This window comes from Mus pahari, chromosome 12 (genome assembly GCF_900095145.1).
Source record: "Mus pahari chromosome 12, PAHARI_EIJ_v1.1, whole genome shotgun sequence".
Taxonomy (NCBI): domain Eukaryota; kingdom Metazoa; phylum Chordata; class Mammalia; order Rodentia; family Muridae; genus Mus; species Mus pahari.
The window spans coordinates 43,737,984-43,793,037 of NC_034601.1; the positions used below are offsets into that span (position 1 = coordinate 43,737,984).

The 55,054-nt window shown below is 38.9% G+C and overlaps 1 protein-coding gene across 1 annotated transcript; it reads right to left on the reverse strand.

Annotated features, from left to right (window-relative positions):
- Positions 1–14,636: 14,636 nt before the first annotated feature.
- On the reverse strand, positions 14,637–46,047 carry Hhla2 (HERV-H LTR-associating 2). The gene is given in 7 exon segments (XM_029544335.1): positions 14,637–14,755; positions 14,758–14,880; positions 15,963–15,978; positions 15,980–16,077; positions 18,735–18,764; positions 18,767–19,082; positions 45,949–46,047. Coding segments are annotated over 7 exon segments (801 nt in total).
- Between the last annotated feature and the right edge of the window lie 9,007 nt (positions 46,048–55,054).

The window sequence follows — 55,054 nt, forward strand, 5'->3', positions numbered from 1 at the left end:
GATATTCATAAGGGAAATTGGTCTGAAGTTCTCTTTCTTTGTTGAATTTTTGTGTGGTTTAGGTATCAGAGTAATTGTAGCTTCATAGAATGAATTGGGTAGAGTACCTTCTGTTTCTATTTTGTGGAATACTTTGAGGAGAGTTTGGAATTAGGTCTTCTTTGAAGGTCTGATAGAACTCTGCACTAAACCCATCTGGTCCTGGACTTTTTTTGGTTGGGAAACTATTAATGACTGTTTCCATTTCTTTAGGGGACATGGGACTTTTTAGATTGTTTATCTGATGCTGATTTAACTTTGGTACTTGCTATCTGTCTAGAAACTTGTCCATTTCATCCAGATTTTCCTGTTTTGTAGTCAGATCTGATGACATTTTTGGATTTCCTCAGTTTCTATTGTTATATCTCCCTTTTCATTTCTGCTTTGTTTTTTCATTTCTGATTTTATTAATTTAGATGCTGTCTCTGGGCCCACTGGTTAGTCTGGCCAGGGTTTATCTATCTTGTTGATTTTCTCAAAGCTCCAGGTTTTGTTGATTCTTTGCATAGCTCTTTTTGTTTCTACTTTGTTGATTTCAGTCCTGAATTTGATCATTTCCTGCTGTCTAGTCCTCTTGGGTGTATTTGCTTCTTTCTGTTCTAGAACTTTCAGGTGTGCTGTTAAACTGCTAATGTATACTCTCCCCAGTATCTTTTTGGAGGGACTCAGAGCTATGAGTTTTCTCTTAGCACTGCTTTCATTGTGTCCCATAAATTTGGGTATGTTGTATCTTCATTTTCATCGAATTCTAAAAAGTCTTTAATTTCTTTCTTTCTTCCTTGACCAAGTTATCATTGAGTAGAGCGTTGTTCAGCTTCCATGTATATGCAGTTTTTCTGCTGTTTGTGTTGCTATTGAAGACCAGCCTTAATCTGTAGTGATCTGATAGGAGGCATAGGATCATTTCAATCTTCTTATATCTATTGAGGTCTGATTTGTTACCAATGATATGATCAGTTTTGGAGAGGGTACCATGAGGTGCTGAAAAAAGTTATGTTCTTTTGATTTAGGATGAAATGTTCTATAGTTATCTTTTAAATCCATTTGGTTAAAAACTTCTGTTAGTATCACTGTGTCTCTGTTTAGTTTATGTTTCCCTAATCTGTCCATTGATGAGAGTGAGGTGTTGAAGTCCCCCACAATTATTGTGTGAGGTGCAATGTGTGCTTTTAGATTAAGTAAAGTTTCTTTTATGAATGTGGATGCCCTTGCATTTGGAGCATAATAGATGTTCAGAATTGAGAGTTCTTCTTGGTAAATTTTTCCTTTGATGATTATGAAGCATCCTTCCTCTTCTTGTTTGATGACTTTTGGTTGAAAAATCAATTTTATCCAATATTAGAATGGCTACTCCAGCTTGTTTCTTGGGACCATTTGCTTGGAAAATTATTTTCCAACCCTTTACTCTGAGGTAGTGTTTGTCTGACACTGAGATGGGTTTCCTATAGGCAGCAAAATGCTGGGTCCTGTTGGCATATCCAGTCTGTTAGTCTATGTCTTTTTATTAGAGAATTAAGTCCATTGATTTTTAGAGATATTAAGGAATAGTGATTGTTGCTACCTGTTATTATTGATGCTATTTTTATGTTTCTGTGGTTTTCTTGTATTGAGTTTGTTGAAAGAAGATTACTTTCTTGTTTGTTCTAGCATGTAGTTTCCCTCTTTATGCTGGCATTTTCCATCTATTATCCTTTGAAGGGCTGGATTTGTGGAAAGATAGTGTGCAAATTTGGTTTTGTCATGGAATATCTTGGTTTCTCCATCTTTGTTAATGGAGAGTTTTGCTGGGTACAGTAATCTGGGTTGTCATTTTTGTTCCCTTTGGGTCTGTATAAGATCTTCCCAGAATCTTTTAGCTTCCATAGTCTCTGGGGAGAAGTCTAATGTAATTGACTTTATATGTTATATGACCTTTTCCCCTTACTGCTTTTAATATGCTTTATTTAATGCATTTGGTGTTTTGATTATTATGTGATGGGAGGAATTTCTTTTCTGGTCCAATCTATTTGGAGTTCTGTAGGCTTCTTGAATGTTCATAGGCATCTCTTTAGGTTAGGGAAGTTTTCTTCTATCATTTTGTTGAAGATATTTACTGGCCCTTTAATTTGGGAATCTTCACTCTCTTCTATATCTATTGTCCTTAGATTTGGTCTTCTCATCGTGTCCTGGATTTTCTGGATGTTTTGGGTTAGGAGCTTTTTGCATTTTGCTTTTTTTTTTTTTTTTTTTTTTGACTGTTGTGTCAATGCTTTCTATGGTATCTTCTGCCCCTGAGATTTTTCTCTTCTGTCTCTTGTATTCTTTTGGTGATGCTTGAATCTATGACTCCTGGTCCCTTTCCTAGGTTTTCTATCTCCAGTGTTTTCTCCTTTTGTGATTTCTTTATTGTTTCTATTTCCTGCTTCTAGATCCTGGATTGTTTTGTTCAGTTCCTTCACCTGTTTTGTTGTGTTTTCCTGTAATTCTTTAAGGGATTTTTTATGTTTCCTCTTTAAGGTCTTCTACCCGTTTATCTGTGTTCTTCTTGTATTTCTTTAAGGGAGTTATTTATGTCCTTCTTCAATTCCTCTATCATTATCATGAGATGTGACTTTATGCAGACTTTTGCTTTACTGGTGTGTTGGCGTAACCAGGGTTCACTGTGGCAAGAGAACTGGGATCTGATGATGCCAAGTCATCTTCGTTTTTGTTGCTTATCTTCTTGCCCTTGCCTTTTGCCATCTGGTGTTAGCTGGTCTTGCTGTCTCTGACTTTGGCTTATCCCTCCTGCAATCCTGTATGTCAATACTCCTGGGAGACCAGTCCTCTCTGGGAGGAACTTAGGTATGGAGAACTGCAGTACAGGGTCAGCTCTGGGGTGCAGACAGAGACCAGAAAGATCCTGTCCCCAGCTGGTCCTTGGTTCCTGTGTCCTGATGGCTTGGGGGGGGGGGTTGCTCTTGGGCCAGGGATTTGAAGAGAAGTGGTGGTCTTACCTGGGCTTACAGGTGTGTACTCAGTCCAGGGAGACCAGCTCTCCCCTGGTGGTATTTGTGTATGTATCGCTCTGGCACAGGATCAGCTCTGGGTGCTCCTCAGTTCTTGTGTCCTGAGGGTTCCAGGCGGGTTCCTCTGAGCAGCAGTGTTTGTCCTACCTGCACTCACAGGCTTGTCCACACACCTGGGAGGTTTGCTCCCGGATCCCTGTGGCAGGGGATCTGCTACAGGCAGTCAGAGATGGAAACTTGTTTTTTTGTTTTGTTTTGTTTTGTTTTTTAAATGCTGTAGCAAACAAGTGGGAGAGGGGGAACCACAGGCAGACAAGCAATAGCACCTACTTCTTGACAACATAATCACAAATTTAAAGAGCATCATAGAGACTGCAGTATGGCTCAGCAGGGAAGGGTGCTTTTGCTGCCAAGCCTGAAGACTTGAATCCAGTCCCTGAAACTCATACGGTAGAAGTAGAGAATTCACCCCAGAAAGCTGTTTTCTGACTTCCACTCATGCCCCATGGCAATGCATGGCTGCCCCACAAAACAAACAAGTAAATGTAATAAAATCACCCTTAAAATATTTGCCTTTGCATGCACATATGTACATCTCAAATTAGGCTTGCCAAGAATAGTGATTGTATCATTAAGTTAATTAAAATATGAGAAGCAAGACTTAACGGCCACAGATTTCTTTCTACTCAGTTGCAGAAATTTGGGTGCAGATCGGAGTTTTGGCCCAGGTTAAAATCATACCAAAAAACAATTATGTTGAACCAATTCTGATTGTGTACGACAGAATTACATTAATTCAGCATGTATGATGAGTAAACTATAACAGAAAGTTTGTATCTCTACATCCTTGAAGTGTGTAAGAAAGGCCCCAATGAAAACAAAAGAGATCAAGAGGTAAAGCTTGTTAAGTAGATTTAGGTTAATAGCGTTTCCTACTTAGGGGATAAAAGGCAGAGGAGGGCAGATGGTATAACCTTAATATTGTAAGGAGCACATTTAGCCTGCTGAGAAACACCCCCTTCCTTAAGTAACTTCTCTGATCTTACCACAGTTAACAGATTTTTTTAGTATAATTTTCATTCCTATGAGGAGTCTATGCAAATAATAGATGGCACCTGCTGGGGTTCTGTAACACCAAGCAATCAGTTCCTGATCTGGGTGTGTCTATGCGCTGGGACAATGGTCAATAGGATTTGAACAGATAACTCTTCGTAAAGGACGATTCCTGTAAAGGAGCTGGGTCTATAAAGGCTGGCTGGCTGACTGATCAAGAATTAAGAGCAAGTGGACTAGGGAGTTTTCGGTGAGACTGCGTCTCCTAGGAAAGTCAGAAGAAACACACCCAAAGAGTCTCACCCACATGACTGCATACCCAAGAGATGAACAGGGGGGAATACCAATAGACAAGTCAAAGTAGGTGAGAGAAAGACCAGGGGCCTCAATCCTACACAAAGAACTGCCGGTCACTAAGGGTTGCTGAGCGTGGGAGAAATCATCTTCTCCAGGGAAGAGCACACCAACTGGTTATCCAAAATCAAGTGGCAGTCCTAAAAACATACATACAAGTAACGTAATACAGCCTGAGCAGGTTGTATGCCGTGAACCCCAGTCTCCGGCCAGCAGAGGTGGGCAAAAGACGACACGTACGCCAAAGCAGTGTTTGAGCAGCTTCCACGGCTTCTCACTGCAGCTTCCTTTATTCTCCCTCTTCAGCTTGCACTCTATTCCTTTATTCTTCTTTATTCTCTTTTATTCTCCTGCTTCAGCTCATTTTATTATAGGGGATCGCCCAATTTTATCCCCCTCCACCCTCTGCACTCATCTCTCGCCACTCTTCATCATCCAATCAGCATTCAGCACGCTTTGTACACAAGCCAAGCATGCAGACAGGGTGCCCGTTGATAGGCCAGTGACTCAATATCATGCTGTCTGACGCTATGCGTCAGGCCAGCAGCACATGATCATTCAGGTGGGCGTGATCATTCAGGTGCGAGTGATCATTCAGGTGCTTGGTAAACAAGAAGGGATCACCGGGGCTTGGCAATGAGCCTTGGTGCCATCCTGGCTGCAGCGCAGCTGCACCCGCTTCCCACAGTTGTATTTAAGAATATCTATGTATATATGTAGCAGAAGATGGCCTAATCGGCCATCACTGGGAAGAGAGGCCCCTTGGTCTTGCAAACTTTATATGACCCAGCACAGGGGAAGGCCTGGGCCAAGCAGTGGGAGTGGTTGAGTAGGGGAGCAGGGGCGGGGGTGGGGTATAGGGAACTTTCGGGATAGCATTTGAAATGTAAATAAAGAAAATAATAATTAAAAAATTTTTAAAAAGGAATATCTATGTATATACTTAGAGATGTAACAACAATCAATGAAAAAGAAGCCATGGATTTGAAAGAGTAAGGAGGTGTGTATAGGAGGATTTAGAGAGAAAAAGGAAAGTGAGAAATTATATAATTAAATTATAATTTCAAAATTAAAATAAAGAATACCTTCAATGCTTGTGGAGAGTATGGAATGCTGATTTAAAGCCTGGCATTGCCTTTCCAGGGACCACATTCTGCAGTAGCTTTCATAAGACTAAAATGCAAGCCCTAGGTGTAGAATCTCTCAGTTTATTTCTTTCTACTTGGGTTGAACAAAGTCTTTTTCTCTAAAAGGGTGGGTGTTTTACCTTACAAACGCTTAGGTCCATCAGAAAAGAAGCTCATCCCCACAAATGGCCATATTGCCATCTATGTTTGAAATGGGCACCCTTTTTCCTGGATCTCCTATTTCAGAAAGTGTCTCACCACCTGGGAGATTAAATCCGTGCTTTCAGGGCTTAAAGGTTTTTTTTATAGTAAACTAACAGGAGCAGAAACTGAAAATTGGTAGAGTATAGTAACATAGAGTTGGGATACACAGAGCACAGAGTCCAGAAGAGGTTGAGATTGGGTGGAGCCATGGGAGGCTCCAGCAGCTCATAGGAGCCCAGGGAAGTATCAGGATTCAGTGGTGCCAGTCTGGGCTGGGTATCCCCAGACTCGGTTGCTTCATCACATTCATAGCATGGAGCCAGCAGGTTAGAGTCCCAAATGTCTGGGTTTCCTGGCATCACACCATCTGAGGCTGTTACTGGAACAGCCAGTCATTCAGTATCTGACTATTCATAAGCACCCAGACAGCCCCTCCCTGTCTCACCAACTATTTCCATCAGGGGATGTGAATGGAAAAGATAGCTGAGGGGGATATCCATCAGGAAGAGAGGTGAGGGAAATATTCAAGGTTCCTTTGTCCTTATCTGGGAGCTGACACAGGAGTGGGACAGTGTCTCGTTCTGTAAGATGTGCCTTGATGAAGACCAACTCCTAAACTTGGCATGTGACCAGATCATCCTGTCCAAGTAATTTTTAAGCAACTGGTGCCCTAATAACCCTTGACTACCCCTTCCTCCTGCTCACAGTTTGAAGCAGCTCCTCTATCACTCACCCCAAAATGAGTTGGAAGTTTAAGAGATTAGAAACACAAATCTTACCTCCTGGCTAATGCACCAACTGACATGACCAGTTAATGTCAGCCTTGAACAACACCACTACAGGGGTTTTAGGTCCTTACATGCACCGAGAACTAAACTGGAAACACGGTTGTATCTAAAGCAGTAGCAGTTCCTCATATGCTAATCTCACTTCCCTATTCTATTCTCCCTCCACATTAGGTAGCAGAGGTATTATAATTGATCCAATTACATTATTATCTCAGTGGAGTTTCTCTTTGCATTGGAATCCTTAGTACAGTACTGTTTATGAGTATCTAACACAGCAGTATACAAACATTACCAAAACCACTTACAAAGGATGGAAATCTAAGATCAGTCGGTAAAGAAGAGTATATAGCTGACATTCACACCACACTTCAGAATTTGTTTTTTCCCCCAATGAACCACAGCCTTCAAAACCTGATGATGTAGGTCACAGATCAGCCCAGTTATGTCGACAAACTCATAAGTACTGACGGACATAAGTCTATCTTCTCTAAGTTGATTATTAAAATAAAGGCAGCAGACCATCATGTCAGCCAAGCTCCTCATTTTCTCCCTGCAGAACATTTACAGGGCACTCTTAACCTCTTAGAAGGCTAATGAACAATAATGGCACCTCGAATTGTCTTCATAGCTATCAGCAGCTGTGCCAGCCTGGTGTTGCCAAAACAGTCTTGGAGATGCTGACAACCTTGCTTGCCTGGAATCTGTAACTCACCACCCTAACCCTAATCAGGTGTACTCAAACAACCCTCATCTAAAACTAGGTAATAACACACACATTGGTATTACATTGTACCACATTTGTTGTCTTGTTTCTAGGCCATGCATGGGTCTCCTTTTCCATCCTGTAATCCTGAGAGTCACCTCTGCTACTTCCCTTTCCACATCTTATTCCATCAAACAATACTCAAAGTATTGGAGAAACATGGCATCCAAGATAGCAATACATTGCGATGATTTATTCAACGGTCCCCCCTGTTCTCAGCAGAGCTAATCGTGCAATTCTATTGAGTTCTTGGTGGAAACTCACAGCAGCTGCCTAGGCTGACTGCAACAGTGATGTACATTAATAGAACAATTATTTCCTAAGTGGGGTTGGAATCCTTTGCACAGAGGTACCCGTCGTCTTATTGGAGGCAGCAGATCAGTGATTGATGCTTACGCCTTGAAGAGTCACTGTAGTTTTGGAGGTCCTTGATTGTAGGAAAGTTACACATGGTTTCTAATGCATGAGCTGTAGTGCCACATTCAAAGCCCTGCATAGGAAATAAATGACTGTCTTCACAAGAATGGGATTATTCATCCAGCCTTATAAGTCATTTTCTGGACAGGCAGTGAAGAAGGGTGAGATTATAACATCTATCAAATAAATCTTCAGTAAGCTCAGTGAGTCAGGTATAGAATTTCTTTTGTAGGATTTCACTTGCTGGATGACTCTTCTGAAGGAGACAAGAAGGAAGAAAATAAATCAGTGTTGTGCAGTTTTATCTTAAACATTTAACGTTAGTGGGGTTGTTTGTTTTGTTTTGTTTTTAGATAAAATGGGGATGATGAGATGCAAGGTGTCATTTACATCTGTGATCGTAGGTCCACGAGACAGTTAGGAAATCCACAGTGACACAGTCTGAGACATGTCAGTCTACTTTCATGTGCTTACTGGAAGTTACTGAGCTTTAAATGTTTTAAAAACAAGCCCAGCACAGTTCACCCTTACTTATATTCTGACTAGTGGAACATACAAAGTCATGAAGACTGATGCAGCAAAATGAACCAAACTTTGCAGTGTGTGAAGGATTAGCCACCCAGGGACCTACAAATATCTGGAAAGTGTGGACAGTCAGAAATCTGGACCTGGATGAAAACCATGACCTATTTGCCTCTGCTTTTATTCCAGTCTCTTCCTTTCCACCTTAGTACAACCCCATATTTATCAAAAGAGTGAGCACCATGAGCAGACTCAGGTACGCATCCAGGTATACAACGCCACCAGAAATCTCTACAGATAACAGCAGGAGACAAGGAGAGTAAATCTTCTTGTCTCTGTAAATAAAAAGATCCAACTCACTGAGAAAAAACTAATTGTATTTTTCCACTATATTATCCTGCAATTCCTCTTGCCTTTCCCTAACCCCTCCTCAAGTCTCATATAACGATAGTTAAGTTAGTATAGAAAAATTCAGTTTCTTCGTTGGTGGTAGAAATGATTTTATAATGCCTTTTGAGACAGTATTTTGCTATACAACTCAGGCTGGCCTCAAGCTCCTGAGCCTCCTGTGTCTACCTCCTGAGTGCCAGGATTATAGACTTCAGTTCTACATCTATCTGTCTGTTTGTCTCCCTGTCTCTCTCTGTCTCTCTGTCTCTCTCTCTCTCTCTCTCTCTCTCTCTCTCTCTCTCTCTCTCTCTCTCTCTCTCTCTCTCTCTCTCTCTCTCTCTCTCTCTCTCTCTCTCTCCCTCTCTGTTACTTTGTTCCTTCATTTGCTCATTTCTTCATTCCTTCTTTCCCTTTGCATACCTTTACATTGAGAATGGCTTAATAAAGAAAATGATGACTTACATCATATCCACTGGAGTAATCACCATTGCTAACCTGATTGACAGAGACAGAGCACATTTCTAAAAGAGAAAATGAAATAAAATTCTCTTCATAAGAATTACGTCTCTGTATAATCGTGAGAGTCACCTTTTCTACCTCCCTTTCCACATCTTATTCCAACAAACAATACTCAAAATGCATTCATTGTAAAAACATGGCATCCAAATTAGCAATACATTCCTATGATTGATTCAAGTGTTCCAACGGGGAAAATAAATACAAGCCAACCAATCAGCAATTCTTGGCTCATTAGAGCTGTTGGCCAGGCTTCCACCGACTACTAACAATGGAAATGTCCTGGCCAAGCAAGGGCTGACAGTGGCAGTTACAGCACAAGAATAGATGACTTTTGTCAGAAAAGCCTAGCCTTGCTGAAAACTCTGGACCACTTAAACATAGCCTAGAGGGCAGGCATTTTAAGTAATAGAAAAGGGAATTAAGAATCAAAGCATAGGAATCATAGTAAATTAAACAACAACCAGAAACCTGGGGAGAGGTAAGAATTTATGGGATTTAGTATAACAGCTCCAAATATGCTTTCATTACATCTAGCTGTAGAAATATCGAACATTTCTTTTTACAATCAAATGGAATATAACCTGACCTGAATTCTGCTCACTTACATCATCAGAACCCCAATTCACTTCTTCCTCTGGCCGGGGAACCAGGTAAGGTTGAGCATCATCAGCAGAGTATCTGCTTCTTCTGCTCCCTGGTTTGGTTGGAGATCAGAGAAAGAGTTAAGTAGGTTTGCATCCCTCCCCCACCCCCAGCCCTTTCCCTGTAGTCTCCTTCCTCTAGCTGTGTCTTTTCACTGAAGGTCACTCTTCCATGCAGGAGTGATTTGTTTTGATGCCTCCATTTCAGGATTAGGGAACTCTTCTCTCTCCTTGCCACCTCAAGTTTAAGTTTGGCTCTGATTCAGATGTGGTAGCTGGGGGTTGAATCCATTATCTTTTTGGCTAACTCTGAACAGTTCTGAATGTTTCTTTAGGACTGGATGTGGGCTGACTTTCATTGTACACCCTGTCAATATCAAGTAGCATGTGACAACCCATCTCCCATAATTTGAATTTAATCCAACCATGGGAACATTATTTTAGGTCAGAAAATGAATCTGGAAACAAGTTAGACTACTTGAGATATATCCTTTCTGACTGTTTTAGTCAATTAAGAGACACTCGTAACAAGCAAGGAGGCCAGCATACCTATTACACTGAATGATCACAAGGTTGTGAAATGATCTCTTGTTGTCACCCTGAAAACCTCATTTCTCAATAATGGTTTCCTGGTAACTAAAATCTTTCATTTGCAAGAGGCATGAGATTTATCTGAATCCCCAGGACACCTGGGGCTTTCTTGGAGGGAGGATGAAATGAAGAAGAGCTTCTGGGAGCACTGTGTTAGTGGTGGAGTTGATGCTAGTGGGCAGGGAGATAGATGCAGTCCCACAAAGTGAGCCTGCTTTGCACTTGAACACCTTCCAGGACTCACATTTCCTGGAATGTGGAAATCCTTACTTTGTACAGATTCCTTCTGGGTCAAGGTCTGATCATTAATGTACAAACATCTCACTACAGAGGTCTAAGGATTGGGCGTCACAGTTTCTTAAGACATCATTTTAAATGATTGTTTGGTAAAACAAATTTGTTTCATAGAAATCAGAAAAAAGTGTTCTTGATGTGTCAAGGATTTCAAAAAAAAAAGACTCAAATTATAGCAATTTTTGGAAGCACCAAATGTAAAAGGAAGTCTGAGCAGCAGATGACAGAGCCCAGGAATAGGAAGGAATTTCCTGCATGAGGTGGGAAGCTGGGAGATCCTTGACCTAACCATTCCAAAGACAACTCTTTAAAGTGCTATTTTAGTTCCCTCTAGCTTTTTGGTTTTTTTGGTTTTGTTTTTGTTTTTAGTACAAGATGATTGGTTCATCCTGTTGATTATTTTAAATGATATTTTGGAACTGTTTTTTGTAAAAGTACACTTATGATGTTTTAGTTAATTGAACCATCTTACCTACTAGTGATTAAAAATAGTAAAAACCTGGGACTATTAAGAATATGCTACAAAGAATGTGCTCATACATACTTTAGTCTGTCTCTGATCACCTTGCTTGGAACAAATTTTAGGAAGCAGAATAGTTAGGTGACAATGCCAGCCTGTTAATGGACTTGGATAAATTGTAGAATGACTCTCAAATAAGTAAAATTTTTACATCCCCAGCCAGCAGAATAGATGTGTGCTTCCCTGTATATATGGTTAATAATAAGGGTATAGAAACCCACTAGCCAAGCCAGATTCTCCATATTACCTGCAGCGTCACTGGAGTCTCTTCTCAGTTTACACCGAAGTGTTGCTGTCACTATCAGTAACAGTAAAGGGGGCAACCGAAATCCAGGAATACTTCTTTGTAATACTCTTCCTTGACTACGTGCTAAGTAAAACAAAGTGACAGAGTCTTTGAACTGAAGGAAACTCACCAAGTGAGACAAATGAGGGTAGGTTAGTAGCAGTATGGTATGTCTACCTTTTAGGTTAGGTTTTATTGCAAAGGGGACAGAACGAACATGGAGAACATTTCATACAATGAAAGGGCCCTCAAAAATGTTTTCCAAAGTTAGTATAAATAAACTATTAGTATAAATATGTCTAGTTCCAGGCTCTGTTACAAGAAACCTATGGTCACTACAGTGTCAACCAATTTGGGTCTGGATGGAGAATATACTTAGGAGAGAAAGAAGTCTGAAAACTCAAAGCTCAAGGACTCTACTCTGCATTTTTAATTTTCCGTCATTTTATATTACGTCAGTAAATTAACAATATTTTATTTTATTTTAAATAAAGAAACAATTAAGAATGGAAAGCTGTGTGAGCTGGTAGCTCTGCTTAGCCCTTCAGGCAAGGGTACTTTTCCCTCTGGTTTGGTGAGGACAGCCCTAGGGAACAGTGAGACTCTATTCGTGGTGATGAGATATATGTTTTCCCTTGTGAAAATAACCCTGCAAAATATAACTGCATCGAGTCTTATCTGTGACCCCCAGTCCCTGCCCAAATTGAAGAAATTGCCACAAGGTCACATATCAACTCTGCAGGGCAATTTAGAAAAGATTGCTTAGAACTATTCGGTTCAAGGAAGTTTTCACTGAGCAGATCTAAACATTAGGAATCCCAAATGCCACAGTTTGGGCATGTTTGGATGCTGTGGCATTTCCTAGAAAGGCAGCAAATAGAAGTGTATAACTAAGGATAGAAATCAAAGTGTGGTATGAATCAGAATGGCCCCCATAGGCTCATATATTTGATCACCAGTTAGTGGAACTGTTGAGGATAGATTAGGGGGTAAGGTCTATTGTCAGAGGGGTGTTTCTGGGGGTGGGCTTTGAGGACTGAAAATCTCATGCCATTCCTAATTCTCTCTCTCTCTCTCTCTCTCTCTCTCTCTCTCTCTCTCTCTCTCTCTCTCTCTCTCCCTCCTTCTCTGCCTCATGCTTTTGAATGAGGATGTAAGCTCTCAGCTATTGCTCAGTGCCATGCCTACTTGTCTGCTATGATACTTACCTCTGAAACTATAAATCCTTCAATAAACTTTTTTCTATATGTTGTCTTGGTCATGGTATCTTAGTGCATTAACAGAAATGTAAATAAGACAAAGTTGATACCAGGGTATGGGCTCTTACTGTGACAAGCCTGGTCATGCTGTTTTATTTTTGAAGAAATGGAGAAGACTTTGGGATTTGGACTATGAAAACGGTGAAACACTGAAAGTAGGACTTAGTGGGCTATCATAGTAGTAACTTGGAAGATAAGACTCCACCCCAAATCCAGCAACTTCTGGGGGGAAAAAGTCTTTTTCTAACTTCACAACAAATGAAAGCTTATGCAACTGACATTTAAGGAGCGGGGCAGACTTCATCCAAGCACACAGCAGAACTTGGCAGCATTAGCCAGGTGGATCTGGCTTTAGAGTTGTGAAGGAATAAAAGGTTAAGGAATTTATACAGTCATAGGCTTGTACATTTGAACGCTTGGTCCCCAGTTGGTGGAACTCTTTAAGAAGGATTAGGAGGTGTGGCTTTGTTGGGGGAGATGTGTCTCTGAGGGTGGGCTTTGAGATTTCAAAAGCACTCCATTCCCAGTTACATTATCTCACTTGCCTTATCTATCTGTCTGTCTGTCTGTCTGTCTGTCTACCTATCTCCTAGTGGACCAGAAGCAAGCCTTCAGCTACTGCTCCAGCATCATGCAAGCCTATCTATTGGTATAATTCCTGCCAAAATGGTCACGGGGTTTAATACTCTGCAACTGTAAGCCCAAATTAAATGCTTTCTTTCATGAGTTGCTTTGGTCATGGTGTTTTGTCATGGCAATAGAAAGAGAATCAAGAAAGCAGGTCCCATCTCAGTTAAAAATTCATACCTAGTACCATGACCGTTCATCCTGATCTCTTTGCTGGGATGCTCCTGCTACAAGTCTCTTCTTGAGGAATGTGGGCAGAATCTCTCCAGGCTGCGCTGGACAGAGCTTATTTGAGAATAAGCGGTTCTGGAAAAAAATCTTTTCCTTAGGTGGAATTGCCCTGATGCTTTACTTTTGGTGAGTTGAAATCTAAATTTCTGCTTCAGGAGATGGGGCATATGTCGTCTTCCGAAAGCAACTTCCTGATTGTTTTTCTATACTCCAAAATGAATCCAATATGAGGCAGCGGTTTTAAAAATAGAATTTGGGCTTCACTGCATTTTACATAAAACTAACACTCTTATTGGGGAGAAAAAATAGGAATTATAAATGCATCCTTATTTTTCCATTTTATATCATCAAAAGGAATTTTATCACTGAGCATAGAAGCTTTCTTTGAAGATCACATAACACATGGACAGCTAAAAATTCTTGAGACACATAATAATTTTCATAATATCAAATATCCTTTTTAAGGGATGAAAGAGAACTGTTAAGGTTTTCTCTTGCCAAGGTCATAGAGTAAGGGTGGGGAAATCAACCACCTCATCCAGAAAGGCACCTTCATGGCCCACATTCCTTGACTCTGGTCAGTAGACTAGAACCATTCCTTATAAACAAAGATTTTGGCAACTGACAGTAGTGAAAAGTGAGCAGATGCAGGTACATCAAGAATGTGCTCCATATATTATGTGGTCATTGTTTTCACCAAATTAATAGACAGTGCTATGTTTCCCAGCATCCAGCAGTACCTGATTCTAACTTCCCCTGTGCCTACAACTTCAGCTTCCATGCCAAGACCATAGGATGTATATGACACAGGGCAGTGAGTGGGGATTGGAGTTATTTAACTTAGAACCACCAAAATGTGCATGTGACCCTTCATTTTAAAACACAGAAACAATAAAAAAGAAATCTTCTGGGAGTAACTGATCAAAAGATGATGTGTCTCCTACCACCATGAGTAAACATTTTGAAAAGTCTTAAGGAAGCTTTGTTGTAACACCCAAAATGCATTAGCCAATCCTATTTGCAACTAACCTACATGCAGCCTGTGGAAGGGGGGGAAAGTATACTCAGTTGAAGAAACATTACTCAAGTATTCTTCACTATCTCACACATGAAGATCTCTCAAAGTCATGAAGAACTGTGATCTATCAGCTCTTTATTTCATGAGAATTGAAGGTTAATAGCCATTGCACCCTGTGATGAGCTTATATTCCAATCCAAGCTAGAGTATCTCCCATTTCCGACCTCAGACCCAGTAGTAACATAGAAATCTTGATTTGGTCAAGAAAAATTGCTCCTCGCTGTACACCAGAGTGAAATGGATTCACTTTGATTTCTCCAATGAGTACCTCACAACCAAAACAAAAGGTAAACAATAAGTGAAGACCAAACTGTTGGGTGAATTTTCTAAATCATTCTTGTGATTAGGAAGGAATGCAAGTGGTAATACTTATGTTTGTGCGAAAAGCTTTCTGCTACTTGTATTCTAGAATTACATACAAGAAAAGATGTCCTTATTCTATTTTATTTATTTTTTACTTAGTCTATTTTTATTTATTCTATTTTACCCTCTAACATTATATTAGGCCTTCAAGTTGCTCTGGGATGAGGTTTTCCAGGGGGGAAGGTCCTGGATCATAATTCCTTCAACCTGAAGAATCACCCTGAAACATTGCACCTACTGTTAAGTCTGGCAACCTTAGTTCAATAGCCAGTATTCACATAGTAGAAGGATAGCGCCAACTCCCACTAATTATTCTCTGACTTCCACAGGCACATTGTCACATTACATTCCCCGAAATAAGTATAATAAAGATATTTTTGAAGAGTAATGTTAAAAACTCAGCAATAATAATAGTCCAAGTTAAAAAAAAAATCTTTTAACTGGGGAGAATCAGAACTTGTAATCTGCTAAAAGATATATATTCCTATGCAGATACAAAATCCTATTTTGGGGAGGAGCTATAGAGAGATAAACAAAAATTCATGGGCAGATTTCTTGTGTTTTTACTCAGTGTATAAAAACCGTGTAAGGCAGGTACTTCTATTTTATGAATAGGAGCTGATACTCAGAACCAATGTAGCTCAATTATCCCTGCTGCAGATGGGTTTTCTTTGTTCGTTTCTTTGTAGATTTGTTCCAAGTACCTCCCAGCCTCGGACATAGCACCTGTACACAAAACATCCAATGGAGCCCACCTGCAAATGCCCACTCTCTTATCCATATTTGCTTTAGAAGAGAATTTTTCAATAGCACTCTCAAAAGATGAATTTAATCCTGTAATATTCTGTGTACTTTTAATATGTAATGGACTAGGAGGCCCAGTTTTTTCTGAACTGCTTTCAGACTCACCTGTATTGTCCATTTTTCCATGTAATATGTGAATGAGGATAAACACCCAGGATACTGCATACCAGAGAGCTCTCTATGTTCCTCTTTACATATTTCATTACAGGAGTGTGGAAAGCTGCACAAGAGAAAGAGTGGGTTATGAAAAACTGTGGCCAGTAGCTTCCTTATCAATCCCTATGTAATAAAAGCTAGTCTCTATAAGCAATATTTCCCAGTTACTTAAGTCCAAACACAGCCTATAGAAGCTTAATATCAGGTGTTGTTACCCATGAAGAACAGAAAGAATATGCTTAGGTTTACAACGAATAACAATCTCTATTCTCCAAACTTACCTGACAAATTTAATGCTCTCACTGAGTAAGAAAATAGAGTCAGAATCTGTAGAGTTCATGTAGCACTCTGTACTCTCTAGCTACTGACTCATCCTATTTGAATTTTGTTTTCTAACATACAATTCTGAGTCAAGATATAAAAAACAGTTAAAAGAGTCAGAGGAAGAAGGAGTAAGAATTATATAAGACAACATATTAGAAAATTTCCTTCCAAAGCACACAATACAGCACAGAACACTGTTTTACAAAACACCCTCTGTAGAGAGAATCCCTTAAAAGCATTGTCTGTCAAAGAAACTGATGGCCAGTGAGTTAAGGCAGGAAATAGGAGAAGGGACACTGGAAGGACGAGAAAAGATTCTGGGAAATAGCGAGAGACTAAAAGGAGATACAGAGAGATTCAAGGGAGTTGTGGAGGAGATTAAGGTAAACCAGTAGGTAGCAGAACTCGGGTCAGAATAAGGAGAGAGTCAACTGAGATGCCGAGGAGACAGGAACGAAGAAGTGGGACAGGACCAAAGAGAGGTAAATAACCAAGTGGTAGACAGAATATTTTAAATGGGTTAAATAAGTTATGAGCTAGTCCGGGGATGAGCCAAAGCTTTGGACCTAGGCATTTATTAATAAATAATCTCATATTTGTCATTCCAGGAGCCAGAGCTGGGAAAGGAAAACTTGGAATTTAGTTGTTTTTTTTTTTCTTTTTTCTTTTTTTTTTTAATTTACAACCCTAGCTGTGCTACACACTTACACACACTCATGCTCACTTGACAGTATACCTCAGAGATAATGTAATTTATCTTCTGGCCTACTACACTACAGAAAATATTACAATAGAATAATCACATGCTGCTTATGGTTTCCTAACGCATATGAAAGCAGTTCTATATTATATATAGTCACTTACATATGTAATATCTTTATAATTGCTTTATTTCATTTGAAACAGGTTCTTTTCATGGAGTACAGTCTGGCCTCAAGCCACAGATCTGACTTTTTCAGTCTCCCTAATACTATAATTACCAGTATATGGCAGTATACTATGCTCTGTAATAGCACTATGCCTTGAAACCCAGGCTCATTCACAAATGGGCCATCTATACAACTCTCCTCTCAATGCTCAGTGATCATTATGGAAGAAGGGGCAGAAATAATAGAAGCCAGAGGTTGAGATGACTATCAAAACAGTGTCTTCAAGACATGGCACAACAATTGCACCCATGAACTTACAGGAACTATGGTTGCCTGCACAAGACCTGCTGAAGATCAACCCATTCAATACTCTAGAATAGGGACGACAAGGCACATGCACCTCCATGCCTAGTGGAGGAACTACTGACCGTTGAAACTGGCTTGTGAAGAGGTAGTTTTTGTCAGGAGTATGACCCCCCTAGTAGGTTGACCATGCTGTAACAGATGGCCCCATATTCATACATGTATGAGCAGCACTGATTAGATTCAATAGGTTATTTAGAAAGAAAGAAATGAATTTAAATTTGGGAAGGGTACATAGGTACAAGGAAAGCTGGAAATAGAGAACTGGGATTAGATATGATAAAAATACCTTTCATACCTATATAAATTAAAATAGTGTATATTAATACACTTCATTAATAGTAAGTTCATAATAATGCAAGAATGACTGTGAAACAAAGAATACTAACATACCACGTGAGATCAGCACACTCATCATTATCATTACCATATCAACAAGAATTCTTTGTAGTTATTATTAATTAATAATTAATTATGAATAGGCAATGGAACTATTTCAATAGTTTCTTATGCTTTAATTAGATGCCAGTTTAATTAAACACAAACTTGACCATTGGCAACCATGAATACATCAATCATATAGTATAGTTAGAGTTACATTATAGTTACTACAGAGAGGTTAAAGCACATAATATCAACAGTAACTTTATTTGAATTACAAAAAGGCAATTTAAATTTGATTCAGAATTTCTAGTTACCATGTTGGAAGAAATTTTTAAGACTGATGACAAATTTCACTGTTGATGAAATTTTTAAGACTAATAGATCTACAGGGGAAATGATTGTTCTTATGCTGCTGATGTCATTGGAAAATTAAAATCTACCTCTGCTACTTTTATTTCAGATAATTTGTCATTGTTTTCTACAACTATAAAGACACTCATCACAACAGAGTCTGTGATGGAAAACTCTGGAAGTCCCAAATACCCACTAATAGGGAAAATGGTTATAGTAATCATTATGTTAATAATGATATTATCAATATTATCCCATACTATGAGATATTATGCAATGGGCACTGTCTATGATATTAAGCATTAAAACAATGATGTAGATGTATAGGAATTGACTTTAAAGGAAGATACTAGAATATCAAGTTTTTAAAAAAAGTTGTTTCAGAACTATATCAAATTATATTATTGGGGTTATTGACATACCCATTTACCTCCCACTTTTAGCATAACTTTGTTTCTGACACTTTTACTTTTTTTCCCACATAGCAAAAATAAATTCCTTCATCCAGAAGGCTCAATCTTTTGACAATAAGAGAGGCATTCTCACTGTGAACTTCACTATGAAAGAGGGAGGTCTTGTTTACATATCTTAGATACTGTGTCTCCAAGCAATCCATGCCATGACAGTAACTGTGAACATGGTTTTATTGATTTTTCAAGTAAATTACAACTTGAGACCCACTCTTAAATGGGCAAGAGAGAACTACATCTTCATCATATTGTCCAAGAATGTGTTGCTCATTATTACAAATAAGGTGGCTGAAGAAGTCTGGGACTGTCTAACATTAGACAAAATGAAAAGGGTTATTGACAGGTGCTTGTCAGGGCTTATGTCCGCCGGACTACCTGAGTGAACCTCCACTCAGAATAGCCTGATGACCACATCTTCAAAAAACCCTGGCTTACTAGTCATTGGAAACAAGCCCTGACACTGTGATGGAGTATCTTCCCCTTTAGTTGCATATCTAATTGAATCAAAGTAACGGTGAGATTGGCATCTATCCAAAGCATAAGCATATTAGTTTCTAACCCACTTGTCCAACAACAGAGGGAGTCTGTCTCTCTCCAAATCACTACTGTGGTACAGGAAGGACTGAGTATGATTGAATTCAGCTTTGATACATCCTGTTATATTAATAGTTTTGGAAATTGGCTAGAGCCACAAGGTCTTAGAGCTAAGGGGAAAATTAGTTTTGCTGAGTCAATAAGTATATGGAGCATTTAGAAGACAATTCTTGGTTCAACAATCTGTTAGTAATCTGAAAGCTAGTCTCGTCTCAGCCCAGGACAACATGGGCCAGGAGACCCAAAAAGAGAAATGAAGTAATATATTGACTTTGGCTTTAGAATATGTATTGTGTTTATTATTTTTCATCATAGTGAGAGAACGCCTGATAAAAAGTTACCTAAGGGAGAAAATGTTTATTTGAGCATATTGTTTCATAGGACTCAGTCCACCCCGGATAACTCTATTGTCTCTGGGTCTGAAGTGAGGCAAAACATCATAACGATAGGAACATCTGCCAGAGGGAACAGACAAGAGGAGAGGAGACAAAAGTAAGGTACAACTCCTAAGGATAGAAACGATGACCTATTCCTGCCAGGTAAGCCCTGCTAGCTAAGCCCTTGTCCTGTGTGGTCTGCAATAGCCATACCTTCAGCTTCAATTAAGTGATTTTATAAAGCACATAGCAAACAAAAGTAAAAAGACAAGGAGCAAACAGTAGGTAGACCAAAACCACAGGCAGAGAGCAAAGTGTCATCAATCAGGTGCATGTAACACCAAACAGAAATAACTACAGTAGTCTGAGGGATAGAGTACACAAAGGTAACACCATCACATCGCTGCTGGAATTCCCAACGGAGGGTCTCCCCATTGATAAACTTCTGGCTTCCTCTTTTCACTGGAGGCCTTTTTATCTCATGGGATGAACAATAGTAATATCTGTAAGGAATGGTTTGCCTTCTATCTGTTCTTAAGAACACGATGTTGTTTTTAGTGTGTTCATCTGCTTGTTCCCTCTCTGTTATGGAGATCCAAACAGCCAGCCTGAGTGAGGACAGGATTTTAGGGGGTGCATACTAAAACCACGCCTGAGTCTTACACAAGGAGGGTCTCTATACTCTCAGGATCCGCTTTCAAAAAAAAAAAAAAAATTAAGTAGCACACTGTTAGGTCTCAGAAGTTCATATATCCAGAAATGAGTTCACATTAGATTACAGAAAGACTACTGGTAGCTAGATAAAAGCCAGCACTCCTCGGGAACTTATGAACCCAGTTCCCATCTACCAGAAGGAGTCATTTCCCTTACCTCTGGCAGAAGAGACATATGGCTCTCCATTGACCTGTACCTGTGGTTGCACATCAAAACACATGCTGGTCTCTAGGCTCCTTCAGTCCCTAATCACAACTCCTTGTTAAAATTTTCAAAGTCTATGCTGCCTTCCTCTAATTCCCCTATGTACTCATCCTCCTTATCGCCCAGCCACTCTCCCTCTACCTCCCCTCCCCCCTCCCCCCCTGCCATCTCCTTGCTCTTTTGGTATCTCTTGTTATCTCACTTTCTCCAACATTCTCTTGCTCTTCTCCCATCTCTCCTAGACAGTCCTGGCAACGCTCAGTCTATTTCTCTTTCTCCCTGATCTGGACTCAGCCGGATATCTCTGGATATTTTCTTTCTCTTATTCTCAATAAAAAACTCCCCCTAAACCATACTATGAAGCAGCCTTTTCAGCTGTTTATCTTCTATACCTCCTCACATACATACATAACAAATTTCCAATACAATATGTGTTACAGTCCCCATCTCCTAAGTTTTCAGAACCTCTCAAAAGGACACCAGTAGTCAGAAGCCAAACATTCAACATATGAGCCTGTGAGGGACAATTCACATTCAAATCCCAATAGGGCCACACTCACAATAACCTGTAAGTCAGACAAATGAGATTTGGGGAATATTATTCTGGACATAAATATAAAATTATATTTCTCTTGACTTATCAGATCTTGTTGTTGTTTTATTGTGAATGTGAAAAGATTTCAAAAATCAAAATAACTCAATACAAGTAAGGGTTTTTGTAATGAAAACTTACTTAACTTCATTATAGCATTGAAAACATCTTATTCTTTGAGTAATCATGAAAAGTGTAAGTAGGTCCTATTTTCTTCTCTGAATTCTAAGATATTAAAATGAGAAAAAAATGTCCTATAGTGGACATTGGAAGAAATTATTTTGGATTTTTGTCAATGCTGCTTAAGATTGAACAACTGGGCATTGGTGTGGCTTGATTATGCCCTTGGACATTGTCCACCCCTCTGTGGATGTTTCTCTCCTCCATGCCTTAACAGCCTCCCAGAGAGACTTAGAGTCTCCCTAGCAAATGAGAGAGATGTGGCATTATGTTAAGAAACCAACATGGAATAGTGAGGAAGAAAGAAATGACTGCTGACTGATAACTGCTAGGACCTACCTCTCTACTGCTTCACTCCAAAAACTGACAATTGGGACAACATGGAACTTAAATGCTTCTGACCAGCAAAGAATGCAGCCTACAGTAAGGGAAAAATCTTTACCAGGTAAACATTATAGAGGGTTGGTATCTTTAATATGCAAATAGCAAAACAAAACTAAACATCAAAGAAAATAAATGCTAAAATTTTAAAATCAAGCATGGAAAAAACCAGAGTTTTTAAAAGATGAAATAAAAAAAAATGTTCAGTATCTCTCACCATCATTAAAGTACAGATTAAAATTGCCCTGAGATTTTGCTTTACTCCAATCAGAATGGCCAAGATTTTAAAAATAAGTCATAAAATGCTGGCATGGATATGGAAAAGGGAGAACATTTTATTCATCGCTGCTAGGAATGCAAACTGGTAGAGCCATTATGGAAATCAGTGTGGAGGTACTTCAGAGAGCTAGAAATAGATCTACCATGTGTTCCAGCTCTACTACGTTTGCACAGATACTCAAAGGTCACTGCATCTTACCACAGAGATATTTGTGCTTCAGTACTCACTACTTCTCTACTCACAATAGGCAGAAAGTGAAAATAGCCTAACTGTCTATCCCTTGATGATCAGGTAACACATATATGATATATTTACATAATTGAATATTAGTCAGCTAAATGAACACAGCACTAAAACGACTCCTGATCACATATTGCTATAACCGTCGATCAGTACATCACTCAACCTTCATCTTCAGGTTGGGTGAGAAAGGAAGAGAAGAAGGTGTCCACAGGAGGAGTTCGAGGAATGAATTTGACCAAAGTACCTTGTGTGAAATTCTCAAGGAATTAATAAAAGTGTTTAAAACAAATAAAACCAATGAAAAGGTAAAGGTTCATTCAAGAATCCATTTGGGTTATAGATTTTTAAATAACTGCTCTGTAAGCAGCTGTTTTAAAGTGATTTTTGTTTGAATCAACACCTGTGACTTTCAGCTGTTTAGCTGTGTATCTAGATCTTATATATATATATTTTACAAAAGCTAAGAGTTTAGATGTTGCACATGTGCAAAGTGGCCTACAAAGGTTGTTTTCACTATACTCAGATGCAGTGGTTCTGGCATCTGGATGATCTTGCTATTTTAAAAAACCCTCTGTTCTGACAAAATTAACCATTTTTTACCAGGACTGACACACATATGAACTCACAGAAACAATAACAGTATGCACCAGACCTTCATGAGTCCAAGGTAGATAGAGTCTGAATACTGAGAGAAGGGGAAACGGGCTCCCCTCCCTAACCAAGAAGCTGTCTCTAAATGGCAACTACTTGCAAAGGAAAAAATTAGTTTTCTTCAATGGATATATTAACACACTTAAAGGCAAACCCCATGTCCAGCAGTAGATGGCCAATACAAGAGAATTCAATGGTATTTTTGGAAATTTCTTATTTATCTCATATTGCTTTGTTTGAACATTTGTATTTAACCTTACTGGATTTTAACTTATATGATATGGTTTCTGATTTTGTATTTTCAATAGGTTGTGTGTGTGTTACTCATACTTTTTCTTTATTTTTAATTTATTATTATTATAATTATTATTTCTAGTTTGTTTTTGAAAAAGAGAAAGAAGACATGGGGTTGGATGGGTAGAAATGTGAGGAAGATCTGAGAAGAAGGAGGGAAGAGGACTCAGGCTCAAAATATATTGCATACAAATTATTCTCAACTAAAAGAACAAATGTTTCATTATTATATGTATTTACCAAAAGTCTATTTGTGTAATGAAACAATTCTCTAAATTTCTAAGATTTTGATTTTGGCTAGTGTAATAGTTCAGTTAGCCTATTGAACTGAAGGTTCTGAATTTTATTTTCATAGCACAAGCTGACTCAGTTCATACGGGACTTTTGCATGGTTCTGCTCTGCTGCTAATTATTGCTGGCTCTTTTTAACTGTGTGATAAGCCTTCTAAGATCTGATGCTTATGAAAACAGTTTATCTCAATGGCATTCTCTAAAATAAAAATGTTAATGATGGTTTAAAATAAAATAGAATCTCTATGATGGAACCTTGAAAATCTGTTAAGCTGGAGTATCAAACTTCTCCTCTGAAGTGGTATCAGTCAAACTTCCCTTTCGAATGACTTTAGTAGCAAACAACGTATTAGAAAGAGTTTTAAATGAGTGCACAGAAGAAAATATGATTTTTTTTTCTCTCATGTAGATTTCTGGCCTGCTGTTTCTGCTAATCAACAAACAATCACACAGGAAAGTCCCCAGTGCTGAGATAAAGCGTGAGTACCCATAGCCAAATCAGGCCTGGTTTGGGCCTTTTCAAATTCAGAATATTTCAACAAACATAATGAGATGATTTAGGGATAGGACCCAACACTAAGTCCCACTCATTTACATCCCATGTACACATTCCACACATAACCTAATGGTAATTTTTATTTTTATTTTTTGATCTGTGTTTTCACAGACCTGTCAGAGAAGGCCAGCTGTAGAAGATCCCAACTGTGGAGTCACATCAGTGCTCAAAATGTTTTAGATCTTGAAGCAGTTTGGATAAAGAACACACAATCTATAGATAGCCCATTTACTTTTTTCTGTTACTGTTAATCTCAGATGATACAAATGGCTAACACCCGGATTACAAAAGCAGTTACCCTGAAAGCCACCAGGGAACAGTGTGATGACAGAGACGAAATGGAGCAGCGCCTGTGCCTTCGTGTCTTGTGGAGGTCATGTCAACTGTGTTAACTGTGCTGCAGAGGAGAGGCCAAAAAAAAAAAAAAAAAAAAAAGCATGTCATGGATTGTAACTACAAACGAGGATTGAAAAGAACTACAGTGTCTGACTCTAGGAGATTACTTTATTATACAGCCACACAGATAATTTGCCATAGCCATTACACACAGTATTATCTAAATTCAGTGGTACAGAAGTTCTTCCTACAGCATTGGAGAAAATCCAGTTATAATGCAATTTTAAATACCATGCTCCTGATTTTGTTTGCTTGTTTGTCTTTTAAGAACACTTTTTTTTTTGCATACAGGACACTAGCAGGATCCATCACCACGTCTACATTATGATATTAATGCTAAAGGGTTGATGTCACAGGGAGAGCCGGGTGCACTGTATGTTATTCGCTGATAAATAGCTGTTGGATGAATAGGGACTTGGCAGCGATCCTACAGAGGCTCTCTAGACAATAGCTGTTATTTATAAAGCTCTCTACAGCATGAATACATTGCCTTTATAGTAAAATAGACTAAAACCAAATTCAATTCAATATTAAATGCCAGCGATAACTATGGCATTGTTTATTATCGCATATGAAAACAGCCCGAGCATAGCTCCAACCTCAGTGTAAACCACAAGGCTACTGTGAAAACGGGGGCAGTGGAGCACACAGGGTCTCTGGTTTGAAAGAGAAATGTTGCACATGGTCTAGTCGTTGAACACTCGGCCCCTTGGTGGTGGTCCTATTTGCAGAGGTTTGCTTGACATAGCCTTGCAGAGGGAGAGGAAGACGTCACTTGGGTAGGGTATGGAATTTGAGAGTTAATAATGTGGCCCTGCTCGCCTCTCACTGCCCCGTTTTGTTCTTCTGGCTAAGGATCTCTCAGCTCCTTGCTTCTGCCATCTGTTGCTAAGCCCTCCTAACATGACGAACACTTATCCCCAAGGCTGTAAGTCCAAATACAGTCTTTCTTCCAAAAGTTGCTTCTGTTCTTTGTGTGCTATCACAGCTACAGACAAGTAACTAATACAGATGATTAGCTACTTGTCCACACACAACATACTTTCAAGTAAAATAGAACTGATTTTCTTGAATGATGGGATTACAGTTAATTTTTTCTCTTTGAGAAACAGTGTCTTAAAGAATAGCCTATAATTTGTCTTAAAATCACTAGAAAAATTTAAAGAACCATTTGGCAGTTGTACAATTGAGAATGTGCTTTAAATATGCCATAAGATATAAAATTTTAGAATGATTAGGATTATTCCAAAAATTTAAATTAGACTCTTCCATCAAAACAAAATCCAATAGCATGATAATTTATAGTTTCAATTTTACATTTTACATGCTAGAAGGAAATAATTGGATTTGCAACTTTTGCAGAGTTTCAACTTGACTCATTTTCTGATTTTCTATTAAAATGTGTTCATTTTTCTGTTAAACTTGTTTGTTTTTATTAAAGAACATTTATATAATAATTAGAAAAGCAATAAAGAAAAACACAGATGTTAAAATATAAACAAGGTCAACTTTCATAATAAGACTGTTAGCTTTCATCCCTTCAAAGAAAGAGCTAAATTATTTGATAAAGTGAAAACCATTATAAAATAGCATTAATTTTTAAAATAAGGTGCATTTCTTCTTACAGATATACCTACATACATAAGATACTAGTATACATTACATCACAATGACAGTCCATGAATGAGAATATTAGTAACTGGTAAATTCAATTTTTAAAGATTTATTTACTTTTACTTTTATCTTTATGAGTGTTTTACCTGTATGTATGTATGTATGTATATATGTATGTATGAATGCATGCATGTATATGTATCCACCTATTTCTAGTTTCACTAGTCCTTAAAAGAATTCCCTAAGTAACTGTCTTCATTTTCCTTTAGCATGCTTCCCTTATCCTTCTCTGGGTTTCTGATTGTAGGCCATATCAAAATGGCCTTTGTCACTGTCACCAAGAACTTCCATATGAAATCAGTTGTCATCTTACTCAGCCCCTGAGTACTGTCGGCACAGTTGACTGCTAGTTCCCATGAACTACTCTGCTCTGGCTGCAAGGTACTGAGTTTCCCTACGTTTCTTTCCATTGGACCCCTTTGGTCCTTTGATGGTTCTTCTTCTGCTTGCCCTGTTTATATAGAAACAGAGAATTTTCCCAAGCTTTCTGTTTTCTCTACCCACACCCTCTGTATGTGAGCTCATGGGACTAGAAGCCTTTTGAATCAAGATTCTGGAACATTTCTACCGAGCCAACATCGTTTAGCCTGTGTTATTATTCTACAGACATCACTAAGTCAGCGTGAGCCTTCAATAAGTGCATTTCCCTTCCGATTGTTTTGCACTCTGCTCTCTTCAAAGCTAAACAGTAAGAATTATTGTGTGTTTCCTCAAGTACTCACTTCAGGAACTGACATCAAATTCTCCCACTTGTTTAAGCTAAAAATTAAGCTTGTTTCTTCCCCTTCCTCAAGCCCCACATCAAGTCCATTGACTTGACTCTCGTCTACTTCTCTCCCACTCCATTGTCTTCATGCCACTCCAAAGCACTACTGCCTCCAATGCAGAAATCTAAAAATTGGCATTTGGATGATTATCCTTGCCTCTTTATAGCTCACGGTCAACACAACAGTCAAGAACCATATTGTCAAATATATATGTCATTCTGTGACATTACCCTAATTAAATCTGACAGTGGTTTCTCACCACCAAGAGTAAGAATTAAATTCTTCTCCCTGCACATTAAGCTCGCTATGCTCCAACTCCTTCTTCAACCTTCCCCACAGTAGCCCATAATGTATATTCTCAAAGATTCATGAACACAAGTACTCCAGTCCAAGGGTCAGCATAAGCATGAGCTGAAAATTGGGTCCTTGAGACAATTTAATTCCTGTATTTTGAATAAAATGACTAATTACAGTAACCTACTTATCATCTAAGATAAAGCACCATGAAGAAAGTACACAAAAGCTTGATTTAACACTGTAGAAATCGTTTCAGCATTCAGCTAAGTGAGGCAGTTAATGAGTATTTGGCCCTATTTTTATGCCTAGGTTTTATTTTTAGACATTTATTTTTTTTCCCCCTCAAAGCAGCAGAAAGCTTCTACCTTGGATGGAACTGGTTGTCCAAGTTGCAATCAGCACACTTACAAAAGGGTTCAAATGTTAGAAGCTGCTTGTTCTGGTATATGCTGGCTAGATTCCAGATGTGAGGGAGAAAAGCAGAAACCGGCTTCTGTAAAGAATATGAGGGAAAGGAATCCAGATGCTAAAGGCAATTGGTCAAAGGAGAAAGCCAAAGGCTGTTTCTACAATGGTAACATAAGGGTGAGAGATCAGCTAGCCTGTGCTCATCACAACAGCTACAGACCAAAGGAATAGGAGCTGTCATTACCAAATGACAGTGGTGCCGCACATCACTTAGGGGTCAGAGCAGAGTCTTGAACCTGTCCATTATCAACATGAAGCTAACACTGGTTTCCAGCCAGCTGAAACCACAGTGCAAGTCAATGGCTCTGTTCTGCAAAGAAGCTGTACATCACACATCACTGGGCCCCTTCTACCTTTTTAATTTCTTTGAGGAAATGTAAATTCCAGGCTACTTCCTTCCCCCTCTGCATTTCTTTCTCCGCATGGTCCATGGCGCTGAGCCAATTTGTGAAACAAATGGAAACAGAAGGAAAACTCTTTGCAGCATCCTGGGGATTTCTCCTTATCATCTACTTAGATTTTAATAGCATTGACTTTGTTAAGACAGAATAAGAACAAAAGAATGGGGCTAGAGTTGCCTTCTCTTTATGCAAATATCTTCCCTGATGTTTTACAACAAAACTCCACCACATTGAGAATTCATAGATTAAACTGAAAGTCTTACTCTCTAGGGGGTACCATTATTGCCTTTGGATCTATTGGTTGAGATTTCTGTTTGGTTTTGGAAACCAGGCTAAGTGTCTATGCTGATACATTCTGGGGGGGCTGGAGGGAAGAATAAAGAGGTACAATTGTAAAGAATTAAGGATGGAAGAAAGAGGTTCAAACAAGAATGGGCAGCAGATACAAGAAAAGCAAATGGCCACTTTCTCAGTCGCAAGCTCTAAAGACCAGAGCACCTAGACACCTTCATAGGATAGCCCACTAGTCAAAATTTTCCTATGACCAATGGCACTCCAATTTTCTTCTGGTAGTACACCTAACCTTTTGGGACAGCTACTAGGGAAGCAAGATACTATGATTCACTGTATAGAATCTTTAAAAATGTTCTAAGTATTATTTTTAAGTGTGTGTGTGTGTGTGTGTGTGTGTACTTGCGTGTGTATGCACACATAGGAATGCAGGGGTGCACAGAATCCAGGGCTGGAGTTATAGGTGGTTATGAGGTACCTGATGTGTGTGCTGAGACTCAAACTTGTATCTTCTGGAAGAACAGCAGTATGTTCTCTTAGCTACTAGCGTCTCTCTAACCCTAGTGTATGGAACGTTAATGGTAAGGCACATTGCATTATTATGGAGGTGGGGAGTCAAAGCCTCTATGAGTCTATGAGTAAGGTCTAGATTGTAGTTGCTGCAGCTCCCACTGTGGAGGACTCATTAGAGGATCTGTTGAATTTGGTCTTTCTACATGAGTCAAGGTCTTCTGATGACATGCAGAAAGGTAGAAGTTGAACTGAGACCTGGGTGTTTTTTTTGTTTGTTTGTATATGTGTTTGTTTGTTTGTTTGTTTCTTGATCAACCTCCAACCTGGCCCAAAAGAGTAAATACCAAAAGTGGTTGGTAAATTGAGTACAATAAAATACCTATTTTAAAAAATTCCATCTTGTTTCATGGTTTTTTTTTGGTTGGTTTTGGGGGCGTTTGTTTGTTTGTTTTCTTGCTTTTGTCATTTTGACACAAGCTTGAGTTATTTGGGAAGAGGAACTTCAATTGGGAAAATATGCATCACCAAATTGGCCTGTGGTACATTTTCTTGACTGATGATTGATGTGGGAGGGCCACAGTTCACTGTGAGTGGAACTACCTGAGCACATTGTTTAAGAAAGCAGGTTGAGCAAGCAGTGGGAGCAAGCCAGTAAACAGCGTCTTCCTTGATCTCTGCCTGAGTTCCTGCCTTGACTTCCTTCATTCACAGTCGATGGATATGACTAGACTTATAGAAGCCAAAGAAGCCCTCTCCGCCCCAATTTGCTGCTGGTCGTGATGTTTTATCACAGTAATAGAAACCCTAACCAGGGCAAGTACTCATTTAATTTCTGATCTTTTTCTAATTAGCAGGCAGTTAATGGCCTGCCCAGGTCCTTTACAATTGCTTCGATCAATTTAGCTTTCCTAAGTGAATTTTCCAGCTGCTACTGCCTGTTCTGTAATTACAAAGTTGTTCAGAAGACAGTGACTGGATGGCAGAAGCAGTAAGCCAGGGATTGGATCGCTTCTCCACTGCCTACTGCTGTGGTAGGTTTAATGCAAACCACCTTCTGCAGTCCAGAGCTTGCCTGCCAGAAGGTCATGCCTTGCCCTGAAGTCATACCCTTGTCTCGATACTATCTCCACCTCACCCATCACCACCCTCCCTTCCTTACTGGGCACAGGTGGGATCACCCTGGCTGCTTGCTCACAGATCTCCTCTCTGGTAAGGTTGGGACACTGGAAGCAAAGCCAAAGACAAAGCTTTTGGATGGGAGACAATAGCCTGAGAGAATCCAGTCATGGCTTCAGTGCCTCCAAGGACCAGTTCCCAGTTTTGATTCTAATCATGCAAGAAATGCTGCTTTGGAGGAAAGAGGTCAATTATACAACCCTCCACAGCAGCATTGTGTAGAAGAAGGAAAATAGTCAGACAGAGTGGCCTTTTCTTCTTTCTTGCTCTTACCAAGGATGCTGTAACATCACAGGAAGAGAAACAGACAAAGGAAATCATCGCGGGGAACAGAGTAGACAGCAGGCACCTTGTCGGGCACATAAAAGCAGGAAACAATTGAAGAAGGCTCCATTAGGAGCAGTATTGAGTGTATACAAATATGAAGCTTAAAACTTCTTAAAAAGAGTAACCTCTGCCCCTTTAAAACATGTCAGCAATGCCAACGGCACACTAAACGTGTGGGCAAAGCCAAGGTCTCATATCTCTACACAGCTGCTCCCCTGAGCTCATTGAATAATTTAACAGAACGGTGTGTAAGAGAATTTTAATTTTGTAGAAAGACAAGAACAAACAGCGTTTCTGCAGCAAGGAAGCCGAATGGGAGACAGGTTTAGGGAAGGATACATAAAAGCAGGTTACCAAAAAAAAAAAAAAAAAAAAAGAGGAATTTAAAAAATATCTGCTCTCAGATAAAATCTAAGAGAGACAATGATAAAAGACTGAAGAAAGGAGGTTGTAGCATCCTAGAAGTGGCTAGAGTCTCTTGAAGATCTCTGGTCATTCGCAAGGAATCAGCACTGAAGATGTGGGAGATTACATTATAGACTTGGGTAGTCCAAGAAAGGAGGCTCAGAAAAACGTCAGACAGCAGTTGATTCACATATTCAGTACAAGGCCTGCCTCTCCCCTCCCCAGAAACCTAAACTCCAGGTGGATCCCTTTAATTTTATAAATTCAGAAATTAGTTTACATATTTAAAAAAAAAACAACAACTATTGGGCCTGATATTGCAGACATAAGAATTTCAACTGAAGTGACAAACAGACCCAAATCCTACACATAAAGTGTCGAAGAGGAGGCTCAGCAATATGTGGAAGCTGGGGAATCAGGCCACACTGACCCAGGATGTTTCCTGAGATTATTTAGATTTGCCACCTAATCTGCACACTAGAATTTTATCCTATGCTAGTCAAAGGCATTAACATGTAGCTGCATTTATGGAATGCCTAGTGATAGATTCAGTGCACCTCATTTCTCGGTGTGAATTTAATCATTCCATATTCATCCCTATGTCCTCTCTTCAACAGGAAGTAGAAAGCTCTTCCTTGAATCTCCATATTGAGGTGTTGGTCTGGATGAACTGTAACTGACATCAAAACCTAAGATTTGGGGTGCAGAGCAGGCTCAAACCAATCCTGAAGAGACTTGTTTCTAAATACTTATATGGCCTAGAACTTCTATCCCATGAGGCTTTATGATAGAGCACTTTCTGCAAGCACTTCTGCCTATGTACACTTGGATGAGTGACTTCCTGTCTTTAGGATTTAGTGCTGCTACTAACCTCACTGCCTGGCACAGAAGAAAAACTACTTGCACAGCTCACTGAATCACTTCTAAAGTACAGTGGTTATCATGTTTGCTTTGTGCCAGTGAGATTTCTGTAGCACCCAGGGTCAATTCCGCCAAATAACTTTTGTTTATAAAGCTTTGTGTCTGCCGTTCTCTACTGTATACACAATCCCTTCCTAAGTTAGAGTAGAAAAATGTTAAGATTCTAAGATACAAGCACAAGTACCTTACATTTATCCTGATCCCCTAAAAAACAAGACTAAGATTTTGTCACACAGCAAATCTGACATCTTTTGGACCACTAAAAATATACAAGCTGAACATCACCTACGGGTCATAAACTCTCCACAGAAGAGCCAGCCAGTTCTTAATCTCAAACAGCTCAGTGTAGTACCAAAAGACAGGTGGATTATGAAACAAATAAATCACAATACAGAGATGAGCAGCAATAAGAACCCTCACGGGGTGCTCGCTAACACGAGAGCCTGCTGGGGTAGGGTACTTAAAAAAAGGCTTTCAGAGCATCAGTTTTGAAGATCAAGGAGAAAATGACCCAGAAGGAAGAACGGAGAAAAGAGGGGTTAGATAGTCTAACAGAAAACAGAACAAAGCTTCAGCCATATGGAAACATAAATCTTAAGTGATATCATGAAGCAGCCACATGGAAGAGAAAATGCTGGAAAGTTGTGGAGGGGATATATTACAGCCACCCTTGGAATTCAGACTAAGTACGTAAGAGCTAATGAGGACGTCAGACTTACATTTTACAACGGGTACTGTAGCAGAATGTTTTCCCTGTCCAACCACTTTAAATATTAATACAACAAGAACCCCGTGATTGGACATGGAAAAGGGAGGCAGAGCTAAGAGTTGAGGAGACAGGAAGCGAGACGGAGAAGGAGGAGGACAAGATGGAGGACGAACAGGACGATTCAGATTCCACGTGGCTTTAAATAGGCACAGGTAGCTATAATATCATATAGGGATAGAATAATTGGGATAACTTGTCTAATCTAGGTGAGCAGCTTGTATCATTATCAATTGGCTCTGACATTATTGTGTGAGCATCTTGTGAATTGAGAATTTATTGATACCTAAATCTGACTGATTAATTGTAAGCATCTAATTTTGATTTACTGGGTTACTGGAATTTGGGACTGCCAACCACAGGGGTTTAAGGCTGAGAAGGTACAGGCAGCACTGAGGCAGATGAACCAGGGAAGAGAAACTGCCGACTAGGGCTAGCAAGACCACCGGGCAAAGAGTAGCAGGGTGTAGAGCAGGAATTGTGCCATTCACTTTTAATATTTCCCGCAACAGGATTCACCAGTATAATTGTAATGGTTGATAAAGGAAGCAAGCCTATGACTAATATTGCAACAGGAAACCATTCAAAAGTAAGAAGAAGGTAAACTGAGGAGAATGTGAAACACACCATCACCATCCCTCTGCTTCTATGTTAGCAGAATTCCTCTGTCCAGTCCTGTTTAGGATGTGACCATTCCCAGCTAACTGGAGAATTGATATGTTCATGAATGCTGACCAAGATGGACATGACTGGTGCAAATCAGGACTCGAAGTCCCCCAAAGTTAGAAGTGGAAACTATAAGCTTGTGGTCACCCTGAAGTTGAGCAGGGATCAGTGGTGAGAGGTGCAAGCCAGCCAGAAAGTCTCAAGTTTCTTAAAAATAAGAAGCCAGCCTATTCGGCCATCATTGGGAAGAGAGGCCCCTAAGTCTTGCAAACTTTATATGCCCCAGTACAGGGGAATGCCAGGGCCATGAAGTGGGAGTGGGTGGGTAGGGGAGCAGGGTGGGGGGAGGGTATAGGGAACTTTTGGGACAGCATTTGAAATGTAAATAAAGAAAATATCTAATAAAAAAAATAAGAAGCCGACTGACTATCAATATAAGATACTTGATTGGGAAGCCATGACGACAATGCCTAACATACTCACCCTTACCTACTTATAACTTTGAGTCTAAGAGAGTTAGTACAGTGGAAAGTATGTTCAATATCTTGCACTGCCCCCTCTCCCAATAAATATTGGAAGTCAACTTGAAAAACAGCAACTACTATGTGAACAATGAGACTGAAAGAGTCTGTTGTTAGGAGCATGTCTACATCTGTGTAACTTGTCACTTTGCTTCCTGCCTCCATTGTCTATGCATTGTTTTGGTGGCAGGAGCTGCAGTACCAGTGTGACAGGTATGAGAGATCGAGTAAATAGTTAAAAGTCAACAGGAGACAGACAATAGGACAGAACAATGAGAGGATCTAGATTTTATAACTTCTGAGTCTATCCTCTGAGCTGTTCTGAACCCCCTACCCCTGCATAGTTAATTAAGCAATACATTTAAATTACCTTGAAATGAGTCCTCAGATGTCTCCAGGTGTTTAGAAGTGACATCAAATTAAAATAATCAGTGAAGAAAAATGGCTAAAGCTTTTCTAGCACAAGAGCTAGACCTTGTATTTTTCTATATAACAAAGTATAGAAAAACAAAACAAAACAACCCATCTCTTTTTCAATCTCAGCCAAATGCTGAAAGAAGTCATGTTATCTTTTACCAGAATAAAGAGGCATTCATGTGCTTGATAATAGTGCAAGTAACATTTAATTTGAAGAAACAAACATTAGATATGAGCCATTGGAATTTTATAGCTAGTTGAATGCACCTTATGTTGTGTATGGAAGGTTTCTAACCAAAAAAGTACCCATTTCCTTTTATTATAAACAATAAAAAGAAAAATACTGATTTTCAACTAAAGCGTCACTTTACAAACATGAGAGATTTCTGCTCCACCAGAAAAGAACAGGGGTGCCTAGTTGACTCTCCAGGAAATCTTGTTATTTCTTTCAAAGACAAAAAATGAGCAAATTCCTGTTTTCAAGAGGATTATACAAATAAGCCTATAAAACAGTAAAGTGACTTCAAAGTAAATAACTGAGGAATAATGAACCTGACATTTTACAAAATAACAATTTGTACCTCAATGCCATAAATTTAGTGTTGGATTAGCTAAGTGTTGAACCAGCTCAGAATTCAGAGAGGCGATGTAAAAGTGCTAGTTTGGTGTATATGTTTTCACTTTCAGAAACAGAATATAAGTTTCACTTACTTTGACAAACAGACAGGTTCATTCATAAAAATTAAGTCTCCCAATGCACCTACCAGCCAAACTCTATCCAGTTCGATTCTACTCTAAAATTAGAAATGCTGCTGAAAACACAAGAAAACCAAGAAGGAAGACCATTGTGTGGATACTTCATTCCTCCTTAGAATAAGGAACAAAATACCCATGAAAAGATATAGGTACAGAGACAAAATTTAGAGCTAAGATGAAAGGATGGACTATCCAGAGACTACCCCATCCAGGGATCCATCCCATCATCAGCCACCAAACCCAGATACTTTTGCATATGCCAGCAAGATTCTGCTGAAGGGACCCTGATATAGCGGCCACTTGTGAGGCTATGCCAGTGCCTGGCAAACACAGAAGTGGATGCTCATAGTCAGCTATTGGATGGAACACAGGGCCCCCAATGAAGGAGCCAAGTACCCAAGAAAGTACCCAGAGAAAGTACCCAAGGTACTTTTTGTAGGGGGCTGCAACCCTGTAGGTGCAACAACAATATGAACTAACCAGTACCCCCTGAGCTCGAGTCTCTAGCTGCATATGTAGCAGAAGATGGCCTAATTGGCCATCATTGGGAAGAGAGGCCTCTTGGTCTTGTAAACTTTATATGACCCCAGCACAGGGGAAGGCCTGGGTCAAGTAGTGGGAGTGGGTGGGTAGGGGAGCAGCGGCAGGGGGAGGTATAGGGAACTTTCGGGATAGCATTTGAAATGTAAATAAAGAAAATATCTAATTAAAAAAAAAAAAGAAACGCTGCTGAATTTTGGAATGCTGCTGAATTTTGGAATGAATGCAGGAAAGATGTTGCAAATTCAGGCAAGGATGTTGAGAGAGGCGAGACCAACCACTGGTGGATAACAGATGGGATGAGAGGCTTTGTGACAGAGGCATCTTTACCTGTGCTTACCTAGGTTTTGACAGTGAGATTCCCACCTGGCATGATTTGCTGCTGAAAAATGATTGTTTCCCTTGTGGTAGCTTCTGGTCTCATTATTTAAAGACCAGCTGCCACCTGCTTCGAACAATGTAGGATGCTCTATCTTTTCTCTCAAGCACACCCAACTTCTGATAAATATGTCTGCGGTATCTCAGTCTTATCCATTGATACCATCTTTCCATATACCACCCTGTTCTTCAACAAGGGTTCTCACTTAGAGACTCTTTCCTATACTTACAAGCACACAATGTAAGTCTCTTTGGCCCTATTGTTCCTTCTGTGTATCATTCTTATTTCCAACTGCCTCTACCTTCTGAGCTTTATCTGGAATGATATCTTGTTTGAGAAGCTAACATGCCATGAGACCATTTACAGAGATTACAATGAATACATCCTATTGCACTGACTCAGAGAAACAGACTACCCAACGTATCTTACCCAACACCAGTCACTAGTATATGTTAATCTTTGGAAATCCCAAGTACAGAGATTCTGTTTAAACTCCTCCAGCCTCTTATAACAGCCTGGCAACTTTGCCCAGGGACAGTTCTGAGAAAAAAATGGAGTCATCCTCTTCAGACATCTTGGTTCATCAAGGAGCCGAGTGTCCTATCCTGAGATATTCAGCCTGCCTAGGCCCTATGAACTATTCTACTGTGAAGATGCCACTATGAATGATAGCAACAAAATACACAGGATCATTAGGGACTATTATGATCAATTTCCATATCAACAAATTTGAAATTTTAAATGAAATAATTTTCTGAGTAAATATATCTACCAAAATTTTACTATGGATTTATTTTAAAACTTGAGTAGGCCAAGAGCAAGTTATAAAGTTGAATCAGTAATAAAATGTATCCACAAAAAGAGAAACCTGGGACCAGATATTTTCACTGGTAAACTTTGTGAAACTATTAAAGAATTAACACTAATTTTTAACCATCCTCCCTTAAAATGTTGAAAATGGATGAATTCTCCTAAACTCAGCCAACGAAGCCACCACCACCTTGACAACAAAGACAGATAAGTATAAGGATAACAGCAAATGAAGAAAACTATCGAAAACAGCATCCTTGATAAATATAGATTCAAAAATTCTCAACTAAAAACTAGTACACAAAATGGCCATATACCTCAATCAAGCAGGATTTACTCTAGGAACATAGGGATGGTTCACTGAGTGTAAATCTGTTGATGCCATACATGACTATGATAAAACAAAAGACCTAAAGAATATGATCACTTCAATATAATACAAGATGTAGTATTCAATAAACTCTAACATCCAGTCCTAATGAGCACATTCAATGAATTATGTGTGAAAGAAATGTACCTTGATTTTAAAAACCTATATGGAAAACCTCTTGCCAATAGCTTAGGAAAGTCTGATAGTATATCATCTATGATCTGGAACAAGTTACATATGGCCACTCACCATTTTATCAGTGTGGTACTAGAAGTCTTAACCAGAACAACCAGGCAAGAGAAATACACAGAAGGCACCCATATAGAAATGTATTGTCCCTGTTTAGAGATATCATGATTTATCAATAGGAAAAGCTAACAAATCCATTAAAGAAGCCAAACAAAGGTGCTAAGTAAAATTAGTAATGTTGTCGGATGCATGATCATCATGCAAAAATATATTGGTCATTTTTCTATCACCACAAAATACTTGAGATAGTCAACCTATTTAAAAAAAAAAAAAAAAAACTGCTTTTGATCACAGCTTAGAAATTGTAGGTCATTTTCACTTGGTTTCATCACCTCAGGTCTGTGGTAGCCTAACATGGTGGAGTAGAATCATGTATTTCCTAGCCAACAAAGAAAAGAGAGCGAGAAAGCAATAAAGTACACAGCAATTGAAAACATTTTGTCAATAGCCTAAAGACATCCCATTAGGCCCTATCTATTTAGGGTTCTAGCACTTCCCAATGATACTATTGGTTAGACTAACTTTAAAAATATAGTCATGTGAGGCTAGAGAGATAACTTGGAGGTTAAATACATGTTGCTTCTCTAGATGACCATGGTACAACTCCCAGCATTCATATGGTGGTTCATTCTACCTATAAACTTAGTCATGTCATCTGATGCCTTCTTCTGGTTTCCATGGACACCAGACATACAAATATATGCCTAGACATATATGCAGGCAAAATACCAGTTCACACAAAATGTAGTTAAACTTTCAACTGATCAAAAACCTAAATGCAATAACAAAATTACAAAAATCCTAGAAAAACCAAAAAAACAAAAAAGCCAAAAACTCCTAGAAGAAAAGAAGGAAAGCACTACAAGACTAAGACACCAGTGTAGACAATAATATCCTAGATAAGACTTGAGAAGCATTGACAACAAAGTCAGAGTAGACAGTTGGAATTATAACAAAATGAGAAGCTTCTTTGTGCTGAAGAAAATACATTGGGACAACCTGTGGGATGGGAGAATGTGGGGAGCCGTCCTCACAATCGCTATGGCAAGATGGCGCTGGCATCCTGTGTTCTAACTAGTAAACAAGCAGTCTGCGCATGTGCTGGGTAAATTTCCATTCCCTTGTGCCCTGCCTGTCCCGTGGCGTCATCTGGGCCGATAGTGAGCAGCCAACCAGGGAGCTACATGTCATAGGCNGAGAACATTTCCTATATAAGGGAGAGGGTTTTTCACCTCGGGGTCTCCGCTTTCCTGTAGCTTATGCATTGCCTCTCGAGATGCATTAAAGCTTTACTGCAGAAGGATCCTGATGTGTCGCGTCATTCTTGCTGGCGAGACGGTAGCGCGTTACAGGAGAAAATAACTAATTATCTAACAAGGCATTAATACTAAGAATGAATAAGGAAATCAACAGCATTTTGATGATAATATCCCAGTGCTTTCTGTTTGTCTATTAAAGATAAAATTGTATTCATATAATATATCCTGATCATGGTTTCTTCATCCTCACCTCCCCCTAGAACCTCCTTACCTCCCCACCATTTCTCCTCCATGTCTTTTCTCTCTCTTTCTTAAGAAAACAGACAGACAAGCAGAAAAATGAACAAACAAAAATAAAACAATTTTTTAAAAAAGCTAACCAAGAAACAGAGAAAGAGAAATGCAGACACACACATACAAAGCCCTTAAAAACACAAAATCAGAAATGGTAACATACAAGAAAAAGACCAATAGAGTTTAAGTAAGTAAATAAATAAATAAATAAATTCATTAACTTTAATTTGAAAATACCCAAAGCAATCTGAGACACAAAATATTTCCAATTAAGCTCATTCTATGTTGGATATCTACGGCTGAGCATGGAGCTTGTCTCCAAGTGTGCTTGTTTACCTAGTGAGACACCATTGGAAAAACTAGTTTTTCTGTTGGAAGAAGTTGTTAATTGGAGATAGCTTTCTGGTTGGGGATGGGATCTCATGTCTATTTCCTCAGCATAGTTCTGGGACTCCATCTTGTTTAAACCTGTACAGGCCCAGCACATGCTGTCACTGTCTGTGTGAGTTTGTATGTGTGCCAGTCCTGTTGTGTTGGGAAGATATTGTTTCCTTGGTATCATCCATTTCCTCTTACTCTTAATTTTTTTCTGCCTCTTCCTGAGCAATGAGGGAAGGGATTTGATGAAGATATCCCATTTAGGACTGAATGTTCAAAGATCTCTCACTCTCTGAAAATAGTCCAGTTGTTGGTCTCTGTATTAGTTTTCATCTACTGAAGACTATAACTTTAGTTAGATACTTATTTATGAGTAGAGCACAATGGTGTTAGTTGTCATTTTATCACTTCATTTCCATTAGCAGAAAAATAGTATTTGATTCCCCACCCCATCCCCGCCCCCACACCAGGTCAAGAATTGGTTCCATCTCTGAGTGGGCCTTTAATCCAATCAGGTAGTGGTTAGTTAACCCAAAATATTGCACCACCGTATCATACAAGCAGGTCAGTATAGTAGATAGAAGGGTTTGTAACAGAGTTGGCATTCACTTTCTCCTTTGATAGTGTGATCAAAGTACCATGAACTCTAGTCACTAGGGTTGAAGTTTCTAGGTAGCCAACAGCTTGACTTGATCTTCAATGGGTCACATACGTGTTGTCTTCAGCAATAGGGCCCTATCAGTTTATAGAGAGTAACCACTACCCTTACCACTAGTCTGATTTGTTTAGAGATCTCCGTAGGGCCCCTTTGGACAAAAACTCAGTTAGCTGTAACCCATTCCTGGCACTGGAAATTTTACTTGGTGGGAAGGGATGTCTATTTGTGGCTTTGTCTCCTTCATGATTTGATGATTCTATTCCATTCAGATATCATATGTGTGTGTGTGTGTGTGTGTGTGTGTGTGTGTGTGTGTGTATTTCTACTATAATAGGTTTCTGTATGATCCCTCAAGTGGCCCTTAGAGTTTAAGTAGTCCCTCCTCATATTCTCTCCCTGAAGCCCTAGTCCATCTCCATCCCTGTTTAATCCTCTCATTCCAGACTCCCTCCTGTTTCTCTCTACATCTCTTCCTCCTGCACAGTTCCTTAATCTATGCTTAACCTCTGTGGTTACTTAGATAATAGGATGCTTACCAGAGACTTGAAAGTTAAAATCCACATATAAGATTTTGTGCATTTGCTCTATTTTTATACAACTGAAGAATATTTTACTTTGTAAATATACTACATTTTGCTGATCTATTATTCTGTTGATGGGCATCTTTGGGGTTTCCAATTTTTGGTTGTAGTGAATAGAGCACAAGTTTACACAGTTGAAGAAATATTTCTATAATACATGATAGAATCCTCCTGGCATATACCCAAGAACGGTAGAGCTGGATCTCGAGGTAGATCTATTCTGAGCTTCCTGAGGCCCCACACCACTGATTTTCATAGTTGTGGAACAAGTTTTCACTCCGACAAGGAAAGAATGAGCATTTCCCTAACTTCCTATCCTCACATGAGCTGTCAATTGTTTTATTAATCTTGGCCATTATGACTGGTATAATATAAAATTTCAGAGTAATTTTGCTTTTCCGATGACTAAAGATGGTGAACATTTCTTTAATGTTTCTTAGTTATTCATGTTTCAATGTTTAACTCGGTTCAGTTCTGCACCCAATATTTAATTAGTTTGACTTTTTATATCCATGTATTTTGGATATAAGCACTCTATTGGATATGTAGTTAATAAAAATATTTTCCCATTCAGTAGCCTGCTATTTCTAGGTGATGATAATGTACCTTGCCATATAGAAGCTTTTCAATTTCATGAGGTGAAAGTCTTTTGTTTTGCTAATGAGTTCAAACTATTTCCCACATTCTCTTCCTTCAGATTCAGTGTATTTGGCCTTATGTTGAGTCCTTGATCCATTTTGGAGTTGAGTTTTGTGCAGGGTTGTAAGAATTGATCTATTTGCATTCTTCTATGTAGCTATCAAGTTTAGCCAGCACTATTTGTTGAAGATGCTATTTTTTTTCCAGTATGTATTTGGTGTCTTTATAAAATATTAGGTGTCCATGGGTGAATTGACTTATGTCAAAGTCTTCAATTTGATTATGTTGATCAATGCGTCTGTTCTTATTCCTGTGCTATACTGTTTTTATTACTATAGCTCTATTGTAAAACTTAAGAATGGGAATGGTGATACCAGTAGAAGTTCTTTTATTATTCAGAACTGTCTTAGCTATCTTGATTTTTATAGTTTCCTTGATTTTTTTAGTCTGAAAAATTGTCCTTTCAAGATCTGTGAAGATTACTGTATGAATTTTCATGAGAATTATATCTATAGGTTTATTTTAGTAAAATGGCCATTATAACTATATGAATCTTCCCAATCCATGATCAAGGGCGATCTTTCCATCTTCTCATAACTTCTTCAATTTATTTCTTCAATGTCCTAACATTTTTAACATATAAGTTATTCACTTGCTTCACCAAAGTTACCCAAGATATATTATTTGAGGCTAGTGTGAAATATGTTATTTCCCTAATTTCTTTCTTAATCTGTTTGTTATTTGTTCATAGGAAGGCTACATATTTTGGGGTGCTAATTATATTTTGGGATTTTAATTTCTACTGCTGTTTTGAAAATATTTATCAGTTATAGGGGTTTCCTGGTGAATTTTTAGGGCCACTTTATATATAATAATATCATTTGCAAATAAATATACTTTGACTTCTTCCTTTCCTATTTATATTCCCATGTTCTCATTCAGTTGTCTTTTGTTCTAGATAAGACAACAAATACTATAGTGAATAGGTATGGAGAGAATGGACATCCTTGTCTTGTTCCTGATTTTAGTAAAATTGCTTTGAGTTTCTCTCTGTTTAGGTTTATGCTGGCTGTGGATTTATTGAAAACTGCCTTCATTACATTGAAATATGTCTCTTGTATGACTCATCTCTCTAGGTCTATTATCATGAAAGGGTTTTGGATATTGTAAAAGGCCTTTCTACACCTATTGAGATGATCATGAAGTTTTTGTCTTTCAGTCTGTTTATGAGGTGGATTACATTTATTAATTTACACTGTTGAAACATTCGTCCTTCCCTGGAATGAATCCAGAGTAATCATGGTAGATGATTGTTTTGATGTGTTCTTGGATTCAGTTTGCAATTATTTCATTGAGTATTTTTGAATCTATGTTCACAAGGAAATTGGTCTGTAATTCTCTTTCTTTGTTATGTCTTTACACAGTTTGGGTATCATGGTAACTATGTCCTCAGAAAAATAAATTAGGCAATGTTCCTTCTGTTTTTATTGGTTTTATTGTGGAATATTTTGAGGAGTGTGGGCATTAACTCTTCTTTGAAAGTCTGGTAGAATTCTATGCTAAAATCATCTGGGCCTGGGTTTTTTGTTTTTTGTTATTTTGTTTTTTGTTTGTGGTTGTTTTGGGGAGACTTAATAACTGCTTTTATTTTACTGGGGGTCATAGGCCTGCTTAGATTTTCCAGTTTTGAGGTGTACGTACATGCTTTTGACATAAGTTCTAATGTTGCATGAAATTTCCCCAGTGTCTATCTCCATTTTCATTTCTGCTTTTGTTAATTTGAAAACTGTCTCTCTGCCTTGTTGTTTGGCTAAGGGTTTAACTTTCTTGTTGATCTTTTCAAAAAGAACCAGCTCTTGGTTTTGATAACTATTTCTGTTGTTCCCTTTGTTTCTAATTGATTGATTTCAGCCCTGAGTTTGTTTATTTCCTTCCATCTACTCCTCTTGGGTGTGTTTGCCTATTTTTTTCCTTAGAGCTTTCAGATGTATTTTTAAATTGCAGGTATGCAAAGGCACCAATTTCTTATGAAAGCACTAAGTGGTACATAGAAGGCATAAGAGGAAGGAGCTTCCCTCTTAGCACAACTTATATTTTGTCCCATAAATTTGGCAATGTTGTCTCTTCATCTTCATTCACCATTGCATTCTAGAAAGTCTCTATATTCTTTCTTTATTTCTTCCCTGGCCTAGTGATCATTGAGTAGAGAGTAGTTCAGTTCCCAGGAGTTTGTAGGTTTTCTTTTGTTCTGTTGTTTGCTGAATTCCAGCTTTAATCTATGGTGGACTGATAAGATAAAGGATGTTATTTCAATTTCTTTTTGTATCTGTTGAGGCTTGCTTTGTGAAAAATTATATAGTCAATTTTGGAAAAAGTTCCATGATGTGCTGAGAAGATATATTCTACTGTGTGGCGGTAAAATCTTTTATACATATCTGTTAGATCCATTTGATTCATAACTTATGTTAATTTAATTATTTCTCTGTTCAGTTTCTACCTCGATGACAAGAATGGAATGTTGAAGTCTCCCACTATTAATATGTGGAGTTCAATGTATGATTTAAGATTTGGTAATGTTTCTTTTACGAATGTGGGTACCCTTTACTTTGGGGCAGAGATGTTTATAATTGAGATGCCATCATGTTGGATTTTTCCTTTGACAAGTTATGAAGTATCCTTTCCCATCTCTTTTAATTACTTTTGGTTGAAAGTCTACTTTATTAGATACTAGAATGGCTACTCCAGCTTGCTTCTTTGATTTGCTTGCTTTGAAAACTTTTTTCCAGCCCTTTACTCTGAGAAAATTTCTGTCTCCGTTGCTGAGGTGTGCTCCTTATTTGCAGCAGAATGGTGAATCCTGTTTACACATGCATTCAAAAGATATAATCCAACGCTTATATCTTTTTATTAGGGAATTGAGTCCATTAACTCAACAGAATCTAAAAGGAATCTATAAGCTAAAAGGGCCTAGACAGATATTTTGTAGTTTAAGCGACTATAGATGTCAACCTATACTACTATATCCAGCAAAAGTCTCAGTCACCACAGATGGAGAAAACAAGATATTCGAAGACAAAATTGTTCAAATTTGAACAATATCTATCCACAAATCCAGCCCTACAGAAATTATAGAAGGAAAACTCCTACCCAAGGAAGTTGACTTCACCCAACAAAACACAGGAAGTAAGTAATTCCATCCCAGCAAAAACAAAAGAAGGGAAGGAAGCTGGTGTGATTCTGAAAGGTGTGCCTTTGTATGTTACATGGTCTTCTCCTCTTGGAGCTTTTAATATTCTTTCTTTGTTCTGTAGATTTAATACTTTGGCTATTATGTGGCAGTAGGATTTTCATATTTCGTCCAATCTGATTGGTGTTCTGTAAGCTTCTTGTATGTCTATAATTTTGTTGAAAATATTTTTTGGTCCTTGGAGGTGGGACTTTTCACCTTCTATTCCTTTTATTCTTTGGTTAGGTCTTTTCATAGTGTCCCAGATTTCTTGAATGTTTTGTGTCAGGTTTTTTTTTTTTTTAAATTAACATTTTCTTTGATTGATGAATAATTTCTTCTAACAAATCTTCTACCCCAGAGATTCTGTCTTCCTTCTCCTGTATTCTGGTGGTGATGCTTGTGTCTGTAGTTCCTGCTCTCTTTTCTGTTTTCCCTCTTCAGGATTCCCTCAGATTGTGTTTTCCTTATTGCTCCTGTTTCCATTTTCAGATCTTGAACAGTTTTGTACATTTCCTTCATCTGTTTAATTGTAGTCTTTGTTATTTCTTTCAGGGATTTATTCATTTCCTCTTTAAAGGTCTCTATCATTTTTATAAGATTGGATTTAAGGTCAAGAAAGTTTTCTTGTGTTTCTGTTGTTTTAGGACATCTAGGGCTTGCTATACTGAGATGGGTTTGCTTCAAAGCTTCCATGTTGCCCTGGCTCTTGTAGATTGTGTTCTTACACTGGCCCTTTGCCAGCTGGTTCTCTCTGGATGTTCTTGGTGTAGCAGGTCACTGGGAAGGAGGCCTAACCTGGATATTTCTGATGTAGCACTCCCTGGGTGGGCAACCTGGATGATCCTGGTACAGCAGGCCTGGTGGGGGAGTGTGGAGCAGGTAGCTCAGAGAAACAATATAAAGTTCACGGCAGTTGGGTGCACGGTCAGGAGATTTGGTTGAAGGGATGTTAAATGGGATGCTCCTGGTGCAGCTGTCCAGGTGGTAGGCAGAGAAGTGGTCGGGCCACAGTATCATTTTTCTATATTTTGTTCCTCTATTCTCCAATATAATTAGGGTGACCAATCTTTAATTACCAATGAACTTAATTGTAATAATCAAACAAAGGAAAACAAAGTCTTATGAGAGACTTTTCTATCAATCCTGAAAGTACTTTGAAAGTTTCTAGTTATAGAGAATTCTACAGACATTTTTAAACCACAAGAGAAGAATTCAGCCATTCTTTCATGTTTTTATCTTTTAGTGGATTTTTGTTTGTTTTTGTAGTGGTCTTGGAGGAAGCAATTGGCATTTTAACTAAATGAAGATAAATGAAAGAATTAGCATTAACTATGTTTGCTAGGAGACTAAACCTTTTTCTTTATTCCATGTTGGTTACATTAACCTTTCAGAACTCTAACCATACAGTAATATTTAACTATCAGTTATATATATATATATATATATATATATATATATATATATATATATAATCAATATGTATTCCTAAGAATAATCATGTGTCATGCTATAACTGCCATTTTATAGGCAAAGACAAGAATTTAAAGATACAAAATAACTTCTTCAAGATCACACTTGGCAAATGTCAGTCAAGATTTTGAATTACATCAGGTTCATGAATTTGGAGCATTCTGTTATGAAACCTCACACTGAAAGCATGATTCATTACCGCCAAGTTATTCCCCTGAGAGCCAATCATCAGGTTGATAGTTTCTTGCACAGGCTTAATCTTTTGTGAGTCATGAACCTTTTCTGAGACTTTGTCCATGTTCTATGAAGTTATTTTCTCTTAGCAAGTGGTGGGTGGTGATTGTGAAATCTTATATGGCTTTTCAGCCATATCTTGTCTTATACACCAGGAACAAGATTACTTAGTGCAGTTGTTCCAATAGCCTCCCTTACAATTGCTGAGTCTTCTTCTGATAGGATGTGTCTATTCCATTAATTATTCACTGAAGCCTCTTTTCTTCTCCAAAATGCCCACTTTAGATGATGAATGACATGATCTTATTCATATTGTTGCCATCTGCTTGGAAATCCAAAGCCCCAGCTAAGGAAGTAGGAGAAGTTTCTTCCTACCTAGAAACACTGCCTTCAACTCAGTCTTTCTTCTCCAGTTTTCATTTCATTCTGAAAAGGATCATTAATCTCAGTTAATCGAAATCTCCTGTCCTACTATTCCAACTGAGGATAGGCTAATAAGTCAGGCATGGACAATCATGGCAACCCATCTCTCTGGGCAGTAGGTAAGTGATTCAGGAAAAGTCAAGCCACTACTAAACTTTAATCAAACTCTATTTTGCAATAGCAATAATTCCTACAAAATAAAATAGCCTTCCACATGGAATGAGAGGAGTGAACACCAAAGCTTCAGGTGATTTGATATTGGAAAGCAAGTGACTGCATATTCCAGAATGAGCAAAAGTGCGACCTGATAGGCGTGCTCTCCTGACTTGGATCCGTACTTTTAAATTCATTTCTTATCAACTATGCTGGTATCTTTGCATATATGCTAATAAAACCCTTTCTGTCTAATTTAATTTGAATTTAGTTTTATAACTTGCAGATAAAAATATTCTGACACTTCATACCACCCAAAGTTCACTCTTCAATGATTTGTGCAAAGATATGAAAAAAATGCAAATAATGCCCCATTTCCAACCTAGAAGAATGTCGAAGAGACATATATAGATAGAAGTGTACTTACAGGCTGGATGTCATTTGTCTAAAATGCTTCATGCTTAAAGTATTTTCTATTTTAGTTTTTTCTTATTTTGGAATATATATATATATATATATATATATATATATATATATGGAATATATACATTGGTCAAGTCTAAACATGAAATTAATTTTAATATGCATATACACACATAATTATATCCTCAATATAATTTCTAACTTTGTACATGAAACAAAGTTTCACGAGGCAACTTTTCCTGCTTGTAGCATCTTGGCACTGTTTTGGAACACTTCGTTTCAGATTTCAAAATTTTTAATTAGGGATGTTTAACCTTGCTCACTTCTTCACATGTGTAACATTTCATATATAATATTCAGTTGTAGGAAAGACATTAAAATAGTCATTTATATCACAGGTAACGCCGCGGGCTAGTTTTGAATTTTTTGAAAAGTAAATTAGAGAAATTTAACAAGTGCTTTTATAACTTCAAAATCCCTTTTATCTGCAGTGGTTTTAATGAGAGGGCTCATATATTTGAATGCTTAGTCACAAGATAGTGGAACTGTTTAAGATATGTTTGAAGGATTTAGGAAGTCTTGGTCATGGTGTCTCTTCACAGCAATAGAACAGTAACTAAGACAATATTGTTTCTGTGGGTTCAGTAACAGGTAAACAGATTGGGGAAAAAAGGAGAGAGCACATATGAATGATATGAGATGTGTGTGTGTGTGTGTGTGTGTGTGAGAGAGAGAGAGAGAGAGAGAGAGAGAGAGAGAGAGAGAGAGAGAGAGATTGGGAGAGAAGGAACTACGTTTTCTTAGCTTAAGAAACTGTGGAACTGAAGGAAGATCAATTGAGAAGCAACCCCAGCAGAGACCGGGACAGAGCCAGAACTGTTAATTGGAACACTAGAGACCAACTGAGCTCTGATCCACTGGGTTCCAGTAAACTGCTACTTTGATGTGTCTCTGTTCCACTTTATAGGTTTCTTAGAGACCAAGATTTGGTTCTGCATTTCTGTCCTGGGAAGGAACCCATGGCTAATCCATCAACTGCTGAGATGAGGAAGAGAGAAAGCAGCAAAGACAGATGCTACAGGGTTACTTCACCTCTGCTCATTAGCTTCAGCTGCCCAATTCACACTCATTCCTCTCTCTCTCTCTCTCTCTCTCTCTCTCTCTCTCTCTCTCTCCCTCCCTCCCTCCCTCCCTCCCTCCCTCCCTCCCCTTCTCTCTCTTTATCACTCTCTTTCTGCCAGAGATTCCCCACTAACACTGATAAATACTCTGATAGACATGGCAAACTTTCTCACTACCATCACAATGGGAAAGAGAACCTCCATGCTATTACTGCATCAAGAATCAAAGGGCTGTTCTGCAGGCAGCTGCTGTTCAGGAAGGTCAGTGCTTCTCAAGCCGCCTGTAGAAAGGGGGCAATCATATTTGTTTCTAATATGCCATAGGCAGAATCATTGGGGAAATGTAATAAAAGTGAATTGTTAAAAAATAAACTAAAAACAACCATCCTCTGCAAACCTCAATTTATTATAACATACAATAAGCACAGAATTTCCAACACTAATGTGAGAGTAATATTGCAATAATCCATATCTGTGCCCTGGTGCCAGCCTACAAACCATTACCCTGTTTTAACTTGTCCTGCTCCAGGTGATGTTCTTTCCTGCTCCAACTCTGCTTTCTACTATAGGCCAAGAGGCACCCTGCACCACCACCATCTTCTGGGGAGCATTTGGAGATAAAAGATGGTGTTTATCCTAAGTTACAGTGTAGTAAGCAAGGAAGCAGTCTTCATTTTTCTGTAACATATGGCTAAGCCAGGACCACAACACTATCTTCCCCTTGTCTTACCTGACCGTGATGGCTGACTTCTGCCATACCTAAGCCATCTCCCCAGTAGAGTAACCGGAGCCTCTGCGCTTGAGTACGGTCAGTTTTGAATGACTTTGTTCATAAGAGGGTGAGGGAACTTCCTACGAACTCTGATCACTGAGTATACACTAGGAAGAGGAAAAGATCTACAATCTCGTCATAACCCTCCCAGATCCACGCGCACCTCCCCTTGAGACAACCTCAGTCACCACAAATGGGATTGGATTCCACTTTCTGACACTTTCCCCCAGTCCTAAAGAGCCCAAGTGACCCATTTTATCTTCTAGGTTAGAAGGATCATACTTATTCCATGATGAAAGATAACATTTCTCCTGTGTATGCTACTGAACAGTGACACTAAAAGAAACAGTCGATATTTTGCAAGGAAGTTAAAGGGTTGGAACTGTTGGGTGTGTCATTTTCTCTTCACCCCTATCTCTTCTAGCTATGGGAAACAGCACTTTAAGACTAGAGTCAGATTCTCACTTGGATTCTGTAATTTGCTGTGCTCTCAGGTAAAAGTTGTCCTGTGAGATTCCAGGACAAAATATTAGAGGCCAGTGACCCACTTAGCAAACTAGCACTTTTATCAATAGAGAAAATTAAGCAATTCATTACTTTTGTATTTGCTTATCAACTTCATTTTTTTTGACCAAGGAACTCCCTTCACAGCCAGCTTGAGTGGAATAATAAGATTGAGTATGAAGTGTTTAGAAAAGTCTGTGGTTGGCAATTGTTGCATACACGTAGCCAGGAGAAAGAAGGAAAATTGAATACAGTTGCCTTTTCTAATGGAAGCAATTAAGTATACTGAATATGGAGCTGGCTGTGATGCTGTGATGCTGTATCAGAGAGGTGGGCAGGTCTAGAAGGTGGGCAGGTGGATAATCCACGTATGGCTGTAGCATTGTCTGCTTGGATGACAGGAATGCTGTCTGTGGAGTGTACATGAAGACTCTCTTCCTACTGCAGTGGCTGCATCTTCCATGTCCCACTTCATTGTTCATCAGAAAGGCCCCATTGCAAAAGAGGCCATCAGATGTGTGAGGGAGCATTAGCAGAGTCAGCATATCTATACCTGTTTTACATGCTTGCTCAGTGGGCTTCACAGCTACCTTATAGTCTCAACCATTCTAAGTGACCCACACTTTCAGCTTTCTCTTTAGTCCTCCAATCAGTTTTCTGTTTCCTAGAGTGGAATGGATACTGGGCCTATCTTTATGCCTTTTTCATTGAGAAGAATTACAATGAGATATAGTATTTAATATCCTATCTACTTGAAAGTTTTCCTCCATCACCTATGGTCCTTCTGAAATAGTGCTGCCAAGGGGTCTGGGGGTAGGGTGGCAATGAAGACACTCTACTTAGTAGTGATGAAATTTGTTATTTTTAAAAGTCATTCTCCTATGCTACAGTTTATATTATAGCATTACTTATCATTTGTGTGTGCGTGTGTGTTTGTGTGTGTGCGCACGCATGTGTGTGTGTGTGTGTGTGTGTGTGTGTGTGTGTGTGTGTGTGTGTGTGTGCATTAGAAGGATCTGTTAGGCACTGTTTGGTTGCTGTGAAAAGATATCATAATCAAGGCAAATTAAAAGAGAAAGAAATTAAGTTAGGACTTGCCCAAAGGTTCAGAGGGTTTGTGCATGGTCATCATGGCAAGAAGCATAGCATCAGGCAGTCAGGCATGGTGCTGGATCAGTAGCAGAGAGCTTACATCTTCATTCACAGACAGGAGACAGAGAAAAAAAGAGAGACAGAGAAACAGAGACACACAGAGAGAGAGAGAGAAGCAGAGAAACAAAGAGAGAGAACCAGCGGGAATGGCTTGGACTTTTGAAACATCAAAGCCTACACTAGTGACACACCTCCTCCAACAAGGCCACACCTCCCAATCCTTTCTAAATAGTCCACCAAATGGGAACCAAACATTCAAGTATATGAGCTTATGGTAGCCATTCTCATTTAATCCACCTCATTCTACTGCATGACTCTTATAGGCCTATGGCTATATCATAATGCAAAATGCTTTTAGTCCAACCCCAACACTTCCTAGTCTTTTACAGTCTCAACACTGTTTCAAAAATCCAACATCTCTCCTAAAACCTGAGGCAATTTTTTAATGATAACCCTTTGTAAAAATCAAAAAAGTAAATTACACACTTCCAATATACAATGGTACAGCATAAACATTTTCATTAAAAAGGGAAGAAAAAAAAACACAGAGAGGAAATGCTGGATGAAAGCAAAAATGAAACCCAGCAGGACAAACTCCAAATTCTGTATCTCAATGCCCTGTCATCTACTCTGTCCATTTTTGTAAATAACACATACATACCTCTCTCTCCAGGACTGACTTCACATCTTGTCTTTAGCTTTCCCTGAGAGGTATCTCATGGTTCTAACATCTCAAACTTCTTCTAGTCTCCAATGTAATCTAGGCTTGACTTCAAAGCTTCATGCAATGGCCTCTCCGGGCCTCCATAAAGGGACTCTTCTGCCACATGCCTGGCCTTGGTTTTTCTTAAGTGCTGAGGCAGATTCTACCACCTCTGTATACCTCCTATTCCTTCTTAAGCAATCCAATAACTTGGAACAAAACATTGAAATATATAAGGCTATGGGGCCATTCTCATTGAAACCACAAGGAGTACCAGAGGATAGCAATTCTCTCCTCCCTTTTGTGAGTTCCCAGGAATTGAACTCAAATTACCTGTTTGTAAACCAAATACTTACTCTTTGATCCATCTTGTGAGCCCCATGCCACAATTTTTCAAAGAATCTTTTCACAAAGCCATAAGAAATGGGTGAAAAATGACTAGACGCATGGCAGCATCAGTAGACATGAAACCAATAAGCTCACTAAACTTATTTGTCCTTTGTGGCTTGATGAATTGTTGTCAGGAAAATTCATCTTTGTCCTTCTTTACTTTGTTATGGTTCTAGATTTGTCTCCACAGAACTTAAAATTCAAGTATCTTCTTGATTCAGAATCTGAATCAGTTAAGTTTCTAAAAATAATAGCCCCTGCAAAAGGTAGCCGTCTTTCTCTAAAATCTGAGAGTGTGTGTTGCAATTCTGCTAATAGGATTTGCCATAGGCATCTTTTAGCATTTGGATCTGCCTTAGTCACTGCATAAACTTGCTCTATTAAGGAGGTAACATATGGAATAACAATTTCAAGGAGAATCAACACCAGACTAAATAATTATATTGGGAAGATTTTATTTTGTCACGGCTCAAATTCCTATTGGGGCTCTAGCTTCCCTGACATAATTTCATATTTGAAATCTGATAGAATGATTTCTAGCTTGGAAGTGACTTCCTCACATGCCCAGTGTTGTAGCGAAGCAATTTCTTTTGAGTATGTCATGAGCATTAGCTATGAAACCCAATAAATGCATTTGTTTGCCATGTTAACACATAGGTGACCAATGCCCTAAGAAATGATTTTTTTCATATATCCCTAGGAAATTACATCCTAGAAATTGGCATCCTAATAGGGATGTGACAACATCAAAGATAAGTCTAGGTGGAACAGCTTCCTGGTTCTTTCTGTGAGTCATAAGGCATGTAATTGAGGCTGATTTGTTTGAGAGTCAAGTATCTACAGGCTGAATCCTAGTATAACCATCTTCTATGTGGAATGTGGTAGAACACTTCGGTGGTGAATGAGGACTGCCATATGACTATGAGCATACCCTCAGACTTTCAGATGGACTGTCTTAGTCAGGGTTTCTATTCCTGGACAAAACATCACGACCACAAAGCAAGTTGGGGAGGAAAGGGTTTATTCAGCTTACATTTCCACATTGCTGTTCATCACTGAAGGAAGTCAGGACTGGAACTCAGGCCAGGAAGCAGGAGCTGATACAGAGGTCATGAAGGGATGTTACTTACTGGCTTGCTTCCCCTGGTTTGCTCAGCCTGCTCTCTTATAGAACCCAGCACTACCGGCCCAGAGATGGCACCACCCACAAGGGGACCTCCCCACTTGATCACTAATTGAGAAAATGCCTTACAGCTGGATCTCATGGAAGCATTTCCCCAACTGAAGCTCCTTTCTCTGTGATAAGTCCAGCCTGTGTCAAGTTGACACAAAACTAGCCAATACATGGACTAAGTAGTACATTATAAGCCTTGAAAGTAGCACCTATGAAATAAGGTTATAAGCAAGTTGGTGTGGCATTTATGGGACCCTTGCTGTGTGTCATAAACTATAACAAGTGGTGTTGATTCTTCTAGCCAGAGGGGACTGTTCTGAATAGTAAAAACAGACACGTAGGAAAAATCTTGTTTACTATCCCCTGATTGATACTTATCAGGAAAAGAGAGGATATGGATTGGAGAGAGAATGAGGTTCAGGTATTGGCTAGGGACAGGGTATAAGGGTAAGAGGACAATAAAAACTGTGTTAATTAAGCCCCTTCCTGAGGGTCAAACCCCTGTGGCCATTGAAAAAAAATCATATAATAAACAATACCGAGGGGATAAGATAAACAAAATAGTAACAAGAGAAATAATGGTTCATGTCCAATATACCAGGGCAGACATTGGAGTGTAAAAATGAAGTCACTAGTCATGGCATATACTGTAACCATAGCACTCAGGATGGTGAGGCAGAACTGTTGGATGTGTGAGGTAGTAGAAAATTCTAAAGGAGCTGAGGAAAGAGTCAAGTAAGCAAAGGGGCTAGTCCTTGTCACTTGAAAGGAAATTCATGTTTTGCAGATATTTCTAGGAGACATGGTGACAGGCAGCCAGGACCTCGGGTTGTAAGCCTCTGGTAGGCTTTAAAGCTTGAACAGTAATTCACCAAAGAGGTGAATGAGAAAAAGTCCAGGTGATTCCACCAACTCCTCTACTTCTGTGGCAGTGAGGCAGGACATAGTGGGAATATGGGGAATTAGAGATCAGCTTCAGGAAGACCCTGACCATTTGTACAAACTCTCATAACCTCAGTTGCAGACTCTTCACAAAAGCCTTTCTGCGTGATAAATATATTACTTTATAATGGGGCTCAAAAACTCAGAAAAAACTCAGTTATCTTATATCTGAGAAGAAGACAACCCTTTATTTCACTATTGAAAAAGTACATGTTCTTTGTGTTAGAACAGTATCTTGGAACTCTTCTCAATTCCCACCCCCCCCCACCTCATTCCTCACCTCCATATGATAAAATCCTGCTGTCACAGACAATTATTGCAAAGGAAGAAGTTTTCGTGGCATGAAATAACCCCACTTGCTTCTTTAACTGAGGAGTAGTCTGTCTGTCTGCCTGCAAAAAACATGTAGGATGACTGATGGGCCCAGGATGGATTCCAATTCAATTTCCTTCCTTTGAGTTGTTGGCCTTGGAGAACCCCTGAGGTTTAGTGCAGTGTACTCACTACTGGAACAACTATTAGATGTCAAACTCCTTTCTGGAGAATCCCCAAGCTCTCATTGAACACATAGAAGAGAAGCTAGGACTAAACTGAAGCCTTATTTCCTGTGGGTTAAGTGTGTGTAGTACCATAAGGTACTACGCATACGCAGGCTGCTCAATCGTCCACCCCAGCTATGAGCTGTGACTTTATCATAGTCACATGTACCATATGTGACTCGATCAGCATGCGAGGTAATATGTGCCTATTGGGGTCATAGTGACACTACCATTACAGGTGAAACCAATTACTTTCTGATCAGATTTAGGGTCTGCTATTTAGAAGAGACCTCATGTTTGATACTATACTTGAGGGTAAAACATGTGATTGTGAAAATCGTAACTCCCTTTGAGAAGGGTATTGATATTGTTTTGTTAAATGATTACAATGTGTCTGTCAAACTGTCTTCTAAACATTTGTATTCGTACCCAAAGATCACTGCTATTGTCCATAATAATGGAAGAAAACCCCCTCGGCAGTGAGTGATACTTAGTTCAGAAACTTTAGCTGCTGATACTAAGTGCCTTTTGTTCTGGTCTATAAGGTAATCTGTTATGCTGTTGCTGCTGGCTATATAGTTTCTGGGGCATAGTGACCCAGTATATTTTAAATCTCTCTCTCTCTCTCTCTCTCTCTCTCTCTCTCTCTCTCTCTCTCTCTCTCTCACACACACGATCTCTCCAAAAGTAATGCCCACAAGAAATTCTCTGACAGATGAGAGTTGGAGACAGCAGTCTGCCAGGCAGCCTGGGTAGGTGGCGCATTTTGGGAGTT